Source organism: Gadus chalcogrammus, chromosome 4, assembly GCF_026213295.1.
Source record: "Gadus chalcogrammus isolate NIFS_2021 chromosome 4, NIFS_Gcha_1.0, whole genome shotgun sequence".
Taxonomy (NCBI): Eukaryota; Metazoa; Chordata; class Actinopteri; order Gadiformes; family Gadidae; genus Gadus; species Gadus chalcogrammus.
In genome coordinates this window covers 21,435,731-21,507,819 of record NC_079415.1, presented here as the reverse complement: position 1 = coordinate 21,507,819, position 72,089 = coordinate 21,435,731, and the positions used below count along the sequence as shown (strand labels likewise).

At 45.6% G+C, this 72,089-nt stretch overlaps 3 protein-coding genes across 3 annotated transcripts in view; 2 read left to right on the top strand and 1 right to left on the bottom strand.

Moving 5' to 3' along the window:
• Positions 1-10,780, top strand: part of LOC130381494 (L-threonine 3-dehydrogenase, mitochondrial-like) — a 16,146-nt gene extending 5,366 nt beyond the window's left edge. Inside the window, exons 4-9 of the mRNA XM_056589132.1 lie at positions 1-17; positions 322-453; positions 6,081-6,253; positions 7,266-7,356; positions 8,571-8,663; positions 9,100-10,780. The exon at positions 1-17 is cut by the window's left edge and continues 54 nt beyond it. Of these exons, the coding sequence (XP_056445107.1) occupies positions 1-17; positions 322-453; positions 6,081-6,253; positions 7,266-7,356; positions 8,571-8,663; positions 9,100-9,359 (766 nt within the window). The 3' untranslated portion in view covers positions 9,360-10,780. The remainder of the gene's footprint in view (positions 18-321; positions 454-6,080; positions 6,254-7,265; positions 7,357-8,570; positions 8,664-9,099) is intronic.
• Positions 10,781-13,633: 2,853 nt separating this feature from the next.
• c4h8orf74 (chromosome 4 C8orf74 homolog) lies at positions 13,634-18,728 on the bottom strand. The gene is made up of 5 exons (XM_056589354.1): positions 18,356-18,728; positions 17,481-17,679; positions 16,414-16,637; positions 14,328-14,468; positions 13,634-14,108 (listed from the first exon to the last, which is right to left on the bottom strand). The coding sequence occupies exons 1-5, from the start codon at positions 18,404-18,406 to the stop codon at positions 13,905-13,907; spliced, it is 819 nt and encodes a 272-aa protein (XP_056445329.1). The 5' UTR covers positions 18,407-18,728; the 3' UTR covers positions 13,634-13,904.
• Positions 18,729-29,956: 11,228 nt separating this feature from the next.
• Positions 29,957-56,196, top strand: rp1l1a (rp1 like 1a). The gene is made up of 12 exons (XM_056588360.1): positions 29,957-30,400; positions 30,503-30,565; positions 38,995-39,150; positions 42,255-42,638; positions 42,844-43,108; positions 44,107-45,585; positions 46,102-46,769; positions 47,517-49,010; positions 49,240-50,184; positions 54,443-54,883; positions 55,271-55,588; positions 55,729-56,196. The coding sequence occupies exons 1-12, from the start codon at positions 29,957-29,959 to the stop codon at positions 56,194-56,196; spliced, it is 7,125 nt and encodes a 2,374-aa protein (XP_056444335.1).
• Positions 56,197-72,089: the final 15,893 nt, after the last annotated feature.

Genomic DNA, 72,089 nt, shown 5'->3' with positions numbered 1-72,089 from the left:
CAATGTGTATCACAGTGGTGAGTAAAACAATTTGACCCGGTTCGGTTAAATCAGAAGACTACTAGCCAGCAAGTGCAGGTTCCATTCCCTTAATGGATCAATACTCAACAGTTTGATGCATTAAGGGAATGGAAGAAGTATACGTGCTAGCAAAGCCACGTGCTAGCGAAGCCACGTGCTAGCGAAGCCACGTGCTATCGAAGCAATGTGCTAGCGAAGCAACGTGCTAGTGAAAAAAAGTGCTAGTGAAGCAAGGTGCTAGCACAGCAACGTGCTAGGTGTTAGTGGCCATGGTTCCCATAGGTCCGTTCATCTACTCAGACGTCCTGGACCATAAGAACCTGCGTGAGATTGTCGTGAACAACAACGTCAGCTGGCTGGTGCACTACTCCGCTGTCCTGTCGGCTGTGGGGGAGAGCAACGTCACACTGGCCCGGGACGTCAATATCACTGGTTTGTTCACACATTTACCTATATTACATATCCATAACACACACACATCATAACAAAAACACACACTCAACAAACATACACAATTAACAAAACACAGAAAAACTCACACACACTTAATAATGTGTATTTCTCATACTCCTTTTGCAATCTTCTTTTTTTATGTCCCTGTTAGTTTCGAGTAATGTACCTGTTGACATGTACAAGTATATGCCCTCCATTGTCACAATCTGTTGCATCTAATTTGTTGTACATAATATGCTGTATGCAGTGTTGTGTGTACAGCGGCAGCCAATAGGATGTCCCTGATTTGACATGTGACCTAGAAGAGGTCAAGTGAGAGCGCTTTTCAATAAACGACGGTTAGTTCCAGTCAAACAGCACTGATGCCCCACTGTGTGTTTTTTCCACATTTATTATGTTCGGCCTAGCACTGGGTATGCACGCCAGGATCGTTGAGCAAACCATCTCTGTTAACAGGTTATGGGCCCAGAGTTACCCAGAGAGTTTCCAACGAGTTATTCACCGAGAGAAAAGTCGCGACGTACCGCGTGTCCGGTGAGTTAACATACTAAGCTAGCGCCATGAGTAGAAGAGCCTACGAGTCAAGTGGCCGATGGTCACGGCTGGTTTTTGACGGAGATGAAAAGAACTACGAACTGTGGGAGACGAAATTTTTGGGCCATCTCCGGCTACAAGGTCTAAAGGATACTATTCTTTACGTGCCAGACGATGGAGATGATGAAGAGAAAGATAGAAATGCAGAGGCATACGCAGAGCTGATTCAGTTTCTCGATGATAAAAGTTTGTCGCTTGTAATGAGAGATGCAGCGGACAATGGCCGAGAAGCACTGAAGATTTTGAGAGACTATTATGCTGGAAAAGGAAAACCCAGGGTAATAAGCCTGTATACCGAACTGACTTCACTTCAAAAGTTAAGTACCGAAAGTGTGACTGAATATGTTATACGTGCAGAGACCACCATCACAGCATTGAGGAACGCCAGTGAAACATTGAGCGACGGACTGTTAGTGGCAATGATTTTGAAGGGCCTGCCAGAGTCTTATGGACCGTTCGCTGTTCATGTTACACAGAGTGATGTGAATACGTCTTTTGCGGAGTTTAAAACGAAACTACGGAGCTACGAGGCTACTGAGAAAATGCGCACCACAGCGTCGGACGACAACGCGATGAAGGCGTGAATGCAACCTGCGTCAGCCAGTACAAGTGACCGTGGAGCCGAGAGTGCGGACATTGTATGTTACAGATGTGGCCTGAAAGGACACAAAGCTGGATCTTGTCAACGCAAGCAGTGGTGTAGTTACTGTAAAAGCGCCACACACCGGGATGCAACCTGCAGTCGGAGATACCAGCAGGACGACGCACACAAAGTGTTCGAGGAGGGGAGCGACAACGAGTATGTTTTCCAGGCGAGCGACACGGATGCAGTGAAGCAGATAGCCCACAGTGCTAATAAGAAAGGACTAATGGTGGACACAGGCGCAACCTCACATATCATCAATGATATATCAAAGTTCAGGAGTTTCGACAACACGTTCCAACCACTAAAACATTGTGTGGAGTTAGCCAACGGTGAAAAGACCAACGGAGTTGCGGAGCGCAGAGGAGATGCAGAGGTCTGCTTGATCGACAGCAGAGGGCAACATCACAACGCGACGCTGAAAAGGGCGTTGTACATCCCCTCTTACCCGCAGGACATCTTTTCTGTTAAAGCAGCGACTGCCAGTGGAGCGACTGTAGTCTTCAAGCAAGGAAAAGATGCCCTAATATGTAGAGACGGTGCAAGATTCAACATCCATGAGTGCAACAGACTGTACTACTTACATACAGTAAATGGTGAGTGTGAAGACCAATGTAATGGAGTCTATGATTTGCAGGCATGGCACGAAATCTTAGGGCACTGTAATTATGATGATGTTCAGAAACTACAAAATGTTGTTGATGGTATGACAATCAAGGGTAAAACAAACATGTCAGCCCTACATTGTGAAGTCTGCACTCAGGGAAAGTTTCCCCAAACTAGAAACAGGGAGGCTGATGTAAGGGCAAAAGCACCCTTAGAGCTGGTGCACACAGATGTAGCAGGACCTATTGACCCAGAGTCCAGAGACGGGTATAGGTATGCATTATCATTTACTGATGATTTTTCCAGTGCAGTATTTGTGTACTTTCTGAAAAATAAGAGTGACACAGTGCAGGCAACAGAAAAGTTTCTGGCTGACACAGCACCATATGGCAAGATAAAGTGTATCAGGTCTGACAATGGTACTGAGTTTACGGGTAAACATTACCAAGCGCTACTCAGCAAAAATGGCATTAGGCATGAGACTTCAGCCCCATACTCGCCACATCAAAATGGCACTGCTAAGCGAAACTGGCGCACACTATTTGACATGGCCAGGTGTTTGCTATTGGACAGTAAGCTACCTAAAGAGCTGTGGACGTACGCAGTCCAGACAGCTGCTGTAGTGAGGAACAGATGTTTTAACAACCGCACAAAGCAGACGCCTTACTCACTGCTGAAAGGGAAACAACCTAACTTGTCCAGGATGCAAAAGTTTGGTTCAGAGTGTTATGCTTACAAACAGGACAAGAAAAAATTAGACTCAAGGTGTGACAAGGGAATTTTTGTCGGAAATGACAAGAACAGTCCAGCCTATATGGTTTATTTTCCTGACAGTGGAAAAGTGCAGAAACATAGACTGGTGAGGTTTGTCAACAAAACAAACACAGAGAGGCAGACACAGACTGACATGACACCTGTCAATGATGATTTTGAGCTGCAGAATAGAGTTTACAATACCAGTAAAAATACTGATGTAAGTCCAGCACATACACAGGACCAGGTGCCAGTTACTATGTCTGAAGTACACAGCCACACACAGACACTTGAGCAAAAGCGATCCCCATCAAGAGAGAGGAAGAAACCAGATTACATGAGTGAATATGTGTCAGGCGACGAAGAAAGTGATGATCAAGTACTCACTAACATAGATTATTGTTACAGAGTAGCTTCTAACATACCCTTAACATTCAGATAAGCTGTAACCTCACCCCACTCTAAAGAATGGGTTAATGCGATGGATGAGGAGTTACAATCATTAAGAGAAAATTACACATTTACCCTTACAAACTTACCAGAGGACAAGAAAGCAGTGGGGGGTAGATGGGTGTATGCTATTAAAAACAATGCAGATGGATCAGAAAAGTACAAGGCACGCTATGTTGCCAAAGGATACAGTCAGAGGGAGGGTGTGGATTATGAGGAGACTTTTTCCCCTACTGCTAACCTGACTAGTATCAGAGTCTTGATGCAAAAAGCGGTGCAAGACAACTTGATCTTACATCAGATGGATGTCAAAACAGCTTACCTACATGCACCAATAGATTTTGATATTTATATGGAACAGCCAGAAGGTTATGAGGTAAAATCTAGCACAGATAAAAAGTTGGTATGCAAGCTGAAGAGGTCGCTGTATGGACTTAAACAATCAGGCAGGAATTGGAACAAGTTACTGCACGAGTATTTGAGTGAAAACAATTATGTGCAAAATCCTGCTGATCATTGTGTTTACACAAAGGAGACAGAAAAAGAAAAAGTGATCATCTTAATATGGGTAGATGACATAATCATTGGTGCCAGTGATGAAAACGCACTGAAGATGGTGAAGGAGATGCTCTCAGCACGATTCAAAATGAAAGACTTGGGAAAACTAAGACATTTTCTGGGTATCGTTTTTGACCAAAGTGAGGGATGTGTTAAGATGTCACAAAAGAGATATGTGGAGAACATACTAGAAAGGTTTAACATGCAAGACTGTAAACCTAGGGTGACACCTTGTGAACAAAAGTTAAACTACACTAATGATGCTCAAGTGATGAGCGATGTCAAAAAATACAGAGAGGCTGTTGGAAGCCTGATTTATTTGACTACATGCACAAGACCCGATCTGAGTTTTGTTGTGAGTAAACTGTCACAGTACTTTACTGAGCCGACAGAAGAGCAGTGGACTACTGTTAAACATGTAATGAGATATCTGAAAGGCACAAGTGAAAAAGAAATGTGCTTCACAAAAAGTCCCAATGAAAAACTGCAGCTACACGCCTACAGTGATGCAGATTGGGCAGCTGACACAACTGACAGGCGTAGTACCACAGGGTATTGTGTAAGCCTAAATGAAAATGGACCTTTGATCTCATCGAAAACCAAAAAGCAGCCCACTGTTGCATTGTCGACTTGTGAGGCAGAGTGTATGGCGTTAGCGTCTACTACACAAGAGGTATTGTACCTAGCTCAGCTGCTAGACGGCATTGACAGACATCAATACCCAGCTCCTAAGGTGTATGAGGATAACCAAGGTGCAATAGCGCTAGCAAAAAATCCTGTGAACAGACAGAGATGTAAGCATGTTGACATAAAATATCATTTTGTGAGGTCAACTTTGGCTGATGGGAAGATAAGTTTGAACTTTTGCCCCACAGAAGAGATGGTAGCAGATGTGATGACAAAACCTGCAACACAGTTTAAGTTGATTAAGTTGACAAAGTTCATGTTTGGAAACTAACCATGTATGTGAAGTAATGTGCTTGATGAAGGCAGAAAACCTTAATGTTTTGTTTTGTTATTAAAGTATGTACCAATGTGAGAGCAAGTGGGGGTGTTGACATGTACAAGTATATGCCCTCCATTGTCACAATCTGTTGCATCTAATCTGTTGTACATAATATGCTGTATGCAGTGTTGTGTGTACATCGGCAGCCAATAGGATGTCCCTGATTAGACATGTGACCTAGGAGAGGTCAAGTGAGCGCGCTTTTCAATAAACAACGGTTAGTTCCAGTCAAACAGCACTGATGCCCCACTGTGTGTTTTTTCCACATTTATTATGTTCGGCCTAGCACTGGGTATGCACGCCAGGATCGTTGAGCAAACCATCTCTGTTAACAGTACCCATATGGAAAATTAATCTTTATTTGAAACAGTCCATGTGCGTTCCACCCACACCACCGCTGCCCTGTCCCACTGTTTTAGACCTGCTCTTTACTGCTGTAGAGCCGACGGAATACACTTCTAAACAGAAATTTTGAATGATATATCTATTGGGGAGGTTTAGAAATATAATTTTTCCAGTGGAAGTGTGTCCTGAGTTATTGTTAGGGCGGTGTACTTTGTAATTCGATGAATGGAGAGCTGCTGCTTGTCCGTCTCCTTCCTGTCGTCAGTTCCCCGCATCATACACCAACATGGTAGTTTATCACCTGATCTGCCCTCAGGTGTTTATCATATTCAACATGGTAGTTTATCACATGACCCGCCCTCGGGTGTCTATCATAATCAACATGGTAGTTTTAACACCTTATCCGCCCTCAGGTGTCTATCATAACCAGCATGGTAGTTTTTCACCTGATCTGCCCTCAGGTGTCTATCATATTAACATGGAAGTTTAACACCTTATCCGCCCTCAGGTGTCTATCATATTCAACATGGTAGTTTTACACCTGATCTGCCCTCAGGTGTCTATCATATTCCATATGGTAGTTTATCACCTGATCCGCCCTCAGGTGTCTATCATATTATCATGGTTGGTTAACCCATGATCCTCCCCCAGGGTTCCACAACGTCCTGGACATGGCCCTGGAGCACGACCTGCGTGTGTTTGTCCCCAGCACCATCAGGGCCTTCGGGCCCTCCTCCCCCCGGGACCCCGCTCCTGAACTCTGCGTGCAGAGACCCCGCACCATTTATGGTGTGGCCAAGGTGCACGCAGAGCTCATGGGGGAGGTGAGACGCACACACACGTGCACGCACATTCACACACACACATTTGCACACACAGGCTCTGTTAACACAAGAAATATCTATCTAGATCCGGACACACACATAGACTTCACAAACCTGTGTACATATACATGCACACACATATGTGTGTGCATGGGGGCTGGGGGCATCCGTGGCATACTGGTGAAGGAGTTGGACTGGTAACCGGAAGGTGGCCAGTTCGAATCCCGAACCTTCACGGATGAGGTGCCCTTGAGCAAGGCACCTGAAACCCCCACCTGCTCCCCGGGCGCTGCACCGCGGCAGCCCACTGCTCCGGTAGTGCCGGTGTGCCCCCATGTGTGTAACTGCATGTGTGTACCTGTGTGTGCACCTGTATTTGTGTACCCCACGTGTGTGGACCTCTGTGTGTGCCCCCATGTGTGTAACTGCATGTGTGTACCTGTGTGTGCACCTGTATTTGTGTACCCCACGTGTGTGGACCTCTGTGTGTGTATGTGTTCACCGGCTACCCTGATGGGTCAAATGCAGAGAAAGAATTTCCCCCTAAAAAGGGATGAATAAAGGACTTATCTTATTTTATCTTATGTGCACACACAAACACATACACTCAACAAAGGCCCTTGCTTACACAAGATCAATTTAATTTAAATCTATCTAGGATTGCTCACACACAAAGACACTCACACACATTAACTACAGTCTACAACTGCTTTTCTATCTAGATTCAAAAACATACCTGTTTACGCCAAGGTTGAGATTGCATTTGGAGCTTATGAAAAAATAGGATTAGTGTTCTTGTCGGTTTACGTCAAAGGAAACAGCGTTCATCTTTGCATCTGAATGTTTCCTGAATGTACCTTTACTCGTAGAGGTGTGTGTATAAATATTTATTGACACTTGTACACATATTGTGTAGCATAGGAAAGATGTTTGGACCATGTTACCTCTCCCTCTCTCTCCCCCATCTCTGTCTTATCCCCCCTGTCATTCCCTCTCCCCTCCCCACCTCTAGTATTATCATCACCAGTACGGACTGGACTTCCGCTGTCTCCGGTACCCGGGTATCATCTCTGCTGACTCCCAGCCCGGGGGCGGCACCACTGGTAAAGCACCACTGGTAAAGCACCCTGGTCGGTGCACAACGGCTCACTAAAGACCCACCAAACCACACAAAAACCCAGACGAAAGTAATAGACAACATCACTAGTGATGAACAGGAGACTTATAGGGGTGATATTAGGCCACCGGGTGTGAGTGAGATTAGCCATTACAAGCCATTTCCAAATCAAAGCAAGCAACATTTGCTATAGTCCACTAGGTGGACACTGCCACTTGTGATGTCACTAAGACATAGGAAAAAGGCAGAAAACGGCTTGTAATGGCTTATCACACATGGTGGAACAATATCACCCCTTTAAGTAATCATGAAAAACCCTTAACGATTAACAAATGACGAGACGAAAGTTCTGAAGAAACATAGTTTCTGAACATGACCATGAACATGTGAAAATAAGAAATACAGCAACTTTTTGGGCGGGGCTTGCAGCGCTGAATATCTGGTTGATCGAGTACTCAAAGCATTTAGTTTTATCCATTTCAGCATCTGCAGCCACAAATCGTTTTTTATTCACATCAACATAAGTAGATCACATACAGTACTCTTATTGCATCCATTCGGTCAACTACATTCATTGACCTTTAATTATCCCGATTGTTGTTTTGATCATTCATATCGATAGCAGTTGGCACTACAAGCCAATGTGTCCTTGCACTGTTGTACGTAGTTATAGGTTGCTTTGGGTAACATGACGTGTGCAGTTGCATGGCAACAGTTGAGTTTTGGATACCAACTGACCAACTTTTAGTTATTGAACAGGGAAAAACCCTCAAAAACAAACATGTCCAAAACATGGATATATTAAACAATGCACACCCACTTATCATAATTTCCCTCATCCCAAAAGACTATTAAACTACCATTTTTTTCTCTCAATATTTCTCACTTTTTCATGGCCTTTATTCGTTATGTGTGTGAAGTAAAAGGACCTTGATTTGCCTAACCTTCACGGGTCTTTAGACCACTGTGGAAACGCAGGGGCTGAAGGAAGCTTTGAGTCCCTTGAAATGTAGCTCCTGGGACTAAAAGTCTTTTTGGTGGAAACACGGCTCATTACAGAGAAATACGAAATTATAATATGAGCCTTTCTAGAAAAGCGTACACACAATATTGTCCGCAAAGAGTAACCAGCCATGTTGGTTTGACCTAATTATGACAAGTCACAGCTTTTTCTTTTTTCCTTTTTTATTTTTTTTTCAGATTACGCCGTCCAGATTTTCCACTCCGCCGTCAAGAGTGGCCATTTTGAGTGCAACCTGCGCAGCGACACGCGGCTGTCCATGATGTATATAGGTATGGGACCTTCTCACCCGTTTATTTTCTGGATATGTTATTTGCTGTTATTTTGTCATTAAGAAGACACTCTTATCCTAACAGACTTCCAGGGATTTCAGAAACCTCTTTAAGGAGCAGTTGGGGGTTTGGTGCCTCCAGAGAGGCTGCAGATAGAACCTCCGGCTGGGAGTCCAACACTAGCTCCTCATTTATTTGCTAGAAATGTTTGTTAATTCGTCTCATGCGTCTTACCCCCCACCACCCTACCCTCCACCTCCTTCCCATCTCCATCCCGCTCCCCTCCACCTTCTCCCTTTTAACTCCACCTTTCCCTCCACCTCCAACCTCTTCCTCACTCCCTCCACTACCACCACCACCATCTACGTCCCACCTCCTCCCCTTCCCTCCACCCTTCTTCTTCATCCCCTCCGACCCTCTGTCCGACCCTCCCCAGACGACTGTCTGAGGGCCACGCTGCAGGTCCTGGAGGCCCCGGCCAGCTCGCTGCCCACCCGCACCTACAACATCAACGCCCTGAGCTTCACCCCCAGAGACCTCACCCAGGAGATTCGCAAGGTGCTGCCTGACCTGAGGGTCTCCTACAGGGTGGACCCCCTCCGACAGGCCATCGTGAGACCCAATAGACCCCTAGACCAGGCATGGCGCCAGGATTCCAGTAGTGGATTGGCCAGACCAATTGTGGGTGGTTCTTAAGTCAAAAACGTTATCAAATCCTTGTTTAACCTAATACAAATGACTGACTAATATACTGTCATATTATCTGTGCATTATAGCTTGATGCTCTTTAAATATTTTGTTGCATTGTAAAAAGTTTCAGTGCATAAGACGGACCTATCCGCGATCGCTCCTTAGGCCTTTTTACACTGCCAAGCCGGTTCGGTCGCGGCTTGGAACGAACAAATGTTCCTCTGCGTCTTTCTCGTAGATCGCACCATCCTTCAACGTCATTGTTAAATGTGACTGCATCACCTTCTCTCCCATGATGGTCAGCAGCTCGCGGATTTCACCTTCTCTCCAGTTAAAACTGCTCATGTTGATATCGCTGCGTTATTGTCTCTAGAGACAACGCAGCGATACCCAAGCCCCCGCAACCCCTCTTGTACCCCTCTCCATTAAGCACCATACCTGGCTGTGCTTTACTACACTCTATAGATTCAAGGCCTGTAGACTGTAAAAGTGGTCAGGAATCTAATATTTCCCACAAGGTTTAGTAAGGCTCGTATCACATGAGGCCGACTATTTCAGAATTCTGTTTAATTGTTTTAAGTTTTCAACAATATTTCGATATCATTAGCAACAGACTGAGCTTGGCTTATTACACAAAGAAGATGCATTCAATTGTAGCCTAGGCTACTACGAGATACTAACTAATACTATAGCCTACCGCGATTTCACGGTCGTCCACAAAGATAACAGCCCTTTAACGCAAATCTGATCAAGTATCAATATCAACAAAGATTGCTGCATTGCAAAGATAAAGCATTTCACAATATATATATTTTTTTTCAAGAAAAGTTTTGGGTGGGCCTGTTAAACAGTGGATGGTCCTAGGTCCGTCAGGCCCACCCATAACGCTGTGCCTGCCCTAGACTGTCCTCAAGACTGGGGTTGAGTCTGTATTGGGCTGTAGGGGGATGGATGGATGATTGCTGAGTGGATGGATGGAAGGTTTAGAGGACGATTTAGTTGATATGTATGTTGATGAGTGGAATGGATGGTAATTGATTGTATCGGAAGATGATGGATGGATGATGAGTAGATGGATGGATGATGGATGGATGGATGGAGAAGGATAGCTAGGTGATTGAATGTATATTGGATGCGTGGATAGATGGATGGAGTAGGGAGGGGGGGTAAATAAAATGTTATTTTTTCAATTCATCAATATCCTTTTTCTATAATGCAAGTCATTTGATATGTCTATTAAATTTCATTGAATAGATTAAAATGAAATTTAATTTAATAGATTTCAGATCCCTGATAAGTCCAAACTGACTCTTTATGATATCCTTCGTCCGTTAGCCGAGAGCTGGCCAATGGCGTTGGAGGACAGCACGGAAAGGCGGGACTGGGGCTGGAAGCATGACTACGGCTTGCTTGAGTTGGTACAGGCCATGCTGACTCATATCACCCCTGGCAACCTGCTGGCACAGGCAAACTGAGCCCCGTGGGAGGGGAATCTAAAGTCTCATCACACACACACACACACACACACACACACACACACACACACACACACACACACACACACACACACACACACACACACACACACACACACACACAAACAAGCACACATGCGCTCACACAGAGACACACAAACATGCTTACACGCACACACATACACAAACAAGCTCAACCACAAACACGCACACACGCACTTCACACTCTGGGAATTCCTCTAGAATATGTATATATTTGTTTTGCGATGCCATCAGGGACTATTTTCTGTGTTTCTTATGGTACGATGATTTCTTATTTTCAGACAATACAACCTATGTTGCTTTGCAATAGCTTTTTGGACTATACTCTTGTTTGTAATGTCACCAAGCAACGAGTATGGTTCCATTCTCTCGCTGCAGAACAGAGGGAACAGAAGAACTGTTAGTGAGCATCCAACCGTTGCTCAACTTTGCTGTGTATATTTATTTATTCTATTTATTTATTTGCGAGGCACCCTCATGATATCCCTCCACTCCTTTGTGCCCTTGGCTAGATAGGATAGTTGGGGTCTACCCTTCCAAGACAAACAAAGTCTCAAGTTAAAACCAAACTTCTCACTGCATGTGGCACAAAGAAAGTTGCTTAATACTGCCTTGTTGTTACTAAAGTGAGGTATGACTCTGGGAATTCCAGTTCCTTTTGCTTAAGACAATGTAGGCCGACGCAAGGCGGCTCTGCTTGGGCCGGTGTGAATGTTAGGCTTTTGAAACAGCTAGCTGCTCAGCCTCTTAAAGAAATAAATGTACTGTAACGTTCGATACCTGAGCCTTTACTGATGTTACTATTTCCGTAGAGACGTGTAGACTCGTTCTAGTTAGCTTAGCTGTAGATGTACGGTACAGATGCTGTATATATTTGAAAATGCTTGATTGGTGGGTTGGTGATTTTAAATTATTCTTCTTACCGGGGAAAGTCGGTAGGGTGGTTGATTTTTTTATTTATTTTTACTTTGCTCTAGTCTTTGAATTAGTATGTTTTATCTTTGGATAGGAAGTTCTGTGTAGGTTTTTGTTGGTTATTATTTAGCATCCTTTTCTGATGACGTGAATGCCAAAGGTATTACAATGAGATGCCCAGCAGGGCTGCGTAGCATTCACATTGGGGCTGGACTAGTTTTACTTTATTCACTTTAGTCACCACTAAATAACCGGTAGAATAACAGAAGAAGACATCCTGAGGGAAAAACTTGTTCTTGCAGATTTTGTGTTGCCTTTCCACCAGCAATTTGAACAACCAATAAATACATTTACTTGAAAAAAAACTAAAACCTGTTCATTTGCATTTGTACGAGAATCGTGTTATGTCGACAAAAGGGATTATTCAATTGAAACCAAGATTTCCTGTTTTGTGAGACACACAAGTGGAGACCCAGCTGCGAGCCACACCTCTCTCTCTCGTCTCCCTCGCCCCCCTGCTGAGTGTGTTCACCATAAAGTCTTGTTTCTGCCACTTTCACACAGAGAGCTCTGTGCGCCGTAGCGAGACAGCAAACTCTGTTGGGGCTGAAATTTAACACTGTTAATCTGAGAGGAAAACCTGTTAGTCTGAGAAAAAAAATATTTTGCTATCTGAGAAGAGATTTAAAAGGTGCTATGCATGATAATCATAAATCCCTTCTCATTACTGGCCTCTTAGGCCAGTTTGTGTACGGCAGCATACTCAAATCATGCATGCATAGCACATAGAGTGGGTGAGTAATAATCATAAAAACGGAAGAACAAGCTTTTGGCCATTATCTGAGTTTATATGTCACTTTGTTTCAATGTAATATCAGTCTGCTTACTGGCTGTTTTACTCCACTGAGAGAGAGAGGATAAAGGTCTAATTTCCGAAAGGATTTGGCTGTTTGCTAAGACACCAGGATAACTGTTATTGTATACTTCAAGATGTAAACCAGCCATGATGTTTCTGTTCAACTCGCCTCCTCTCTACTCTGAATTGGGGAGGTTGGTGAGCCGTTCCTTCCATACATCCATACAGTCCCTATGGTGTTGAGCAGCTGGCACAGCTGGATCTGGGTTTGGCCCGCAGAAGTAGGCGCATACAAACTGCCCTGGCAAGCTTGTTTTCTCCAATAGTGCCCACAAAACAAACAACTCAACAGGTTGGATGGTGTGCTTACGCTATGCCACTGCGCATGCTCAGCAATTTACAATTTCCCCCCCAAAAGATCAGCAATTCCCTAATTTGGCATTGTCTGATGGTTTAATGAAAGAGGAGCGTTCGGTGGACCTGTTCCAATCAGACAGAATATACTGAGGATGGACGCAACAGAAATGGATTCCCTGGGACTGTCAAATATAAATTTGTGACATCCCTCTCAATAAAACTGAGTCCCTCTGCACTCAGTATTCAGCACACAGTGCAAAACGCAGCCACTGTCTTCATTCAGAATTCTAACTGCGCTTCTCAGTTTGAGGAGTGCACTTGTGAGGAGACACAGAATATTAATTTGTGGATTTGTCAGGGCAGTTCGTATGCACTTACTTGTGCTGTTAAAACCCAGATCCAGCTGTGGGAGCTGATCAAGTGGGGATTGTCATGGATGTCAATGGCTCGCTGTGAGAGGAGGTGAGTTAAACCCAAATCATGGCATTAATAACAAACTGCTCATATATTTGTTGACATTAAAGGCATCTCTCCAATGTATGCATTCTACATTATGTTGATGATTCTGTGTGAGGAAAGTTTTTTTTTAATATATATACACATATTTGTATATATAAACACATATGTATACTAAACATATGCATGCATATATATTTGAACATTAATGCATGTTTAAAATAAATATGTGAGGCAACTTATGAGGGCTTTCAACAAACGGAATTCTTGGAAAATTAAAGATGCATGCCATAGATATAACAAAAACGATAGTCCTCTCCTGTTAGGAATCTTGGACAGTATTTACAAGTAGGCCTGGTTGTTTTATGTAGACCTAGGGTTAGGGTTAACCCTAGCTCAAACATACCATAAGCTCATAAGATTCCTGTGTGCTCCATACAGCTCCATGCATCACTTCCTCCTCCCCTTCCTGACCTGAGCTGGTCGTGTAGGCTTGGCGATGGCCTGGGGAGTCAGAGCTGGGCTGCTGCTCCCCCTAGTGGACAAGACTGTGCTCTGCAGTTTGAGCTCCAGGAGTTTTGCGACCAGAGTGGCTTCTTGACGCAGGCTGGTGGCTACCTGCTCCGCCATAGAACGGACCAACTCCTGTACACCCTGTAGTAGGGGGAAATATAGGTGTATGTCTGGTTATCGGGTTGGTTCGCCGATCGCCCCATATTAGATAAACGGTTGGGATTGGCCTTCCCCCTGGAGGGGGGCCAGACTTCTATGCAAGAGCAAATGAAACATGGTACATGTATATGATCTAGAGTAACGTCTGATCAGCCTTCTGCTAATCTGCATATAAATGTTGTGCTTTGTCTCTCTGCTGACCTCGGCGTCCGTGTTGACCTCCGTCCTCCTGCTGACCCTTGGGGCCGTGCGTAGAGCCTGGAGTTGGTGCTCAGTGCACCCCAGGGCGGCGGTGAGCTCTGCCTGTCGTCTCTGGAGTTCCACCTCCTCCAGGGTCAGGCCCTACAGGTCATAGAGAGGCCCCAGCAGACACTATGGATCAACTTAAATTTTCATTTTTCTAATGAACATAATAACCCTTGAAATTATAGGGGTAGCTAAGTGGGGTTGCGTACCTACAGAACAGTGCATTCGGGGAAACTGATATACGAACAGACAGATTTGTAATATCTACTACTAACTGATGACCCAATGTGCATTTAAACACTGGGACATTGATGTAACGGGCAGCTGTCCACGGGTAAAACAATGTGTGACTTAGGGCGCACTCACACTAGAAAAAACATGACGGCAAGCGGTTCACGTAGGTGCGATAGTGAAGTTGAGTTTTTGATTAAAAATAAATCCCACGTTTGTTCACTGGAAAAGGCGGGTCTAGACATCTTTAGAATACTTTGCACACAAACAATTTTTTTATGAATGAAGACACCTGCAGGCAAGAATAAGTCCATGTCTAAATGTAGGCTACAAACGCGATTAACTATTTACAAGTGCAAAAACGCCAACATATTCTTTAGTTTGCTGACCACTTTTTTATCCAGACAAAAAACTAGTAAGGACATTTCCTCTGCTTCTCTCTCGTAGATCGCACCATCTTTCAACTTTGTTGTTTAAAACGACTGCATCACCTTCTCTCACATGATCAGGAGCTCGCGGTTAACTTCAGTTAGAAGTTAACCGCTCATGATCGCTGCGTTGTCTCTGTGGAGACAGTGCAGCAACACCACTACCCAAGCCCCGCGGAGCCGTCGCATTTACGACAGAATTAAACCCAATAAACCACCAATATGTGCAGGGTTCGGGAGGGTAAATTGGGGTTCTAGCTCAAGCAGGCAATTTACTTCGGGGAGTGTAAACGAGCGGGCCGTGCCGCGAAAAAGGCATGCATAAAACGGCATTTGGCATTGTAAAAACGCTCTGTGAGAGAGGGCTGTATCTGAGTAGAACGGCTCCAAATAAGCAACAAAGTCAGGAAAGTGTCAACCCTGTTCTCTGTGTTGTTCTACTAAGCAGTGGACGCTTGGTGGTCACGTATTACGACGTGATGATGTATGTAAAAGAGGCAACCGTACTCATGGTGTGTTGCTGAATCCTCGAACGCCAGACTTCCGAGTAGAAAGTCGAAGATCTCCCAGCTTTCTTAAGGCTTTTTTTATTTTTTTGGTATTTGGACCATGTAGGTCATTTAAATGTCGATTTTAAATGCTCTTACACACTTGATCACATTGCTACTTTATTCCGGTCATCAATTTATACATTGCATGTTCTTGCTGTGCGTGCCATACAATGTAAATTTGTGTCGTTCGTTTTCGGGCTGGTTTGCTAAAGAGGCTAATGTAGCTAACAATAAACAACGACTAGCCAATTTCATGACACAATCACAAAGACGAACAGGAACGCTATGAATGCTCCGAGACCGGAAGTGACGCCAAACGTGCTACTCGGAATGTTGGCGTCCGAGGATTCAGGAAGACACCATCAGACCCAGTTGAGATTGCCTGGTGTGAGCACAGGCTATCGCACAGCAGGGGGGGGGGGGGGGGGGGGGGGGTCAATCGCAATGCTTGAGCAAGGTACAGTTGTGAAATGGACTTTGGCACGGTACAGATGGCCCCCCCGCTTTAACGACGGCTTATGAGTCACCTCAGCGAGTTGTTGACACGATAGGCTCTGATGAGGAACTCTGCGGGGTGCCTCAGGATTTGTGTTCACGCAAGACCAGAAAAACCTATTATTAGGACCACCCACCCAGGAGACATATGTAGGCTGATTTGTAGCCATCCCAACGACTGAGCTATATCCATTAGTTTGATTAAATGTACTTCACTCTGAACCACCTGGCGGCCATATATGGGTAATTGGGCAGGGAAACCAACTAGATAGATTGGAAACCATGGGTAAAATCTTTGAGGAAGGGGCGCCCCTGGTGGGCTGTATGGGTAGTTACCTGGGTGAGAGGCAGTGGCCTTGGGGGCACCTGCACCTCTAAATGAGCCCGCTCGGTAGAAACGTTGGTGGCATGGTCCACTACTGCTGCGAGTAGCCGGTGGCTCCCAACGCAGGCGTCGGTGAGGTACCAGCTCAGCTGACTCCCATGGAGCAGTGATAGGTTGGGCAGCCGTTGGGTTTGAGCCTCATCCAGAAGGGCCAGTAGCGCAGGAATGTCCAAACCTTGGGTGCAGATGAAGACGGTACAGGTTGAGAGTATTACTCTCAAAAAAAAATAAAGAAAGTAAAATCCTAAATAAATGTAAAATGACCGATGTATCCTAGGCTAATCATAACATACATGAGAAACACGGCAACAGTTTCAAACACAACAATGTTCTAACTTATAATCTAAATTTCTCAATTAATTACTATTCAAAAAAACATCGCTATTGTTAACATTCCCAGGCTTCTTTACTTCCGAAATGGAGGCAATGCGATCTGACGTCACGATGTACAAGCCACGCCCACAGTTCCACATCAAATAAAAAACACGAATATGAAGAAGCAACTGTTGTATATATTATATTATACAACGGGGGGGCCTAAAACCAGCGATCTGATTGGTTCCTAACTGTTGTATAATGAGCGTATACATAACTGCTATGACGCCCAATCATTTTGTGAAAGTATCACTCCGCGCCTTGAAGTGGAAACCGTTACAACCGTTCTCTCGGAGGGACGCTAAAGTGTGTTGCATAGCGACCGTCATGCATTTTGAAGGCAGCCAGGAGGGACTCATTTTTTGTATTCTTTAATAAAACGGCTACTTTGAATTTCTTGGTTTCTTTTTAAATGTAGTGTGTCTATGACTTTCGTTTTGCCATAATAGTAACCGTTGTATAAAAGCAATAAATCACTTCAGTCAGTGGTATGTGCTCATTATACCACTGTTAAGGGGCGTTGTCCGGCCCCGACGCGCAGCGGAGGGCCGGCGACCCCCTTGAGCACATACCACAGCCTGTCGTGATCTATTGCTTAAATATATCTACATATTATATATACAATAAAGATTTTTCCTCTAACCATTGAGTCGCGGAAATACGTCTTTAGCCATCGTCGCTGCTCGGATCACGTCCCTCCACGGGAAGCCCCGAGTTACCGTGAACAGCGCCATGTCGAACACGAAGTGCTGGTGGAACTGTCGCAGTACGGAGGGCCACCGCTTGTCACCGAACTCGGGCCACGTGAAGTGACCCGCGAGCCGCGGCACAGCCTCGCACCTCTGACGAAGAGCAAAACAGATGGTTAAAGATCCCATACACAGTATATTTTTTTGGGTTAATAATTGCATTTGGGTTTACTACTAGAATAGGGTTAAAAAATACCCCTTATTATCATCACACTGTTAATTTCTTAGAAAAAAGCAGTCTGTTTTGTATCATGTCGCTTTAAGGCCCCCCTCCCGAGTTGGCCAGTCTGCTGTGATTGGTCAGCACGCCAACTCTGTTGTGATTGGTCAAATGCTTTGCCCCCCCCCCCCCCCCGAAGTTATGGTGTGATCCAGATGCCTTGGACACCAGCCTTCCGAGTTGCACGGAACGTGACGTTATTTCCGGTCTCGGAGCACTTATAGCGTTCCCTTTAATCTTTGTGATTGTGTTATGTGAAATGCCGCAAGAAAGCTGGGAGATTTCCCCACCTGCAACTCGGAAGGCTGGTGTCCGAGGCATCTGGATCATACCATAAAGCAAAGGAAAAAATCGAAATGCATGATATCACCCTTTTAATCTTTTTAAACTGACGGGTCAACTTGACACAAGGGGAGAAGTTGACGCTACTGCTTCGGTTTGTTGTGTTTTATTTGATCACTTGTCAGGTTATTTTTCTTTTGAGGAACAAAAATGTGTTATATTCCTTTGTGAATCAAAGTCAGCGATGATGGAACTCATTGGGCCTACCTGAAGTTTTGATATCTTCTTCATTTCGGTCTCGGTCAAGGTTGCCATCATCCCCTGAGTTTAGTGCGCGGTTTTGAACAGTGTTCAGTTGCCATGGGAAATGGACTCACAAGCGCGTCGGGTTGGTGACGTCAGCGCGTCGGGTTGATGACGTCAGCGCGTCGGTTGAGGCAGGTAGTGGGATGAGAGGATGATGGAATTCACGGCGTCATGCTGCTATTTACTTATTTATTTCTTCACTTTTATTTAGTATTTATTATCAGGCAGTTGAAAATGTGACAATGTCTGTCCTAATTAAGAACATCTTTGATAGGCTAATAGGCTATACACTTCTTATTCCGTGGAGTTTTGCGAGGTTGCTTCCCATAATGACTCGAAATAAATATAACTAATAATTAAATATACCTAATAAGTAGGTAGGCTCAGCGTTAAGTATCGCAGGTGATCTCAGTCTACTACAACATCTCTGCCCAACCGAACAGCCTTCTAACATCACATGCTGGAGTTTATAACCTGATGAGCTATATCGGTTCAACAATAGCCCACGACCATCCTACAGTCCAACGTGTAGACTACATGTTTGATATCGGCACTAGGCTAATGACGAGACACACAGGGCTTAGGTTATATAAACCTCTTAATCCCAGTCCTACTGGTCATATCCTCTCATCCGCGCGCTCCTCCGGCGGTCATAGTTGATCGTAGACGCGTGTACGCGCTGTTCATATTAGCCTAACAATGTCTACAGTTGTCTCGGATCACAGGTAGCCTACTTTGGATCTAGTTTTGGATGCACATTGTTCATTGCATGATCGGTCAGTTTGATTTGACTTTATTTTAGAGGGATGCGTTCATGCAGGTAAAATTGCATTTATTACATCACAGTTGTTGTTGTTGCTTGCATTTAACAATCAGCCTGCAGTTGGCGTTTAATGTGGTCCATATTATACAAGGCACGTTAACCAGCTCTGTTTGCGCTTGGCATAAGCCGGTAGAAGTGCTGTGTGTATTAATATTTTGCTCGCATCTTCAAAATCTGGTTTGTGTGTCTGTGTGCGTGCGTGTGTGCGCGTGCTCTAGTGTTTGTGCGCGTGTGTTTGTGTGTACGTACCCGCGTGTGCGTGCGTGCGTGTGTGTGTGTGTGGAATGTTGGAATGTTGTGTCGACCAATCCACACGAACACACTTCTAATCATCTTTCAAACATATAATTGAATAATTAAACATGATCAAAATCCATTATCTCAATGAAGCCTGAACGGTGACCTTAGGCCTCCGATGTGCTTGTTCATGACAATATAACATAGGTTATAATAAAGTAGTTCCAATAACCTAATAACTTTTTTGCCAATTATGTAATAACTTATTACGTTATTTGCTGGTTATTACGTTATTGGCCTTATCTTAAAAAAATCCTTGTAATAACTGGGCCAATAATGTAATAACTGAGGTACCTATCACTTTATTTCATTTTTCAATTTCTGGAGAGAAACTGTCAAGACTTATCCTAAATATTGCATCTTGCAACACATGCCCCAAAGTACAGAATGACTTTAGACCTATTGCCCTGACATCTCTTGTCATGAAAACCTTTGAAAAATTAGTAAGAAATGACATTTTAAAGAAGACTCAGTCGGATATTGACCAATTCCAGTTTGCCTATAGACCACACAGAGGTGTTGAGGATGCCATAGTCACTATGACAAACATGATTTTTAAACATTTGGAAGGTAGGGGAACACATGCTCAGCTTTTATTTGTAGATTTCTCCTCTGCTTTTAACACAATTCAACCCCAAATTTTAACAGAAAGACTATGAGAGCAATTTGATTTGAGCAAAAATATTGTGGGCTGGGTTTTAGATTTTTTAACTAATAGGACACAAAGAGTGCGAGTCAATAGAGTATTGACTGACCTGATCTGTTGCTCCACTGGCTCCCCTCAGGGCTGTGTTCTGTCCCCTCTTCTGTTCATGCTTTACACCAACATGTGTCGCAGCAGCAGGGAGGACAGATTCATTCTAAAGTATGCTGATGATTCTGTCATTGTCAGCCTGCTACAAGGTAATGAGACAGGCCATGGACCAGTTATCCAGGATTTTGTAGATTGGTGTGAGCAGTCCTTCCTACAGATGAACGTTTCCAAAACAAAAAATATGTATGCAGACTTTAGGAAACTCTCCAGGGCTAAGGAACCAACCAGTATAAATGGTCAGATAGTGGAGTGTGTAGACAACTACAAATACCTTGGGACCGTCATTGACAGCAAGCTAAGTTTTGAGGCAAACTGTGAGACTGTGTATAAAAAGGCGAACCAGCGCCTACATTGTCTAAGGAAATTGTCCTCCTTCCATATAGACAAAATGATGCTCACTATGTTTTACAGATGCTTCATTGAATCTAAAACTCACTGAATCAGATTGTTAGGTGGGCCAGTAGCTTAATTGGAGAGCCACAGCTGAACCTAGAAACCCTTTACACTAGGCAGCTACAGAGGCTAGTTGGGTCCATCCTAGAAGATGGATCCCACCCACTCCATGGTGAATTCCAGCTCCTCCCATCAGGCCGTAGGTTTAAAATGCCTGCAGGTAAAACCAAAAGGTATAGAGGTAGTTTTGTTCCCTCAGCTATTAAGACTCTGAACAATACTTAGGCTAGTTGTAGACTTCCTAATTTATTTAATTATTTATTGACCCAGCTTTTTTGTATTGATATGGTGGTTTTCACTCTGTTCATCAACAGGTTTTTTTGATAGTACTATTGTGTACTTTTTATCAATATCTCTACGCCTGGAGCACTTGTTGTCACTGTTATGTCATTGTCATCTGTCAATGTTGTCAATGTTGTTGTGCTATGTCATTGTCTCCTGTCAATGCTGTCAATGTTGTCAATGCTGTCTGTGTGTAATGTGTGTATGCAGCCCACTCTTTCTACCTGCAATCAAATCTACCCTTGGGTGCAAATAAAGTTACCTTACCTTACCTTATGCTTAAATATCTGACCTTACAGATACCCCTTCCTCATCATGCCCCCCTCCACAGGATGCCTTAATGGTCCCATGAAATGACACCAGGTGTGAGTGTGATTAGCCGTTACAAGCCTTTTCCAAAATCTGGCTCTTATGAACTCACAAGTGGACGTGTCCACCTAGATGTGTGCTGGTTAGATCTGTCTACCAGCCTGCAGTGGACTATAGCAAACGTTGCTCCTCTATCCGTCACGCATCTAGGTGGACACGCCCAATTCTGATGTCATAAGAGCCAGATTTTAAAAGCGGCTTATCACACTCACACCTGGTGGCATGTCATGGGACCTCTTAAGGAGCAAAGAGTGAATATGGGATCACATGTAACTCTTAGGGTTCCTTTATAGTATTCCTTGTATCCAACTCCGTGACCATGTAGACGCGTTGCCCCGCGGTCACCATCGTTCTGAGTTGCTGCTGCCGTGTTCTTTTGGAAAAAGGTAGCCGAGTAAGGGTCGCTTTTTACACATTTTATTTGGTAAATGTTCGGTATGGTATCTATTGCCGCTTTTCCACTGCATGGTACCAGCTCGACTCGACTCGACTCGACTCGACTCAGCTCGCATTTTTTGCGTTTCCACCGCGAAAACATAGTATCTGGTACCTGAAGTGGCTGCTTTTTTTAGTACCGCCTCGCTCTAGGTTCCAAGCGAGCTGAGCCGATGCTAAAAGGTGACGTCGGCAGACGGCCGGCCACTGATTGGCCAGAGAGTGTGACAAAGTCACGAGAGCGACATGGCAACCATTCTGGTAACAGCCATAGCAGCGCCGCAGCCAACATATTCCACTTCTTCAACTTCTTCAACATGCCAGCTAATAATAGTAATGTTTTCGATGTCCTCCATTGTTGTTATGTGGGTTCTGTCCATGTGTGGGTTGCGTAGGTGTTGTTTGCGTCGCGTACAAAAATACGTCACGGCCCTTTCGCGCAGCCGACCCCGCCCACGTCCAGGAGGTACTATTTGCTGTGGAAAACGACCCGTGCTGCTACCGTGTCGAGTCGTGTCGAGTCGAGTCGAGTCGAGTCGAGTCGAGTCGAGCTACATGTGCGGTGGAAAAGCGGCATATGAAGCAAAAGGAGAGGAATTGTATAAGCACACGTGGAGATACGCTTAGTAGGACATCTGATGAATGCGCTACCTAGTGCGTTCTGGTCCCTAGGGGCTATGTGTTGTGACTTTAAAGGGGTAGTTCGGAATTTTGGACATAGGGCCTGATTCCGAAGTGAGCATTGGTATTCTATGTCACTGGAGACAGTTTTCAACACATTTCATTCAGTCCTTCTAGTTGCAGAGTTCGCTCGTGCTAGGCTAGCGCACGTCAACGGGCAATGCTAGCCTGCTATTAAAAACAGTCTTACCCACTCCACAGTACACCCGAGGTAAATCAATTATAACGCCAGACTATAGATTGAAATGTCTGTGTTGATAGAATAATGTTAGAAATAAAACTAACCTTGCATCGCATGAATCATCGAGGGACTACTTTCTCAGCAGAAGCGGAATTCTACTATGCGCTGGTTAGGTTTGTAACCGAATCACGACAGAAGAACGTAAACAGAGAAGCGTGGGACAGAAGCGCAATTGAACGACTAGGCAACATGATGGTTCAGTGTGCTTTTAGAAATTGTAGAAATAAACGGTACAGATGGGCACCACAAAGTTTCCACCAATTTCCAGTGCGAGATCCAGAAAGGACTCAACTGTGGCTTGTTGCTGCTGGCTTTGACATCAAAACACCGGCTCGTACATGTACGGTTCGTTGGATACAACAAATTCCTCATAATCGTCTTCAAAAGCAGATGCATCGCTAACTCCTCCAAACGTGGCCATATCTTGTTAATTTAATACGCTTGTAGAATTCCTTCGTTCACTGTACTCTGCGTTTGTAGCAATGACAGCGGCAGGTAACCTAGATATCAGTCCGCCGCTGCCGTAGCCTACGTACAGGAATATAAACACTGCTGCTGAGACCCCGCAATTCCCTCAAAATGCAATGCAATGCAAGGTTGGTTTTATTTCTAACATTATTCTATAAACAGACATTTAGATTTATAGTCTGTCTTTATAATTGATTTACCTCGGGTGTACTGTGGAGTGGGTAAGACTGTTTTTAATAGCAGGCTAGCATTGCCCGTTGACGTGCGCTAGCCTAGCACGAGCGAACTCTGCAACTAGAAGGACTGAATGAAATGTGTTGAAAACTGTCTCCAGTGACATAGAATACCAATGCTCACTTCGGAATCAGGCCCTATGTCCAAAATTCCGAACTACCCCTTTAATAATGGGCAGGCGTGGCCTCTGTAATGTGCTCTGATTGGCTAAGCATGGTGCTGAGCTCCCGCCTCCTGGATACCCGCATGCGTACTCGGTGCAGGTCCCTTGTGGCTATGTGTGGGCATTACAACTTGGTTTGTGGCTTGGCGCTGACCTCTTGTGGCCATGTGCGGGCATTACAGGCATTTTTGTGGCCTTGAGTGTTCGGGTTTCTCAGATACCTAGCCTTCTGGTATCTCCAGAATTGATAGGTAAATGAATGGCTCCTCACATGAGCCGGAAGCCTCCTTAGTCGTCAAGGAGACATGTTGCCTGTAAGCAGGGTGCGAACTACAGGGGGGCCAGGGGGGTCTCATCCCCCCTTAATGAGACATGAGACCCCTGAAAACATGATTTTTAAAATTTTGGGGGGGGTCTCTAAAATATTGGCAAAAATGCTGTTTTTTCCCATGCATTTCCTTTTTGTTTTTGTATTGCATAATCATGGATCACGTGTAAAATTTGGCTATTTTTAATGTATGATTTGCGGATGAGGGTGATTCATCATCTTCATAAAGATACCGGCCTGCATGCAATTATTGTCCTCACCATTAAAGCCTGGGAGCGCTAAGTCTTAAACGTCACTTAAAATCAGACATCGGAGAGCCGCTGGACCCGCACAATTTCGTATTAGATGTTTTGCAGTCATGTCTAAAAGAAAACAGGGAAACCCAAATTTCGGATTTACAAATACATTATGTGCAGAATGACTCTGAGGAGCAGCAAGAGGCGAGTTCTTCGGCAGATGCTGGCTTGGGGACAACCGACACCACCACCGCTGCACTTGCGGGGACTGCTGCCGCCTGCCGGTGAAAGCCCGCCAACAGCCGACAGCTCAGAGGCCGCTGATGACGGTAACTCCACCTGCCTCTCTCTCCCAGCTAACTGGACCAGCCAGCAGTGGAGAGAATGGAAGTCCCGCAACACCTGGCTGTTTGTTAGGGTTGGAATCTTGGGATGCACGAACTTTTAATATAAAGAACATTTCTTTATTCATTCATCGTATGGAGAGAGGTCAGTGAACGAAAGCTACAGATATAATAATTTTCCTCCTTAAAAGGTGATCTAACATTATCAGGCCCTGAACAGGCACCTGCCGCACCTCCACCTCATCTGATCTCTGATATGAATAGGGTAGGGTGACCAGATCACAATTCACCAGATGTGGGACAAATCTGGTTGATTCAGTAGCACATAACAGCCTGCAAATAAAAAGTTCTCTCACGTGAGAAAACATAGTAGGCATGGAGCTTTCATGCTATTTCACAGTGCCGCAAGTTAACACACCTGACTGTATACAATCAAACAGAACCGACAGTCAAGGCTACAATTGTTATTTCAAGTATTGTACTTTAATGTGCATTTTCTCAAACAACAGAGAGCATTAACCTAACGACAGCACAATTCAAAACACCACATTCAAGTGTTTGCTCTAGTCGAACAATACTGAACCACATATTCAAAAAGAACATGCACTGGATTAGGCTACATGGAGCACATAGGCTGATTATCCGAACAAAACAAAACTCACTCAGCTCAGAATCATAGATTAAAAGAAATGCATTTGATGCATTTTTGTGACAACCGCATTGTCTGTGTCGTTTCACGTCGTATTCACCTCTGTGTGAAATGGAAAAATGACAATGCAAACTTCACACAAAACTTTACCAGACTCGTTCCTCGCTGGTTTCACCCATATAGTTTTCCATTCTTTATTGCAGCTGCATTTCCTCTTTTTAGCCGTACAAGTCGTGCTTTCCTCCGTCTCGGGCTGTATGCAGTTCTGACCTGATTTGCAATGTTCTATGTCGTATAGGCTTCGCCTTTTAAGGCAATCGCTATTGGGTTATCCCTAGGCGTGAGCCGTAGCACTGAAAAATTTGTAATCCCCGCCCACCAACAGCGTGGGCCTCAATTACGTCCGCGTGCGGCGTGCCTCAACGACGTCCACATTTCGCAGATATAGTCGGGCGCCGGCGGACGTTCTGCTCCCATTTTCTTCAGGACAATCCTGTAGCATACTGAAGTAAATAAATAGATAATAAATATTATGGACTCAACGGCGAACGACATCTGCAAGACATGTAACGGGGGTTACATCTTGCCATATGGCGGCCATGAGGTGTGCGAGGGCTGCCTTGGGCATGAACATGCCGTCTTGGCGCTCTCGCAGCCCTGCCTGTGTCGGCATTATGCTGCACTGGCCAGACAGCGCGGAACCGACACTGGCGCCGCCATTGCTGAATGGGCCGACGACTTTACTGTCCCGCTCGACGATGCCCTCTCTCTCCTTGTGAGCTCGGAGTCAGACGACTCCGACCGCGACAAGAGGGGGCGTCTCCCCCGGCTTCCCCTCTCCGAACGGAGAGGCCCGGGGCAGCAGCATTGCCCGTCTCTGCCGCCACCTCACTTCCAGTGGTTGGAGCTTTGGTGGCAGAGCTACTGGGCATTATCGCCAGGGCAGCCGCAAACCTTGGCCTTGCGGTGCCCATGCCTCAGGGCCCCCAACGCCCGGACCAGCTCCGTGGCATCTGGGGGCTCGAGGCCGCGACACGCCCTGCCCGTCTCGACCCGATCTGGCCGATGTCTCCCGCCATCAGCCCGTACTTCAGTGGGGCTGCGGCGGAGCCCGGGAGGCTCGTTGCCCAGGTTAAAACATTTATCCAGGTCACGAAGACGGAGGGTCTGACAGACCGGGGTTACAGGGCGGTACCGCCGCTGGATCCCGCTCTGTGTGCTGTCTTTGGAGTGAAGCCGGGGCTCAGCGACCGCTGCCCCACTCCCATGCACGGCGGCAGGATTTTTTCTCTCCCGGTGCTAAGGGGGGGCTTGACCGATACGTGGGGTAGCTAAGAAAATAATTGATTTTCATGACGTCACTTAATTTATAAAGAGGTTCTTGGTTTTTTTCTTCAATAAAAGAAGCTATGATACACAGCACGAGAATGTAATACAAGGGGCAATGGCGGAAATGTTTCACGTGCGTGCAAAGGTGACATTCAGCTCCGGACAGCGACCATGCGCCTGCCCATAACCAGACAATACATCCAAAATGCAACAAGTATTTATTTCATATGCATAATAAATTAAAACAAACAACTATGCATTGACAATATTGTCTCGGATCACAACATAATAACTTAGGCTACATTACATTAATAGTAAAACTCATAACTACAAAGTGCAGCCGCAACGAGAAGGTGACATTCAGATCCGGACAGCGACCATGCGCCTGCCCATAACCAGACAAAACATCCAATTGCAACAAGTATTAAATGAAAACAAACAACTATGCATTGACAACATCATAACTTACATTATATTAAAAGTAAAACTCATAACATAGGCTACAAAATGCAGCCGCAACGAGAAGTGCGAACAGCTTGTTTGAATGATAAAAAAAAAAAAAAAACTCACAGAAGGACGATGCGTCTATTGCTGTGGTTGAGTGCAAATGAGTCTATAATTTTCTGGACATCCAGGGCCTTGGTTCTTTCTGCGTGTATGGACAGGCAGGCAAGGTTGCTGAGTCGAGGGTTTGCCATTCTGTTCCTCAAGTAGGTTTTTACGCGCCGCATGCACGAAAAACTGCGCTCACATGAAGCGGAGGTTACAGGCAGTGTAACAGCAATGCGCAAAAGTTTATAGATGTCCTCAAAGGAGTCTTTGTAAGTCTTTGTAAGCATGGACAGAAATTCCAGTGTGCTGCTGAGTGTTTCACCTTGTTCTTTTTTTCTTTCCAAGAGCCGGCGCATCTGGTGCACCTCGGCCAGCAGGTCATCCTTTTTGATCCCATACAACTGCGCCATGGGCTCAAGGCTCTCCTTTTCAAGGAATGTGGCATTTTCGGGGTTGAGGGCTGACGTGCCCATGAGAACGGCACCTGCTTCTGTTGAAAACCGTCGTGTCATTTCATTCACTAGTCGGTCAATGACAGGGTAGAATGAGGATGTTCGGAGTTTATCCAGAGAGGACATGCATGGATGCTCTGTTTGAACTGGAGCTTCAACTACATAGTCCTGCAGATGGTGAGGTTGTTGAGATTGCCTCTTCTGTTGTGGGAGCTGCGGTGGTTTTGCGACACCGACTTTGGTGCAGAGCGCCTCTGCCTTGCTCCATATGGCTCTCCAAGAGTCCTCTGTGCGCTTTTTTTTTAGGCCCGTGATGACTGAGTGCGCGAGGTCGGTGGCAGTCTCCAGCAAAAGTTCGAGGGACTGTTGAGTGTCAGACATGAACTTTGCTGTACGAAAAAGATCCTCAAACAGAACAAGGTGGAGGATGAATTCAGCATCAATGAGTGCGAGTAATGACCGAGCATCAGTGGATCTGCGTGGATTTGGTTGCGCCTTAATGTCATTTAACGATGCAATGATGGCGGGTAGGGTTTTTTGCACTGCCCATAGCGAGTGATACTGGCAGGACCAGCGCGTATCGGACAGTTTCTTGAGTTCAATGGGCTGCTGAAAGGGCTCAAGTTCCCGTTGCTTCTTAACGAAATGGACATGGACAAATGAGCCTGAGAAAAACTTGTACATGTCTTGCACAATAACAAAAAAATCCCCCGCTGGCTTCACGTTTCTCACACAGTCCACCAAAACTAGATTGAGGCGGTGTGCATGGCAATGGATGTAGATTGCCTGAGGGACCTCTTCTCGGAATTTCTCTTGGACCCGGTTGTGAACACCGGACATCACTGCAGCGCCGTCATAACACTGAGCAATACAGGCAGTGTGATCAATGTTACATTTGCTTAGAGTGTCTTTGATTGTAGCGAAAAGTGACTCTGCATCCAAACCGTCAGCTGGCGTGAAATGGAGAAATTCTTCCACAGCTTTATCATTTTTCACGTAGCGCAACACAACAGACACTTGTTCCGTTTTACTCAGGTCCTTACTCTCATCTACCATCAAAGCAAACATTTCAGCATCTTGTACTTCACTACTTATCTGATCCCTTATCATATTTGCCATAATGTCCAGTATTTCGTTCTGTATGTCATGATGTGTGTACTTAGCATTTCTTGGATTGTCAGATATTTTCTGTGCAACTGTTTTGTCAAATTTGCCTATCATCTGTAAAAGTTCAAGAAAGTTGCCCTGGTTGACAGCCGTGTCATTCTCTGTGTCTCCTCTCTGTGAAAGTCCCTGGTATGCGGTGAAACGCAATGACTCCACAACTGCTCTCACATACTCTCTGTTCTCGTTTACTATTTTTTGCATGTCCATCACTCAGAGCATCGCAAATTGTTGAGCCAGACTCTTTCGAAATAGTCCACTCATTCCACACTGCCATAGCATATTTATGCTCCACACTAACATTGTGTGTCTTGAAGGAACTTGTCGCCTTCTTCCAGTTCTGGTAGCCGTTGTGGGTAAATGCTGCCTTCTCGCCATGATTTCCTGGACGTTGAAAGTGGCGGCATGCAAAGCAGAAAACACGGTCCTTTGAAATGGAATATTCAAGCCATTTGTAATCCTCATACCATCTACGATTAAAATAGCGATCCTGCTGTCCAACTTTGGTGGCCGGATAACGCAGAAGAAGGGGCCGTCTCGGTTCATTAGCAGGTGTCTGGCTTAAATCAGAGGGGATGGTGTCTGTGTCAGCAGTGCAGCTAACAGGGGATGTAGAGCTGATAGCAGCGATGGACTGCCCTGGTGCTCCTTCTGGTCCTGGCTCAGGAGTTCCTCTCTCAGATTCATTTTTCGAATCTCCCTCTTCTTCGTTGGCCGTCTGGGAGACTTCATTCATTGGTTCTTCATTTTCTACCTGCACTCTTTTCTTGATCGACCAACGATTCATTTTCAGCTAGCCTTATTTAAACATCCATTTGCAGCTAACCTTATTACCCTTTTTTTAACGCGCGAGTATATATAAACAAATAGGTGATATAAACAAAAGACTCCCCCCGCCCTCCCCCCTCTTGTCCCCTCTCTCTCTCACACACACACACACATGCAGCATAGGGTAAACGGGGTACGGGCGCAGTACAAACACGCAAGCGTGGATTTGGAACAGAATGCATACATATGAACCTTTACAGTTTTTCTCAGTCGCTTTGGTACATTTCTCAAATCATCCTCGACATTTGCAAAACAGTGCTAAAATGCTAGAGGGGCTTAACTGGGGCTACACATTTTTTTGCCGGGGCTATAGCACCCCTTAGCCCCGGTGTAGCGCCGTCGCTGCCCACTCCCAAAGACCAGCTGACGGCCAAGCTTACAGACAGAGCGCATCGGTGTATGATGCAGCAAGAGGCTGTTATGATTAACATCGCCCTGCTGGCGCATAACATCTCCGCCATTGCGGTTGACCCTCATCGTCTGGCCGAACAGGCAGTCGACGTGGTGAAAACCGCCGGTGTCATCCTCTGCCTCTGCTCCACCGGCGCGGTGGCAGCAATCCGGATGGCGGCATGGCAGCACCTCATACAGAGGAAACTGTGGCTGCAGCAGACCCCGGGCATCCCTGAGCCGATGAGGCGGCAGTTACTGGAGTGCCCATCAGCCCGGACGTGCTGTTCGGGCCCCGTCTGTCATCTATGGTGGATGACATGCAGGCCGCTTCCGAGGAGGCAGAGAAATTCCGGAGATACGTCTCCCGCTCTCCGCCTCCACCCGGGCGGCAGCGCTCCGCTCCAAGCCCCCGTCGCCGCGATAGGCCCCCGGCAGTCACTGTCGCGGCTAATGAAGCGCTTCCTAAAAGGTGTGAGGAGAGAGAGACCCGTGACGTGCTCTCTCACTCCACAATGGGATTTAACACTGGTGCTGCGCACACTGGATAAAGCCCCATTTGAGCCTCTTGACCAGGTGCCCCTCAAGTTTGTGTCAGCCAAGACAGCTTTGCTGCTGGCCCTGACGTCAGCTAAGAGAGTGAGCGACCTGTCTGCACTCTCTGTAGCCCCTTCTTGTCTTAGAATACAAGGGGACGGCAGTTCGGCCATATTACGCCCAAACCCGGCTTTTACACCTAAGAGTATTACTAGCTCGTTCAGATCGAGAGTAATAACACTCAATGGTTTCTCTTTTCCTCCTCATCAATCTAAGGAGGATCTCTTGTGCCCCGTACGCGCGCTTGCCTGTTATGTGAAGCGCACGGAGGCTCTGCGTAAATCTCAACAGTTATTTGTACATTACAGAGAACATTCCCAGGGACTCCCCCTGACGAAACAACGGCTGTCGCATTGGCTGTGTGATGCTATCACACAGGCTTATGTGTCAGCGGGGGCAGAGCCGCCTGAGACTATCAGAGCTCACTCGACCAGGGGAATATCGTCCTCTGTTGCTCTGCAAAGAGGGATGCCTATGGAGGATATCTGCACAGAAGCCTCCTGGGCTTCCCCATGCTCTTTTATTAGGTTTTACCTAAGAGACATGTCGCGCCTCTCTATGACGCACTCAGTTCTAGGTGCTTTGTCAGAGTGAGTGTGATTGTGTGACCATTCCCCTCGCATATTAGACAATGTGAGGAGGAGTCAAATATTCATACTGAGAGCACTTGTGTCTTATCAGACACATTGGAGCTGCTCGTTGATGACGTGCCGTTAGACGCATGACGTATGTTATGCTACGTCTGACGCATGATACTAGCGCGTATGTAGCTGTGTTTCTGGTACTGATCGGGACCAATGAGGCATAGACTATATCGTGCTTCGCCCTTAACCCAATAGCGATAGCCTTAAAAGGCGAAGCCTATACGACATAGAACGATAGTTACGTATTGTAACTCTAGATTCTATGAGTATAGGCGCAGCCTTTTAAGGCTATCGCTATTGGGTTATCCCTAGGCGTGAGCCGTAGCACTGAAGAATTTGTAATCCCCGCCCACCAACAGCGTGGGCCTCAATTACGTCCGCGTGCGGCGTGCCTCAACGACGTCCGCATTTCGCAGATATAGTCGGGCGCCAGCGGACGTTCTGCTCCCAATAAACAGCTTTTCTTCAGCTATTTAAAGGACAATGAGGCCGACACTTAAAAGGCTGCGCCTATACTCATAGAATCTAGAGTTACAATACGTAACTATCGTTTCTTGCGGGCGTGCCCTTAAAGGGGTAGTTCGGAATTTTGAACATAGGGCCTGATTCCCAAGTTAGCCTTGGTGTTCTTTATCATTGGAGACAGTTTTTAACACATTTCATTTAGTCCTTCTAGTTGCAGAGTTCACTCGTGCTAGGCTAGCACACGGCAACGGGCAATACTAGCCTGCTATTAAAACAAGTCTTATCCAATAAACAGTACACCCAAGGTAAACCCATATAGATGTAAATGTCTGTGTTGATAGAATAATGTTAGAAAGAAAACTAACCTTGCATCGCAGGAATCATCGCATTTTGAGGGACTACTTTCTCAGCAGCAGCGGAATATAACCTAGGTATCAGTCCGCCGCTGCCGTAGCCTACTACCAGGAATATAACACTGCTGCTGAGACACAGCAAGTCCCTCAAAATGCAATGCAATGCAAGGTTGGTTATATTTCTAACACAGACATTTACATCGACCGTCTGGCGTTATAGTTGATTTGCCTCGGGTGTACTGTGGAGTGGGTAAGACTGTTTTTTTAGCAGGCTAGCATTGCCCGTTGCCGTGTGCTAGCCTAGCGCAAGCAAACTCTGCAACTAGAAGGACTGAATGAAATGTGTTGAAAACTGTCTCCAATGATAAAGAACACCAAGGGTAATTTGGGAATCCGGCTCTATGTCCAAAATTCCGAACTACCCCTTTAACCTGCGTCCGCGTCCCAGTTTGATTGACGTGATAAAACAGCCCGCCCCGCCCCCTGATGAAAGCCTTTACTGCTGTCTCCGCACACATTTATTTAATAAATGCCAGATTATAAAACACGCATTTAAAAAAAATTAAAAATTGAGTCTGTCAATAACAATGCGGGACAATGTCTCAATTTGCGGGACGTGTAAAAAGTAATGGAAATGTGTGACTGTCCCGCACAAAGCGGGACATCTGGTCACCCCCATCCTATTGAGCCCGTGGTGTGTGATTCTAACAACAATTCCTGTGAGACCAGGTTGGATTCTAACCGGTTTAAGGTGGACTCATTTTCAAGTTACGGTTAGTAGAAAACTCATGCTGTTTTGCAACCCCTAATCAACCAACTCACATGTCCTTTCTTTCTTTTCATCCCCTCTCCAAAGAAATACATTAAATTGAACTGCTGTTGGCGTTTCATTTTTATGAAAAACCCCGCGAAGCCTTTTCATTCAGTGAGCAATTTTGTTCAAGTGCGCATGCGCGGTGGAACACGTCCGAGACTCCGAGTCCACCGCCAAAATGCACTGTAGAACCGCGTAGTCAGGCTGTCCGTGTCCTCTACTCTTCCTTGGCAATTTTTTATATATTTTTTTTAGTGCTGTCAAGCGATTCAAATATTTAATCGCGATTAATCGCATGAATGTCATAGTTAACTCACGGCAATTTTTTTTCTATGCTAATTATCCCTTGATTTCTTTGTCCCATTCATTTTTCTCATTTTAATGCTCTTATCAACATGGAGAAGTGCATCGGCTTGCCTTGTGCAAATGTTTTTTTATTGATAACAACATTGGCATATGCTGATCAAAAACAGGACGATACAAAAAAAAGCCTATAGTGCAATTAAACGATGAATATACAAACATACTGCATTGAACATAGCAGTCAGGCTACTGCTTCTTTGTTTTGAGCCAAAGAAAAGAAAAAGAAAAGTTTTTTTACGCGATTAATTTGCGTTAATCGCGCGATAAAAAAATTAACGCCGTTAAAATTGGTTTGCGTTAACGCCGTTAATAACGAGTTTAACTGACAGCACAATTTTTTTTTTATGTATCAGGGCCTTACAATCAGCAGCTCAATTCACATTCTCAGCCCGAATCTGATAGCTAGCCAAAAAGTAAATAAGCAAGATTTTTGCGGTTAGTAAAGTGGGGGGGACACAAACAGGATTTTGAAAAGAGGACGGGGACAAGTCCCCCCCGTCCCCAGTGGAAATTACGCCCATGCCTACATGACAAAAGTGGAGGAAAACTTTGAGACCCCTTATAGGTGTAGTAGAGGTATTTGGGTATGGGGCAGGCACTCGGGTCCCTTCATGGGAAGGGACTTTGGGGTTTGTACTGTTTGCAGCAGGTCTAAACCATAGGTCCATGGTCTCAATGAGTCACATTTTTAATCCATCACTGAGACAGAACGTGGACAGTTAAGATGTCAATGGGTGGATTATTTTCAACACAAACAGCTTGTATAGACAAACAAGAGTCGTGCAGACAGTAACGTGTATTTGTGAAAGGCATGCTTTATTAAGTTTTTATTAAGTTTGTTTGCATTCTATACAAAGTGAATGGAGCGCTGTTTAAAGACAGTAACCGTGTGTTCACACCAAACCCGACGGGGCGACAAGATCCAATACAAAGTGAAGTAGAGACGCGTATCGAGCAAATTATTTGCGAGAGAAAACCGGCGACAAGTTTTGATTTGTCACGCCACGCGTTCGCCCTGCACAGGCGAGCGCGTTCACAAGGATTTGTGGCGCGACAAATTCGCTCGAGTTGAAATATTTCAACTTTGACGCGAAATTTGCGTGACGACAGCCAATCAGCGTTCAACCGTCAAACTCAGTGCAGTGCAGTCCGGGGTGAACTGCAGCATGGGGGAGAAAGTGATTGTTGCCATTTGCGACTCCCGGAGCTCTATATATAATAGTATACAATATAATATAATTGTATATATCATATCACGCCCAAAAGCTCTGTGCGCCTCCGGATGGCCGTAGCAGGGAGCTCTCATAGGGATTGGGCTTCTCTGGGTTTGTTTACCGGCGTTGCTATGGTTTCCGGTCTTGTGTTTTCTAAAACACAGATGTCTCCGATAACTCTAATTATGGGTATGTCACCAGGGTAGGCCCCCTAGTGAACAGATTGACTCTAAACCCAGGGTATACACGGTGAAGCCCCCAGCATAACCATTGGTCGGCAGGTGATTTGTTTATGTCTGTGAGCAATGTAACAGCAAGTAGCAGCAATGGTGAATGTGGATCATCTTCAATAGATGAGTCGTCTACCCTGCCTTGGTAAAAAAAAGGACACTCATAATTGTAATCAAAATAACCCAGGGGGAATGTAGGACCCCTGTGTTGGTCCTACATAATGCCTCTGTGAACAGGGGCTATTGAGTAACCTAGGAGTTTATACGTACTGTATTGAAAATATGTACTTTATCGATCCCAGACAAAAAAGGTTTCATAACAAAAGTTGAGTAAAAACTGAAAAAATAATGCAACTAGAATGAGTATAGAGATGTCCAGAAAATATTTACACAATACGTTTAGTAGAAGAAATGTACATTTGAAAATGAACAACGAAATGAGGAAGACCATAGTGATTCTGATTCAAAGATAAACAGGGTTTCTGGTTCTTCAGTCTGATTGGCCCCGTGATTATCTGTGCTTCCTTGCACAGTTATTGCATTGTCCTAACACATGACCCTTTCCTCACCCCACCACACACACTCAACTACAAGTTAGACATTCTTGTTTTTAATTTGAGTTTGAACGAGCAGAGTGCCATGTCACACACACGCGCGCGCACACACACACACACACACACACACACACACACACACACACACACACACACACACACACACACACACACACACACACACACACACTACACAACCCCTCCCCATCCCCTCTCCCTCCAGCGCCACCCTAGCAGTACGCCCTCCCAAGTTGCCTAAGCAGGCTTAGCTCTCCAGTTCTATCCTTAGTCACTAACTCCTCACCCTCCTCCCCACGCTTCTCCTCATTCTTATCTTCTTAACCAGCCCCCTTTCCCTCCTCCGCCACAGTACACAGCGGGAACCTGGGGCCACCATTTTGTCTGGAGTTTGGTTGGGAGGTGTTGAACAGATTGATGCGAAGGATGCGGTGACAGATAGAGAATAAATACATCCAGTTGAAATAAGAGGAACACAGTTGTCTTACTAAGACGCAATTGAAAGAGGGGTTTCCCACTTTTTTTCCCGAGCCGTTTGGACCATGTTTCCCTCCAATGTGAGTACCTGTCCAACGGAAAACAATTAGTCTTTCATTAACTGAAGCGTCAAGCTTGTTTGGTTGCTGGATTTTACGTTGTTGTTTTAGTGGTCAAATAAGGTGGTTGCACTGTTAATGGACTTCCTTATGTTTAGGATTCTTTCTGAAGTAATACACAAAGATATTTTGAGAGTAGTAACATCAGTAACTCAAATTGAATTGCCATTAATTCAATAAATGACCACAATTCTGGGACACACATTGTGCGTAAGTAAAACATACAGCTATGTGTTTTCAATAAATTAAATGTTGACCCAAGTCACTTCCAAAATAGTGCAGTGGTTATAGACATACTGCCTTGACCCTATACTGCCTAAAATACCCAAGCTATCATTTTGATTTTTTGTTGATGCAAGCTTACATGCTCCGATAGTCTGGCCTGGTTCTTAGCCGGTGAAGTTCTGATCCACAGGTTAAAAACAATATTAATCCTAAACCATTGAGACCTTCTTGCTAAGTAGGATTTACCTACTGTACAACAACTTAGTAGGCCTATGATTAATGATCTGCTATTCCTTCTTTTAGTTATTTTAATTTGAAAAAGAGTCATGGATATTGTCTTCCTGTTGCGATGTCTTCTACTTTTACCAAAACATTACTGGCAGGCTCAACCACCTTGTCTTAAATGGTGGTTTGAAAATTTTCTTCACATTTTATTTCATATCAGTTAGAAGTGTGTGTTTTTATTAGGGATGCACCGAATATTCGGCCACCCAAAATGTTCGGCCGAAAATGGCCCAAAACATAATTTTAGGAGTAAAAAGGCTGAATAAAATGCACCGAACATTTTTATTTTTGATTAAAATAAAAGCAACCAGTGTGTAATGAGCCGGGTGCGCTTCTAAAAAAAGAGGGATTAAAAAAGAGCCGCAGGTAAGTTTGTTAACAACTAACTGACAATAAAGGGAGATGAAAAAAGGTCTGCATGCACTTGTAAACAACTAAATGACAATAAACGGAGATGAAAAAAGAGCCGAGCGCACCTGTTAAAAACAAAACATGGGAGAGCCGGGTCGATTGAAACACTTTTCAGTTAAACGACTTTTTCAAAGATGGCGTTACGTATACAAATAATTTCAACATGTGATCCACAACTCACATGTGTGTTATCTTAGTTACAAGTGTAATTTAACACATATGTTGGATGATCAAGCTGTTTTTTAACTTTGAACGTAAGTTGACATTTGTTTCAAACGCCCCGCCTAGTCGGGACGTTTGAAACAGACTTGCGGGACGAATGAAACAGCATATTTTAAAAATAAACTATTGACCTTACTCTTGTTTTTATGCAACATACCGGACAACATACTAGTGTACGCGTCAAAAAGTTTATAAAGGACATTTAATTGTTTGATTTATGCAATTGTGAAAAATTAAAGCAAAATGAATGAAAAACAGCAAAAGCCAAATTTGGTATTCGGTTTCGGCTTTCGGCCAACTGTTTCAGTATATTCGATTTCGGCCAAGAATTGTCATTTCGGTGCATCCCTAGTTTTTATGGGTTTGTGTGTGTGTGTGTTTGTCCCTGTGTGTGTGTGTGTGTGTGTGTGTGTGTGTGTGTGTGTGTGTGTGTGTGTGTGTGTGTGTGTGTGTGTGTGTGTGTGTGTGTTTGTGTGTGTCAATCAAGTCATAAAGTCAAAATGTTTTAATAACATAACTGTTGCCAAAGGCATCATTTCACATGTAAGTCACATCGGAAAAATTGGAGGCTAAATAACTTAAGGTAAATGTTTACTTTGAACATCAAAATCCTTTGAACGGGTCTTTAGTAATCAGCTGGCATAGGGTAAACCGTGGCCTTTTTTAAATCTAACCAACATGGAGAGAGCTTGTTACATCAGATGTGAGATGAGGATTACGAGAAGCGGTGAGGTAGCAACAAGTATTTGCATGCAGTGCTTTGCCATGCATTGACTGACTTGTCCCACGGTCTAGCCTTGGGGGAATTAAGGTCTTCTAAGCTGGTTGCTAACGCCATTCCTCTCGTTGGGCTCTTTCTCAGATAATCTGGTTCCCTGGGTGCCCTTAATCTATCTCTGTGGAGCTGAACATCTGTCTTTTTGTTCAGCAAATGGCTACCATTTTCCAGGTTTAAATATGTAGGAGTTGCTTATTTCCCTGCAGTGTTCATATTTGAGTTAAAGTTGGAGGGGTATTCATTTGTTTGTGTATGGTCAGTAAAAAACTTAGTGGATCAACGACTTTCTTTTCGTTGTACATTTTGGTGAACATTCTACTATTGGTTAAACAAGTAACAAATAACAGGTATATAAGACTATCGCAAACCATTAAAACAGCAGTGAAAATGTCAACATATCAAAAGTCAAATTTCAACACGTCGCTTATTTTCCAAACATGACATTTATTGGTTGTGAAAACAATGTTAAAGGTGTATTATGCAACCTGGTGTTTTTCAGACCTCAGAATCAGGGCGGAACTGTTAACGTCCAAATCCAAATTGGATTTGTTAAGATGTGCTAGCTAGCACTTCTAAATATACCATAGAGGAGAAAGAGCAGTCTCTCAACCCACGCCCTTTGTTGAAATGCTTTTTAATCACCTTTTACCTCATTCTAAGCAGGTGGGAACGGTTGTTTGAGAAATGTAGACACACGTTGTCAAAACCACCTCAGGAGGTGGTGTATGATTAAGATTTGCACATTAGTTGTTGTGAACGCTCTGCTGCCCTCTTGTGGAATCAACACGCTGATGTGAAGTATGAATGCAGGATCTCTGCAGATCCAAGTAATGCTTCTGACTCTGAGGCCCGACGTAGATCTTCGCGAGATACAATCGAAATTAAAAAGAATCAAAATATCTATTTTGTGTACAGGCCAGTAAATATGTTCAATAAGCTGTTGTTCCGCTATCTAAAATAGGAACTTCTTATGAAAATACTACTTTAGTGATTTTTTTGTAGTGTACTCACACACACCGGTGTTTGCGTATGTGTGTGTGTGTGTCCATTGAGGTATTTTAATGAACATCTTTACCATTAAATGTTTATTTGTGTGTGTGTGTGTGTGTGTGTGTGTGTGTGTGTGTGTGTGTGTGTGTGTGTGTGTGTGTGTGTGTGTGTGTGTTTCTCAGGTACACCTGCAGCATGCAGCATTCTGCCCCCACAGAGATGTGGGACCTCCAACACCACCACCCCAATCCCCCCATCTCCACTAAACGACATGACGCCTCATCAACCCTAACTTCTCCTCTACCCCAGCCCCACCAACCTCGCTCGCATGTGACCTCAGCTCCGTCAACGAAGAGGATCACCTTCTACAAGAGTGGCGACAGCCAATTCGGCGGGGTCAAGATGGCCGTCCACCGGCGCAGCTTCAAGTGCTTTGAAGCACTGTTGGACGACCTTTCGCAAAAGGTGAGGAGAGAGAGAGAGAGAGAGAGAGAGAGAGAGAGAGAGAGAGAGAGAGAGAGAGAGAGAGAGAGAGAGAGAGAGAAACAGAGCCGGAGTAAGAGAGAGAGAGAGAGAGAGAGAGAGCGAGAGGGGGGGGGGGGGGGGGGTGGGGGAGAGAAACAAATGAGAGAAAGAGAGAGGTGGGGGGGAGAGAAAGAAATGAGAGAAATAGAAATTAAGGAAGAATAAAAAGAGGGATCCAGACAGGAAGTCAGGGAGGAATACAGAGAGTGAGTGAGTGAGTGGGAGAGAGAGAGAGAGAGAGAGAGAGAGAGAGAGAGAGAGAGAGAGAGAGAGAGAGAGAGAGAGAGAGAGAGCAGTGTTTCCCGCAGCATTTTTTTCAGCAGCGGTGGTGTGGTCCCCGAACCCTCTAGGGGGGTCCGGGGGCATGCCCCCCCCTGCCGAATTTTTTTTGTACCCTTTACATTGGAATGCATGAATCTGGTGCACTTTGAGAGGAGAATATGCACTTAAATCCTATTCAAACAGTCCTGTGTATTACTGTAGATGGGATTATTGGTGTTGTAACTTTCCCTTTTGTGGCTTCATTTACAGATTTTTATATTTTTGTATAGTAATATTTAAACAAAAAATGCCACAACGCAAATATAATTTGCACAATTTATTAACAGATTTTTGCCTAATGCTTAAACACTAAACATGGTTGCTATGCCCAAAGCATAACTGTTTTTTTACATAAGACACTTTGTTCAAAAATGAAATCTCCTGCAACAATGGGCAAAACACATCTTTTTAAATTATAAACCTAACAAAAATTTGAAAAGAACACAGACTCACTTTATTGATATGACACAAAAAAGACAAATTGATTAAGCTTGTTATTGCTTAAAACACTTCTTCTTAGTCTTGGGAGTCAAAAAGTGATGAGAAAATTATAAAATAAATATAAGTTATACATAATAGAAACTATTCATGATCTTTTAAGAAGTCCTTCGGTTTTTTCCCTGCATTTATGCTAATGACCACATTCCTGACTGGATATAAGCTCCTGTAAAGGCTATGAGTGATCCCAAAAAAGAGCGACAACACGCACACACACACACATAGGCCTACACACACACACACAATACTAGAGGAAAAACGGCACGGAGGTTGCGGTTTATAGATACAATAAAATGATTGGGCTCAGAGGGTTTTTAACACTGGTGGTCATGTAGCGACACATTTTAGCAACTTACTTTCTCTCTCTCTCTCTCTCTGTCTGTCTCTCTCTCTCTCTGTCTGTCTCTCTCTTTCCTTCTTTCTTCGATCTTCCGCTTCACTCGCTACTGCTAGAATCAATGTAACTTTGCAACCGTGTAGGGTAGCCTACTGCCAACAACTGCCACACTCGCTGTGTATTTTTCTTCTTTGATGTTGGTTACGTGATGATGTGCCGCGTGCTGCGCAATTGACGTTACGCGCTGTACATTTTCTAAAAGGAGCTACGTAAAAAAAAAAAAATAATTAGGAGAAGGATTTTTATTGCAGCGGCGGAGAAAATTCAGGAGCGGCGACGCGCCGCTGCTGTGTGAACGTGGGGGAAACACTGGAGAGAGAGAGAGAGAGAGAGAGAGAGAGAGAGAGATGGTTGGTAGTCTGTGGATGCAGGTGCTTGTGCTTCCTGTTCTGCCGTTGTTCTGATGGCTTGCTAGATGTCGTTGTGGTAAATCTGGTATAGTCAGGGTTTATAGGTCTCTGACTAACCTAAAAATTAGATTCAAAAAATAAAATCAATGGCGCTGGATGATACTTTGTTAATAGATTGTTCTTTTGGAACATTTCGGAAATGTAAAATATGATTGAAAGCTTGTTCATTGGTAACCAGGCTACAACCTAGTGAAGTGTGAAATACAAAGATTGAGTGGTGATATACTTCCTCGTCAGGACCTCACTATATGATCTAGGGGTGTGACGATACACTCAGCTCACGAGACGAGACGAGACATGATATTGGGTTCACGAGAACGAGACGAGACGAGATTTTAAGAAAACTACAATGAAAAATTTTATGACTGGACCAGACTTTTATTGAACCAAGTCGCGCATGCATTTTGAAATGTTTTATTATAACTCTTTACATGCAAGAAATTGAAACTAAAACTAAAATTTATAAAAGTTAAATTAAATTAAATAATTCTCTTTTTTTCAATTGCAAACAATATTATGTGCAAAACCAAATCAAAGTACCCAAAATGTACTTTGATTAAATGTATTCGTTTTCGCGGTTATTCAGCCTCTTCTTCTCCTCCGGAAAAACACGGCCGCATTGCATTGTGGTATACGGGAGTAACATATAGGCTACATCGTATGTACACTCAAATTTTGGGTATTTTAAGTGCACTACATAGTGCATGAAATTAACCACTGAGAATTCGAACACCACTACAAAATGGCGAGCACCCTATATAGTACACTATATCCGTGATAGGGAACGATTTCGAACACAGCTTATGGCTGCTTTCGATGCTTCCCCTGCTTCCCCTCCTACTCCTCCTCTTCTTTTCCTTCTCCTTCTTTAGGTTCTGGCAGCATAGATGTAGCAAAGGCGCATTACTGCCCCCACAGGCGACAAATAGAAGTTTGGATAAATCACAAATCTCGTGAGACCGATTTTTAACGCAACGGGTAATATCGTCAAGTTTAATCTCGCGAGATCTCATGGCACGAGATCTCGTCGAACCCCTATGATCTATATATTTCTATGTCCATAGGATATTTATTGCGGTTCTTTAAAGGGGACATATTATACCAGCAGGTGTGAATATGATTAGCCATTGCACACACCTGGTGGTATAATATGTCCCCTTTAAATATGGCTATTCTGCAATTACAATATGTATTTTAGGATGTGGTTTTATCTTTTTTTTCTGTGGTTCAGCCAATAGGTGTGGCTGATGCATATTGAGTAGGCAAACACACATATAGCATGATCAGACAACTTTGAAGTTTCCGGCTTAAAAAACGTTTTATCCTCAACCTGAGGATACAACTGTTGCAGAGGCAAATAATCGCCAAACTCCTGTATATCGATTCCCTCATTTCTTCCCCATCTCCCTCCCGGCCAGGTCCCACTCCCGTTCGGTGTCCGCACGGTGACCACGCCGCGGGGCACGCACGGCATCCACTGCCTGGACCAACTGCAGGACGGCGCCTGTTACCTCTGCTCCGATCACCGCCGCGCCAAACCCGTGGACATGGGGCTGGCGGGCCGACGCCCGGCGGTCTGGCACCCCCACCACCACCACCGCCACACCCCCCAGGCCCAAAGACCCGACGGCGCCCCCTCCCGGCAGAGGCGGGTGCTGCTGGTGAAGAACAGCGAGCCGGGGCGGAGGCGCAGCGTGGTGCTGGGCCGCCGCTCGGCCCGCAGCCTCCGGGCCTTCCTGGAGGAGGCGTCGGACACCCTGCAGTTCCACGTGCGCCGGCTGTACACGGCCGAGGGCCGCAAGGTGAGGCCTGCATCACATTAACTGTGACTGAATCAATCCACGGTCCACTACCTGAAATAACAGTGCATTACACTACATCTGACTGAATGATGATTCCTTGACGTGACATAACAGTGCATTACATTGCATTCTGAATGAATGACTCTACGTTCCTCGACGTGACATAACAGTGTAATATGTAACGTGTATGTACATGTATCTCCAGATCGACAGTGTACAGAGCCTTATGACGTGCCCTGGCATCCTGGTGTGTGTGGGCCGGGAGCCCTTCAGCCCGCTGCTGGTGGACTTCCTCAGGAAGAGCTCTGAGGAAAGACTACCAGGCCTGGGCTTGAGGTCCCCCGCCCTGGGCCCCAGGACCCCAGGGAACGGGGCCCGATCCCCGGCCACGCAGGGAGTCCGCTCGCCTCTCCATGGAGCTCGCTCTAGAGGCAGCGAGTACAGTGAGGGCCGGGACAGCAGGAAGAACGGTGGGTGGAGAGAAACTGAGGAGGGCATCTCACTCACTGGTAGCAGATGAATTACACTCAAATTAAATGTCTTCAGTCTGACTGACAGCAACTTCAACAGTATGGAAAAAGGAGCGTTTCCAGGGTATTAACTAACATCTTTAATTCCAGGTGTTCTATATTTAAAAAATTAAGTAAGCCATTCTGAACTATGACGGAGTATTAGGGCCACACGTGAAGAAAAAAAAGTATTTTTCGACATGTCGACTTTAAAGTCAACATGTCGACATTAAACTCGAAATGTCGAGAATAAAGTTGAAATGTCATGTCGACTTTAATCCCGACGTGTCGACTTTACACTCGAAATGTCGAGAATAAAGTTGAAACATCATATTGACTTTAATCTCGACGTGTCCATTTTCCGTTCCTCTGCCAGCATGCAGACGCTCCGGGCATCCTCCCCCAACAATGACCCCCAATATGTAAGGCAAAAATATATTTTTTCTTCACGTGTGGCCCTAATACTCCGTCGTACCACAGGGCCTGCACTGAATCCAATGGCTTGTGTAGATAATTTGGTAAAATTATATTTCAGAATCGGGTTTAACAATAAAGAGATCCTCGCTGTTTTAGCGCAGAACCACATTGTGGTGATTAGTGTAAGGACGCTGAAAAGGTTGTGCAGAAAAATTTGTCTGTTCAGGAGGAAGACCTGAACAGACGTGTTACTAGTCGACGTGTGAACTTTAATCTTGTCACAGCAAAAACAGTACTTAACAGTGTTAGAAATTGCGAAAGTTCTAAAAACTACACATATTTCATAGTGAGTGGATTATCATAATACAAAATTAAACCCTGAAAACAAATCCATCAATTGATCCACACAATGCATCGAATCCTAACAGCTGGGAAAATCCTTCAAATCAATAAACATCAAAACCGTAAACATCAAAACTTCATGGCTCTAACCTCGTAACGGACAGTAGATTCACTGCCTCTGCCTGTCCGCTTGTTTTCAGTCAACTTTGGCCTGGAGACTAAGAAGAGCATCATCCACCCCCGGTCGGACTCCTCCACCCGCTCCACACGCTTCTCCCTGTCCTCGGAGAAGTCCTACACCAACGGACTCACTTCCTGTCCCCACTCCCACCCCCGGCCGGCCATCATGAACGACGACATCGAGAAGCGCGTCATGGTCAACAAGGACGGCAGCCTATCGGTGGAGATGAAAGTGCGCTTCCGCCTCCATACCGAGGACACCCTGCAGTGGTCGACGCAGATTAAGAAGTCTCCCTCCCTGACCAACGACTGCTGTGCGTCCAGGGAGGGTCCTCCCTGCTTCCTGCAGCAGGGCCTCTCCGAGACCTGCTCAAACCCTGACTCCGGCTCATGTGATCCAGAGGCCACCAATATGTACGCCAACGCTTCCCTCGAGCACCCCCTTGAAGCGAACTGCCCATGCTGCCACCAGACACGAGAGCAGCTGTACGACCTGTGGGAGAATCCTGCGCACAGCAACAAGCATGCTCCCAAACCGCCTATCGACGGCTCCAGGCCCACCCACGCCAGGGTGCGACAAATCCACTCATCAAGCTCCTCCTCCTCCTGTCACTCTCGCCGGGTGGTTTGCCAGCGATCGAGGCTCTCCAGCTCCCACGGGGGCTCAGGTCTGGAGCAGGCTCGGGTGGAGGTCCAGGAGGAGCTGTGCGTGATGGAGGAGGTGTGCACCGTCAGTCGCTGCTGCAGCAGCTCCGGGGCGGCCAGAGGCGATGCCGGTAGCTCCCAGCCCCACAGCAGCCAGTCCACCAAGGATGACTGGTGCGACCGAGACGATTTGGAGCTGACACTGTCGGATGGTGATGATGATCGTCCACCGTCCTTGGTCAGCAACTCCTCCCACGTTCTGCAGGTGCTGCAGGAGAACCAGGATGAGGAGGATGAGGAACTACCACCCAGTGTTTCCCAGTGCTGCCAATGTGAGCGGTCGCCAACCCCGGCTCCCCTCATGCTGCAGAAAGGGGAAGACGGCGGCAGCAGAGCCTCGTCCTGTCACTGTGGAGGGATAACCCCACACTCCTTGGCCCAGGAGGGGGGGAATGACCGAGCTGTCAGTTCCATGTCCAAAACAAGCAAGCTGTCTTGCAGGTCCAGCAAGTCCAAGACCCCATGTCAAAATTATACTAATGATCGACAGGAAGATGTGCAGGATAGCGTTATGAGAAGCCTGTCCAGCAACAACGGGCTCCCAGGTTACGATGTCCGATCCAACCAATCCAGTGCATGTTCTCACTGCGGAGGCTCCAAGGGTACAACAACCACACCCGACCCACGTCACCCAGACCAAGGTGAAAATCATGGGGGCAGCGGAGATGAGCGGGCTCCCAGCCAGATGTCGGAGAGCTCTAGGGAAGGTTCTGGGGAATCTCTCCACTCCAACAAGTCCAACCTCACCCACCACGACTGCACCTCAGTGATGTCCAATATTCCAGAGGAGCGAGGTGAGGGTGCTATTTCCAAAGCAGCAGACAGTCAAGAGAGGGCGGTGAGTGTTGAGTCCAGCAAATCTCACAAGTCAGACGTGGAGGACAGAAGATGTCCTAGTGCCAGGTCTGCCAAGTCAAACATGTGCAGCCGCTCCTGCAGTTCCCATAACTCCATGAAGAAGGCAGACGAAAGCGTTGACAGTGCGTCATCTGGTCAGTTGCCAACATCGCATCATAATGGGACAGCAGAAGGAGAGTATGAGGGCGTTTCAGAAAGAGCAGCGAGTCCCCTATCTGCTAAATCTGAATACTCTGCTAAGTCCAGAATATCGCATGGCTCTCTGACCTCTACAGGTTTTCCTCAGCAGATTGATAGCACCCCTGATGATGGGGGAAATGAAGAGGCAGAGGAAGAGGAAATGGAAACAGTAAGACCCATCAGCGCCTTGTCTGTCGTGTCGGGCAAATCAGGTGTTTCGGCAAAGTCTACCAAATCTCAGTGTAGTCACTGTTCAAAAGTGGCGACTCCAGATCCAGAAGAGGCTGAAGATGCAGAAGAGCAGGCGAATAGAGAGGAGAACGGTGAGCGAGCAGTTAGTGCCCTGTCAACAAGATCCCATCTATCAGTCAAATCAAGTAAATCCATTATCAGAAGCTCAACCAGAGCTTCTGATAGGTCACCTTCCCCCAAACCCGTAGATGTGGAAAATGAATCTGAGAGAGCGAGCAGTGCTGTGTCTATCAAATCTGTGAAATCCTTTGCCTCTGTCTCTAAGAAGCCTGCAAAATCATGCAAGCCTCACAGTAACAACTGTTCAAGGACTCATACTCCCTGCTCACAGGTAGAAGTTAAAGCAGAAGGAATGGAAGACGGGGCAGCGGAGGAGAAGGGTGCAAGGTCAGAAAGTGTAATGTCCTCTAAATCTGAAAAATCTGCAAAATCAGCCCAATCATCTCAGTTGGAAAGGTCAATTTGTGCGCAGGCACAAATTGACGAGGTAGGGGCAGCCGTAACAGACAACTCTAACAGAGCTGCACACAGAGCAGCTAGTGCCATGTCTGTTAAATCGGCGACTTCCATTCGATCCAGCAATTTGCTGAAATCTAACTCTGACGGTGATACAGACGCAGCCATCAAAACAGAATTAGAAACCGAAGCATGCGATGAGGCCGAGGCAGAAGAAGGCAATGATGAGAGGGTTGGCAGTGCGTTGTCTGTTAGATCAGCCTGTTCTAGCAGGTGTCACAAATCGATTTGCGTGATCCATCTAACAGCAGAATCTCCAGCAGGGGTCACAACTGACAATGTGGCAGACAGGAGCCCTAGTGCTGCGTCAGTGACCAGCGGCAAGTCTAACAAATCACACGAGTCAAGTTCCAGAATTGTTTTAAAAGCAGCTGTCTTCGCTGATATTTTTACCAACAGAGTTGAGAACCCAAATGAAAAATGGTTGGAGGATGAGGACAAACAGCCAGCAGAAAATGGTCTGATGCCAGTTGGAGACGATGAGATGGCGGGCAAGGCAATGTCTGCTGTCAGTAGATTTTCAGAACGGTCAGGCAGGTCAAAATGTTTAACGTCGAAATGTAGAAAGTGTGCAAAGGCAATAACGACCTGTAATAAAACACCAGATATTGTCAATGTGAACGAAGAAAGTAACAATCGATCGGCAAGTGCAATTTCGGCCACAAAAGAGTCCCTTTGCAATGCGGCTGCTGACCTTCCAAGTATTGCAGTGGCAGATGATCAGGAAGACCAGATTGAACAGCGTCCTGCCAGTACTAAATCATCTAAAACTGGATCCACAGTCATGGCCAATCATGTCGCCAATTGCGGCGAAGGGAGATCAAACGGCGTCCTTTCTGGGCTCACTAAATCTGCCAGAAGCCCATCACCCTTCACGACACCCACCCCCCGATCCCCCACCATGTCTGTCCAATCCAAGGCCTCTACACAGTCAAGGTGTCACTGCGGCGCTGCTTCCAGAACCCAGAAAAGAGAGGAAGAAAATAACAGAGTAGAGGGTGGGGAGGAAGGTGAAACAACGGAGGACAAGGAACCCTCAGAGCAGGCGCCCAGCGTTCACTCAACAAACTCCAAAAGACAAAGGATCAATTCAGGGGACACTGAGGAACTCCTGAGTCGAGATTCATTTGGGTCTGTCTCTCTGGTGTTACCAGAAGAGGAACAGGGAGACTCAGACGGTGGGGAGTCCCACATCTCCTCCCACACAAATCCAGCCAACGCCACTAATGCTGAAAGAATGGATGAGTCTGCAGTGAAACACACAGTGGATTTGGAGGACATGGCAAACCCTCTGCCCCCCATTCAAAGTCAACCAGACATAACGATTGACACACCTGGACAGAGCGTACACAGTGAGAAGGATGAAGAGCCAGCAACAGACATGTCCCCCACTGCTCATTCGTCCAGGAGCAATCTTTCTGTGAAAGGCTCTAAACCGAAGGAGTCAGAAAGAGTGAAGACACATCACCTTGAGCCCTCTGTCAAACGCTCTACATCTGCAATGTCAGCAGCAAGCGGTAACGCTCGGAGCAAAACCCCCTCCCGAGCGAACGAGGCACACAGTATGGATGACAACAAGCCTTGTGTGATATCCAGGACTCCTAGCCGTCTCAGAACGAACTCGGCAGCATCTACTTGCTCCAACGCAAAAGCAAAAGCCACAACCGCAAAATCCAACCTAAGCTCTTCTACTCCGAGGCAAAAAGGAAGCAAAACATCTGATGTCTGCAGCGTGAAATCAACGAGCAGCGCAAGGTCGAAGGAGGGGTCCTTCCAGCCGACGGCGCAGATGATGAAATCCGACGACGACGCCCTCTGTCGCTCCTCGTCTGCCGCCGACCTGCTCAGAGAGGCCTTAGCATCCGCTAGGCTAGTCAGCCGGCAGTCGAGAGGAAGTGACAAAAGCAGGAGCACTAAGCCCGGATGCCAAATAAACAGGATGCAGGAGGAGGAGGAGGAGGGAGGAGAGCTGACCCCCGCCTTGCTTCCCAACGCCTCCCCCAACGAGGTGGTCAGCGACTGGCTCCGGAGCATCCCGACCGACGGCTGCCTGTCTGTGTACAGGGAGGAGATGGGCGACGGGGGAGGAGAGGAGGAGGAGGAAGAAAATTCCACTCAAGAAAAAGAAAGTCCTGAAGATCAGAAGGTCAATGAGGTTGCAGAGACCCCAGAAAAAGGGGTTGAAGTAGAGGAGGAAGAGGATGAGAAAATGCAAGGGGATGAGGAAGCAGAGCAAGACAAAGAAGAAGTGTCTGACTCAGGACTGACCCACGCTGTGGATGAGGTCACATCCTCCGATCACAAGGCTATGTTCCAACACAGCGTCTCGATGTCCAGGAACTGTAACTCCTCCGTTGCGGTGATGAAGGTGCTGCTAAGCCCCAGCCTAGGAAGATCTAACAGCCTACCGGAGGTACGTCAGGGAGCCCATTTGATATATAACATCAATGTGAGAACCATTCCTTAGCTGAGAAAGTAGAACACATAGTACCTTCATAAACAAACCCACATTTCAAATATACATTAAATATACAGTTCAAATTGCTGTTGTCATGATATCAATTGGTTCATGAATTGAATGAATTGTGATTGTTTAGTCTGTGCAGGGCCCTCTCTTCACATTTTCTCTCTCCACACCCCAGGTATCTCCGGTGTACGGCCGCAAGCTGAGCACCTCGGCCAAGGGTCTGCTGGACTGCTTGGCCCAGCTGCAGCTGATCCAGCCCCTGGTACCCGACCCGGCCTGCGAGGTGCACAAGGACCACCGGGAGCGCTACAACGAAGTCATGAGCATCCTCCAGTCCCTGTGGCTCACCGAGCCCAGGGACCTGCCAAAGGACCAGATCACCCCTTCGCGGTCCTCCTCCGGCGTAGAGGTGGGGAGCGGCTCGGGGGAATCGGGCAAGGACAACAATGTCGGAGGAAGAGGAGCTGAAGGTCTGGCGAAGGATGCAGCGGAATCTGTGCTCGGGGAAGAGGAGGCTGATGCAGGGGAAGGAGAACATGATGCAGAGGGCGAAGGGACCGTTGGGACCCCAACGCCCCGGGAAACATCCCCGAGACCCGAAGCGGAGGCTGCCGAGAGCCCCTCGTCCAGCAGGGACGATGGGCCCGAGGACGCCGCCACTGACCCCACGCCCCCCTCCTCATCGGACAAGTCCAGCTCGGCGGTGGGCGGCTCCAAGTCCCCGACGGACAACGAGCATGAGACAGCGGCTGAGAGCTCCGGATCGGGCACACAGCGCACGGCGCCGCCCCCGGTGCTTGCTGAACGCGCCACGGCCGCGGACCCGGACCCCACCTGGGCGCTGCACCTGCTCCGGAAGCTGGAGAAGCAGTTCATGAGCCACTACATGGCGGCCATGGTGGAGTTCAAGGCGCGCTGGGACCTGGAGGACAACGTGCTGCTGGACACCATGATCGCAGAGCTCCGCGACGAGGTGGGCCGGCGCATCCAGAGCAGCGTGGGCCGCGAGCTGAAGAAGATCCAGGGCCGGGCCGGGCGGGGCGGGCGGACCCCCAGGCCCCCGGTAGGGACCCTCTCCCGAGAGTCCACAATGACGGAGAGGAGGAGGCAGATGTTGAAGGTGATAGGACATACGCACTCCAACAGAAGCAGAAGTTACGTTATTCAATAGCCTAATAATAATAATGGTCCAGATGGCCGTCAAGATGGCCAATTAAAATTCTAGACGGCCAATGGTTGGTAAACGCTCCAAAAAAAAGTAATCAGATTACTGATTAGTAATTACTCCTGTGGCAACCCCGATCGTCGGCGGCTGGGATTTTCAAAGGAGACACTCCAAACAGGGTTGCGGGTCAACGGTTTTATTTCGTTCACCTCACGTGTAAAAAGGTAAAACTAAAGACAACATATGCTCTTCCACTTATGGGGTAAAAAATGGCCGTCTCCGGGTCTGGTCCGGCTGCGAGGACGGCGTCTCTATCGCTCCCGTCGTCTCCCACTCAGTCCTGGGGGAAAGCGTATCTCGATCTCGAGCGATCTCCCCCTACCGCGTCTCTCCAACTCGGCTGTCCTCCCGGCACGAGCCCCATGGCTGAGAGAGCCCAGAATGAGTGGAGAAGCAGGCTATTTAAGCTGCTTCTCCACCTCAGGTGCTCTTCATCTTCTTAATTGGCAACGGCCGGGTTGCCACACTCCTTAAAATAGTAACTTAGTTACTTTAGTGATTACTTGATTTTAAAAGTAACTAAGTTAGATTACAAGTTACTTTATTAGTTACATTTAGCTGCGACAACACCCCCTGCCGCCTCAAAATACAAAGTTACAACCGGTTTTGCCCCCCGGTCAACAACTGGTCTTCCATCCCCCATCAACAATTCTGCGCAGGGGGCTTGTAGGGGGAATTTCATCCAAACTGACGCCCATTACCATGAGCGTCAGTTTGGTTTGAAATGTGCTGGGGACAGAGACGCATTCGGAAGTGCATTTTCAGAAGTGCTGGGTACAATGAGGATCTTTTTCTCTCTCTTTAGTGCCGGTATTGAAAGGATCTGAAAGATGGCATACCCATGTAGCTATAATTACTAATTACTATAATTACTAATTACTAAAATAAAATGTTTACAAAATCTGTCTGGCACGTTTTATGAAGAAAACGTTTCCAAAAAGCATCGGACATATGACCCACTATGTTCTGCTCCACGTATCCAATGTTGACAACGTGACATAACATGGCTAAGCTAACAACATAAACAAGAGGTGCTAGGATAGGAAATTAACTGCGTGAAGTTCAGAAGGGCTAAACGTGTGGCTACACACAGCACTAAAAAAGTCGTCAAGATTGAAAAAGAAAAATATATTTGTTGCACAGCAGAAGGATGTAGCCTATCACATCATAAGCTGGCTGTTCTCAATTCACAGCACGCATTCCATCCAATCTAGCCTACATCAGGTATTCTGACCAAAAGTCATGCACTCCCCCCCACAATTATTCCAGAATTCAATCAAATCAAGAATGACCAAAAGTCACTTTGTGTCAACAAGAGACTGACTCCACCTACTATCCATTGCAACTTAAAACAGCCGACCACTTCAGAGCAAAAAAAACAAAAAACCTCACCACAGCACCAGCAAATCTTAAGCAATAAATAACGCGTCTTACCTTTATTTATGCGGCAATGGTCTGCAGATGCATCCCGTGGTGTAGCCTAACACATCCATTTAGTTGAACAGGTTATCGTTCTGATCAGTGGTGTAGTGGTCCCTGGAGAAGTGGGTATACTCTAAATGTTTGCCTTTTTTTAACGCAGCCCAGAAAAACGCCCTGTTTTAGAAACAGTGACATGTGAGACTACTCTATTAGTTTACCAAAAATTATATTAGTATTCGCTCATTGCCACATAATTTCTGCTGCTTGATCTCAGGGAGGAAGGATTATGAAATTACTAAACCAATACTGGCCCACAGACTAGTGAGAGACAACTATGTACTTTGAGTGAACTATTCCTTATTCCTGGAAACACGCCTATTCTCTCACTTGGCAAGTCAGTAATTTATTTTGTAAACTGTGTCTTTGAACAGCTGATTTGCAACACATAGCTTGGGCCAGAGTGTGCTACTATTATAAAATGAACATGACTTGATCAGGAGCAGTTTGTAGGTATTACTGGTCACACAGGCAGCCTGCATGAATGTAAAATATAAATGAGGCAAACATGGTGTTTCAGCAATTCTTTGAAAATGTATTTAAATAAAATACTTCAGATCTGAATTTGACATTGCATCCTTGTTCATATTTCACCTTAGATTAAAAAAACGCACATCATTCTCTTCCACATCAATCATCTCGTTAGATATAGATAATATATATATATAAATATCAATTGATGATTGAACATGATCATTCAAATTATTCAACGATCTAATCAGTAACGGCAGCGAGTATTAGCCAATAAAAGGCAGAGTAGCGTTGGTCATGGCTTCACCATCCTGCGTTCACACCAAACGCGACATTTGTCGCCCGTTCGCATTGTCGCCAAAGTTTTGTCGGGCCACAAATCATAATCTGTCGCTGTGCAAGTTTTGTCGAATTTGTCGCGCCACAACAAGATAACCACCATTGCATGTCTTTACCTTTTGTGGAAGAGGGAGAGACGTCGGAGGACCCGACGCAGTCTATTCATAATATTGTAATGACCACGGAAGAGGCAGTGAATGAAGTATTGATTAGACAGAGATTTATTAGATTGGCCTACCTAATAAACGGTTGGAACACGCAAGACCGGAAACCATAGCAACGCCGGTAAACAAACCCAGAGAAGTCCAATCGCTATAAGAGCTCCCCACGCTACGGCCATCCAGAGGCGCACAGAGCTTTTGGCCCTGATATTATCTATACAATTATATTATATATACTATTATAGAGCTCCGGGAGCCGCAAACGGCAACAATAACTTTCTCCTCCATGCTGCAGTTCACCCCGGACTGCACTGCAATGAGTTTGACGGTTGGATGCTGATTGGCTGTTACGTTACACCTGTCACTCAGTGGCCACGCTGTTGAACGCTGATTGGCTGTCATCACGCGAAATTTCTGTCAAAGTTGAGATATTTCAACTCGAATTAATTTGTCTCGCCACAAATCCTCTCGAACGCACTCGACTGTGCACGGCGAAAGTGTGGCGCGACAAATCAAAACTTCTTGTCGCCCCGTCGCGTTTGGTGTGAACGCACAGGGCAATTTGGTTTGCAGATACTACTGAATGGTGCGCATCTGGGGGGATTTAGAAGTGGGTGTACGCATTGCTGACTGAAAAATAAGTGGGCTACACCAGTGGTTCTGATACTGTCCATGGTACTAGCAACCTGGTGCTTTTTACCTATGTATTCAGGCTAGAATGACTTGATTGTCTGATGCCTCATCATCCCAGCCAAAGAGTATTGGTATTATTAGTAAAGGCTACTTGCCAAATAGAAAAAATACATTTTCCAATGTATTTGCTATCATTCGTAGCGTTGATCAGCAGAGAAATAGTCACCCGTTGGGAAGGGCCATGCAAGTGAATGGGGCCGTCTACAGCATTGAGAAGAGCCGTGTAATAAGTAAGGGATAATGCATAGAACGCCGGCCATTATCGGGAAAATAAGCCCAGACAGGGTGAACAGCACATCGACGCGCAGCGAAGGTGTCTTGCTTCGCCCTGAAGGGGCTTATTTTCGATAGGCCTAATGACCGGCGACGTTCTATACATTATCCCGCTTATTAGACGGCTACTTGCCAAAAAAATAACTTCACATGGTGTGTCTGTTTACAATTTATTTGTTGCCAGCATTCGTAGTGTTGATCAACAGAGAAATAGTCAGCCAAAGACGTTGATGTCGCTTAGCAACCGAACACGCTGGGGTTGATAAGTTACCGGACTACTTGAGGAGTGATACCTAAGACGTCATTAGAGGCAAAAAGTCCTTTGTTTTCCTTGACAGCAGTCAAGCGCCGGAGTAGAAGCGCCGTGTAATAATCCATAATAATTCAACTCGATTATTATTTATTTTTTTATAAGTGGTGGGTACAAATGAATCCTGACGAAATCTGATGGGGACGCGTCCCCGGCGTAATCGACGCCTATGCTCGTTACTGAAAAAAGTGGTCCAGGGCTAGTAATCTAAGTAACACGTTACTGGCATAACTGACCGTGACAGACACAAGCACATATCCACACACACACACACACGCACACGCACACACACGTATTGACCTGCTAAGCTTTTGGGGGTTAGTGTTCTTCTCTTCTGCCCATAGACATACCTAAATAAAAATAATATGCATGAATAAAACCAGACCAACTGATTTACTAAGAGCTTCCTTTCTCCTTCTCCTTCCAGGTCATGAAGAACCAGCCGAAGACGGCCGACTCCCTCAGCGACGGTGAGAAGTTCAGTGACGAGCGCAGTGACGACGAGTACTGCCCGTGCGACGCATGCGTGCGCAAGAAGCTGGCCGCACGGCCGGCCAGGACCCCGCCCACGCCAGCCACGCCCGCGCCACTCAGGATGGACTTTGACCTCCGCAAGATCCTCCAGCTGAGGAGGGACCCAGAAACCGATGCCCTGGCCCCCAGGGCCACACCCTCACCCTTGCAGGGGCACCCTTCAGTGGGCGACAGCGACGGTGCCGGGGCACTGGAGCTGGAGGGGGAGGACAACAACCTGGAGGTTGTCCAGGAGGAGGAGGAGGAGAAAGAGGAGGAGCTGAAGATGGAGATGGCGACGGAGTTGGTAGAGACGATTCCTGAGGAAGAGGAAGAGGAGGAGTTGGAGGCAGAGGAGGAGGAAACAGGAAAAGGAGAGGGAGAGAATGAAATAGGGGCTGTCGACGATGAAGGTGATGGGGCTTGGGAAGGAAACGCTGTACAGGGGACAGGAAGTACAGGAGGAGGGGAAGTTGAGGAGGATGAACAGCAGGCGGGCGAGTGTGGCGGCCAGTGCCAGGGGGACGTAGAGGAGGAGAAGGAAGAGGGAGAGGAGGAGATGGTAGAAGCAGAGGAGGAGAAGGTAGAGCAGGAGGAGAGCGAAGAGGCAGAGAAGGTGGAGGAGGAGAGGGTCGAGGCGGAGGAGGTAGAGGAGGTAAGAGATGGGGAGGAGGGGGAGGAAGGAGGCGAGGTAACGACACCTGATGAAGCCGATGAGAGTGGAAAAACATCAGAGCAACAGGAAGGAGACGATGAAGAAGAAAATGAAGAGGAGGAGGAGGAAGAAATCTGCCAAGAGTGCATGGTCTCCGACTCCAAGCCCGAGGAGGAAGCAGAGACGACAGAGAAGAAGGAGAGCAGGGAGGGAGAGGAAGAGGAGGAGGCATCAGAGGAAGTGACGTCAGATGAAGTGGTGGCGAGTGGCGAGGAGCCCACCACCGTGGAGGAGGAGCAGCAGCTCATTGGAGTAGCCCAGGAGGAAGGTGACGATGAGGGCAGAGAAGATTCCCCTGTTGAGGTCAACACGGAAGAGGAGAAGGAAGGAGGAGAGGAGGAAGAGGTACTGTGTTGATACCGATACTTTTTAAAAAATGCCAAAAATGCCTCAATGAGCATTTTCTACTAGCATAGCTCTAGACTGCCTAGTGGACCACTGTCAATGGGAGGTTAAAGCGTTAACTTTTATTTTGAAACTTCTCTCCCAAGTCGGCGCGAGCAGTGACTCCGACGGTGTGCGTGACGATGGGAGAGGAGGCGGATGGCGAGGACTTGGGCGGTGAGACGAAGCAGCCAGAGAGCAACGATGCGTCGGAAGCGGGCGGAGCAAACGACATTAGTGATGCAGAGAAGGAGGAGGAGAAGGAGGCGGGGGCGATCCAGCGCCTCCCACAGCAAGTCACCCGCAGCTCGGTGGAGTCCCAGCCGGGCTCCATGGAGGACCTGGTCTCCCCTCCTCCCGCCTCCTCCACCCACACCGGCCCCAAGCCGGTCGCAGCCCCAAAGCCGATTGTGGCCCCCAAGCCGGTCGTGGCCCCCAAGCCACGGCCCCCCGACGGAGTGTCCGGGGGTGTGGGGGTCAGCGGCCGCGGCCAAAGGAGAAGCCGCTCCCCGGCACGGGTCAAGCGACGCAAGCAGAGGGAGGGCGACGTGGAGCTGGACGACCTCTAGACCCGGACCCCCTCAAATCCCCTCAGATCCCCAGCCCCACCACCGCCCCCTCCCAGAACTGCCCCCCCTCCCCTGCCGAGGAAACTGTTGGTTGAATTCTGACTTGTAGGAGATGTTTAGGGCCAACAAACTGATCAGCCCTGACTCCCCCGAACCCCTCTCCTGAAGAAATACTTCAACAAACACTGAAAGCACTTAATCCCCGCAGAAGGAGCCCGTCCAGAGACTGGGTGTGGGCTCTCACAGATGATACACTCTTGAGACGTTGGCTCAGTGATTCTTGGGGATTACTGCAGCGACCACGGTTGTTCAGAAGGGTGAAGCTGAAACACTTGAAATCCTAATTTATTCACACAATAGATTCATTGTCATATTCATATACCAAATGGCACAGGCCTACTATACTTTTATTTGTATATTTTAGGAGAAAATCGTATTCTTACACCAATATTTTCAAGATGTGAGTCTACTTCTTACAGCCTACTGGTGCTTTGGACAATGACAGAAGAAAAGATTGGGTGTTTATTATTAAATATGTACATTACTCGGTCTACCTTGTGCGTCAAACTGTTGAACAGAAACGTGTTTTTTGTTTGTTCTGGCCAGTCCGTCTACAGGGTGTGAATGTATCACTTTGCCATAAACAGACTTTCCTCAAGGGAACCAAAGGTGCTATCATTTACCGCTGAGGAAAAGTTGGAGGAAAGTCTTTGTAACTGAGCATCACTTGGGTATTTGCTGTATTTTGTGTGCAGTTTGTCCTGATAACGTTAATAACACTCTTGGAACTGAAACATACTTTGAAACCAGATCATTACAACTGCCACAAACTTTGCACATTCCCCAGAGAAACAAATTCCCTTAATGTGCTCTATTACAGATTTCTATAGCCTACAGATAACGATTCAATGAGTTGTACTTTGGCAAACACAGTTACTTAAAATAGCGCCGTCTTCACATAGTTGCCCAAATTAGTTTGCGTGTGTGACTGGACTGTTTATCCTGTGTGCAGCGCGGGTGGGAACCGTTTTCTGTGAGGGCAAGAGCCTCGACGTCTCCGGGGTTAGGAGAGCGTGTGAAAGAAAGTGAGACCATTCTTTCCAACATATATGATCAAATCAGTCCCTTGCCAACACTTTGGGCATCTGTGTCATTATCTTTCCTGATCAAGAACTATTTTAGTCCAAATACTTTAAAGGAAAATGGTGAGACGCAGTAAGGATTAAGGTATCTGAAGGAGGAAGGATTAACCGTGCATCCATCACCTCAATGAACTCCCTCTTACCCAACTAATCTGTTGGGACACACGCACGCACGCACACACACACAGACACACGCACACACACACACAAACACACACACACACACACACACACACACACACACACACACACACACACACACACACACACACACACACACACACACACATATATATATATATATGTATGTAGATACACTCACTTACACAGTGGTCGTTGACATTTAGACAATGTGTGTCATGCTAAATATATTCCCAGCTTTCAACATCTGGGAGTGTGGTGGAGGAGGGGGGGGGGGGGTGTGCCTATGCCTACGCTGCTATTGGTCCAGTTGGCTTTCAATCAATTACTTTAATTTATCTATGATTATTAATCACTTATTATTCTTGTAAACTCAGAGAGGATTATAAATAATTTCTACTGATATTGAGTGTAATCGGATATTAATACAAATAAAATATTTTAAAGTTAGAAGGTGTTGTTTGGGTGAATGTTGTTTTGATAAAAAAATACTTCTGGAGGCATCTTTTGAATACGACGCCCACTTGACAGGATAGAAAATCGTTCTATCTCAATATTCTCAAATTGGAACATGGTAGATCTTTTGGATTATTAAAGCTGGACTCCACCCATCGTGCTGTACTGATGGAGTCTTCGGCTCTCAGCTTTAGCTGTGAATCCTCCTTTCCCCACAGTTGGATTTATCCATACTGAAATATAAATCTTTAAACATTACAAATTCTGTAAACATTCAATGAAATCCAGGGTTCTTGGTGGTTGGCTCACCATCTTTATTGCTCTCTGAATACTTCAAGGTCCTTTCCTATATTGTCTGACTCTCAGGCAAGTCCAGACATTGTTGTGGTTTTACAGCCTCGAGCAGTGCTGGGCTGTGAGAGAGAGAGAGAGAGAGAGAGAGAGAGAGAGAGAGAGAGAGAGAGAGAGAGAGAGAGAGAGAGAGAGAGAGAGAGAGAGAGAGGTCTAAGCAGCTCAGTTGCTCTTAAAATACACCCATACACGTCACTGTAATACAGCACCTGGCTGTTTATTGTGTGTGTGTGTGTGTGGGGGGGGGGGAGTGATTGTGCTCTTCTGTCTAACATCACACTGAAATCTGTCTCTAAGCCGGTTATCTTTGAACTGCTCTATCTTTGAACTACTCAATTGTATAAATACACATAATGGCCCTCATTTATCAAACAAACGTAGAAATGAGTGCAAATCTGAACGCATGATTCATCTTACGATAGGACCCACGTGAGATTCACGAAACTTTCGTATCACACCAATCCCAGCGTACGAAGGATCTTGGTGTTGATAAATACGGCGGCTGAGATCGATCGTAATTAACGTAACACGCCCATATAAAAGCACGTCTTCAGAAGTCTCGCCCCTAACTTTTACGACATGGAGAAACGTCCTACGTCAAAAAAAAAGAGGAATTTTTCCGAGACCGAAATGGAGACGCTCGTGTCTTTGGTGGATGCGAACCGTCTGGTTTTGTTTGGTAGCCTAAAAGCTGGCATTAAAGGCAAGCAAAATAATGCCATATGGAAGGAAATAATTGTTGCAGTGAATAGTGTTTCCAATGTTCATCGGGCTACGGAAGAGGTTTGTTAATTAATTTAATTAAATAATAAATTAAATGTAAAATTTCTGTTATCTAGCTTAAAACATTTCACATATATGCTATTGTTTGCATTGCGTTAAAGTTATTTTTTTCCGAATAAGGTGAAGAAAGAATGGTCCGACATGAAGCTCAGCACCAAAAAACGTGTTGCGACTGTGAAGCGGACCAAGCAAGAAAGGGGAGGAGCCAGGGTGGACCCTAGCCTTGAACTGACGGCATTTGAGGAGCCAGTGGCTGGTCTCATCGAGTCTCCCTCCATTTCGGGCATAAGTGGCGGAGGAGACACCGATGCACTCCAGACCAGTCATGGAGGTAAAAAGGCCTTTGCAATTATTTAAAAAATATATATCTACAGCTTCCGTGTTACAAAGTAATGGCACAAATAATCTCATGATTGCTTTTTATTTTTAAAGATGAAATGCAAGCAGATTCATCCAAAATGGGAAAAGAGCCAAGCCCAGTTGAAGGAGCCGGAACGCGTGTCTGGCCGAATTGCTGGTTTGCACTCATCGGTCTTGACTGCAGAGGTCCTGGACAAACAAACAGAGATATGCAGGTCAATGGTGGACATCAATAACTCTCTGTTAGCGATTAATGAAACATTGAAACTAATCAATGAGAACTTGAAGAATAAATACATTTGTTTGCTGTACTTTGATCTCCGTCTTGTTTTTAACCAAAAGATAAACTTATTGCTTACCCTTTAAATATTAGAAGAGCCGAATTAAATCCTCCCTTCGTCGTAGAGCTCGAGCATGTGGCGCCTGTGGCCAGGGATCTCTGGGCATCGGGTCATCTGGCTGCAGGTCGGCAAATGGCACCCCATTTGCCAGCGCAATATTATGCAGAACCCCACATGCTAAAATAATATTGCAGGTATTTTCTGGGCTGTAGAGCAACGTTCCCCCCGCTGACCCGATGGACATCCACCTGCCCTTGAGTAGGCCTTATACATCGCTCCACTGTTGCCCTTGTGCGCGTGTGAGCGCTGTTGAAGTTGCGCTCCTGATCCGTGTTCGGATGAGCCAGAGGAGTTATCAGGTACTCGTTCAGGGCATAGCCTTTGTCACCTAGATGAATCACATCAAACTTTTAGTGCGATGTCTTAAAAGGAAAAAAAAGTGTGACTGCAGCGTAACTCTCCGAGGAGATGCTCTGACCATGTAGTGTGCCCTGATGTAGACGATGCCCAACGTTGCTATTTTGGAAAATAAAAGAATCGTGCGTTCCCCCAGGCCATCGGGCTACCATGTTCAGGATTGACATTCTGGCATCGCAAATAATCTGAACATTAACTGAATGGTAGCTTTTGCGGTTGATGTACGCGTAATCATTAATAGAGGGTGGCTTCATATGCACATGGGTACAATCAACCGCACCAATCACATTTGGAAACCTAGCAATAGCATAAAAATCCCGTTTGATTCCAGTTTGCTGATCGTTATTATATGGGAATTTAATATAACGTTCGGAGAGGGACATTATAGCTGCCAAAACTGCTGGAATGGTTCGGCTAATACTTGGCTGGCAGTGGCGGCTCGCCTATAGAGGGCGCTGGGGCGCCGCCCTCCCGCCGACCGGCAATCTTTTTTTTTTTAAATATATATATATATAATATATATATATTTTAATAATCTTTCTAATTTTGAGAATCAATCTTATTTTAATTGCATTTGAATAATGAATTTACTTTAGAATATCTTTAGATATTATACCCCATAATTAAATCTTCATTCACTTACATGTTCAACGTTCATTTTGGTGAAGCAGATTACTTCCGTGGGGCGCCTTTCGCTCAGCCCCACAAGCCTGAATGATTAGCCAATGGTTCTCCCGTTGCTAGGCAGAAAAGTACATAATTCCGCCAATCAGCGTCGTCGAATTTTGTGGCTTTGGGGCGCTGAAGATTCAGCCCCAAGCGCAGTGCACCGTCCACTGCGCGTAACCGCGCATTTGCAAGTACCGCAGAGATGAGCAACATGGCGACTTCGAGTGCTGCTATCACTGTTTCCATGGGAGTTCAGCTACGCCCTAATTCAGTTAAATCTTTACTTTTGAATCCCTTTGAAAGAAGAACATTCGCAGAAAAACTGCATGTAAAAGAACTCGGACCAGACAAGCCAGAAGTTAACATTAACCAAGAAACAAGAGAAAAGGATAAAGCCTCCTACAAGAGAAGTTTTTCCCGAGGTTGGTTCGATCGAAAGGCTTGGTTAACTAGCTGTGGGGATGCCAATGCAATTTTTTGTTTTCCTTGCATACTTGCATCAAAACTGGTGCGTGTGATAATTCATGGACACAGACAGGGGTGACAGATCTGAAACATCTGTCAGAACGGATCAAGAAACACGAGCGAGCAAGAGTTCATATGAACAACTGTGTGAAGCTAGCCATGCTCGGGCAAATTAGCATAGCTGCACAGCTAGATGAGGGACACCGCATTGCTGTAAGAAGGCACAATGAGGAGGTGGACAGGAATCGTCATATTTTGTCAAAGATCATCGATGCTGTGAAATTTTGTGGTGCCTTTGAACTTGCTCTGCGTGGTCATGATGAGAGTGACAAATCAGAAAATCCAGGCATTTTCCGAGGTCTAATTGATCTCATGGCCTCCATTGACCATGAGTTGGAGGTGCACCTGGAAAACGCCACCGTTTTTAAAGGCACTTCGAAGACCGTGCAAAATGAACTGTTGGACTGCATGTTGTCAGTTCTCAGAGACTGCATTTTGGAAGAGGTGAAACAAGCAGACTACAAGTTGGAGGTGCGTTTTCCAGGTGCACCTCCAACTCACCCTGCTGCATGATGAGTTGAACCTCATCATGCAGCAGGCAACATCCAATATTTCCAAGATCGGCCAGTTTTTTTCAGATATTGGGGGTTTTTCTTCTTTTTTCCACAAGTCGTTCAAACGAAAACGGCAGTGCTGGATGAAGTGGTGGGTCGTCGACTCCCGGGTGCTTCAACAACGCGATGGAACTTCCACAGACGTGCTGTTAACACAGTTTACGAGCACAAAGATGAACTGGTTAAGTGCTTCCAAATCATTCGAGACAGAGGAGACTTTGATGCCATGTCGAAGAGAGAGGCTGGGGGTTTATTGAGAATGTTGGAAGACGAGGCTTTCTGTTTTTTCTTGGCATTATTTCACAAGATCATGCCACATGTAGACATGCTCTTTAACCAGCTGCAGAAGAGGAACATAGACTCTGTCTTCATCGCAGGGATCACCCAAAAGTTCACTCAAAGCATACAGGCCATCAGGTAAGCTATGATTTTACATATTTGCTTAAAACATGCTTACATGTAGCCTTCAGTAAAAACATGAATCCACATGGCTGAGCACAATATAATCTCTCATAAATATCACAATTTCACCATGTTGGACTAGTGAATTTATATGTGATGAATCTAGATGACATTGACTAGGTCCAACACAACAACAGCACATACTTTAATACAGTTCTGGATTTATTTGATCAGCAATTTGGTTTCTAGTGAGTAGTTTCTTAGAGTAATTTCAGGATGGACAGTGACTTGTGAAAATTGTTTTGGACCAGGGACACTGTTCCTTCTCTTGTTGAGGATGAGGACTATAGGGGACCTGTACAGGGACCACCCGCGAAGAAACGGAGGGCAATGGAGGAAGAAACCCAACAGCATCTGGCAATAGCGGTAATCCACTTCTTTTTCTGTATTCCACTAGCCTATATGTATATTGTTTGCACATTTTTGTATTCAGAGTTGTCATTATTAGACATACTATGTTTACTGTATATCTACTGGAGTATGCAGACAGTCATTTTTTTCTCCACATTTATGTTTTTTAATTATTACTGTTAGCTTTACTTGCTAAAAAAATAACTGGTAGGAATATGCTGATTTTATTGTATTGTTGAACTGGAACATGTTTTCTGTGGTTATTATTTCATAGGTCTGTGACACCATTATGAGCCATGCCAAGGAGAGGTTTTCTTTCACCAAGCATCTCATCAGTGCTACTCTGTTGCAAGGTGACTTGTTCCCACAACACAGCAGAAAGTTCCCAGATGCAGCGCTGGAAACCACGGTGGATGCCTATCCCATGTTGGACAAAGGCAGGCTTAAAACAGAACTGTCCCTGATCTACGACCATGAGGACTTCAAGGGCTGCAGTGGAGCACTGGCTCTATTTCAGGTTCTAATGGGAAATAACCTGCAAGACGCATTCAGCGAAACTGTAAGTCTTCTCAAGATCCTCATCACCACACAAATGTCAACAGCAGAATCGGAGAGATGCTTCTCCACCTTAAAGAGGATAAAGACTTTCCTTAGGAACACTATGGCACAAGATCACCTCAATGCTCTGGCTATGCTCTCTATAGAGAAAAAACTCACAAGGGACATTCCAGATTTCAACAAAAGAGTAATTGAGAAATTTGCCAGTCAGAAAGACAGACGAGCAAAGTTCCTTTACAAGTAAGAGTTTTCCAAGAGCTCTCTTACTAGTCTCTCTCACCCCCCCCCCTCCTTCCCGTGAGGTGGACACTGGTTACAGACCCTCACAACCCCCCCACCCCCTCCTTCCCGTGAGGTGGGCACTGGTTACAGACCCTCACAACCCCCCCACCCCCTCCTTCCCGTGAGGTGGACACTGGTTACAGACCCTCACAACCCCCCCACCCCCTCCTTCCCGTGAGGTGGACACTGGTTACAGACCCTCACAACCCCCCCACCCGCTCCTTCCCGTGAGGTGGACACTGGTTACAGACCCTCACAACCCCCCCACCCCCTCCTTCCCGTGAGGTGGACACTGGTTACAGACCCTCGCAACCCCCCCACCCCCTCCTTCCCGTGAGGTGGACACTGGTTACAGACCCTCACAACCTCCCCCCCACCCTTTTAAGTGTACATACTGTATATAGTCCTCTGCAAACCTATTGTGGCATCATGCCTTCAGTGTGCATATTGTATTTAGTCTCCTCTGCAAACCTATTGTGGCATCATGCCTTCAGTGTGCATATTGTATATAGTCCTCTGCAAACCTATTGTGGCATCATGCCTTCAGTGTGCATATTGTATATAGTCCTCTGCAAACCTATTGTGGCATCATGCCTTCAGTGTGCATATTGTATATAGTCCTCTGCAAACCTAATGTGGCAACATGCCTTCAGTGTGCATATTGTATATAGTTCTCTGCAAACCTATTGTGGCATCATGCCTTCAGTGTGCATATTGTATACAGTCCTCTGCAAACCTATTGTGGCATCATGCCTTCAGTGTGCATATTGTATACAGTCCTCTGCAAACCTATTGTGGCATCATGCCTTCAGTGTGCATGCATATTGTATACAGTCCTCTGCAAACCTATTGTGCCAGCATGCCTCCAGTGTGCATATTGTATACAGTCCTCTGCAAACCTATTGTGCCATCATGCCTTCAGTGTGCATATTGTATACAGTCCTCTGCAAACCTATTGTGGCATCATGCGTTCAGTGTGCATATTGTATATAGTCCTCTGCAAACCTATGGTGGCATCATGCCTTAAGTGTGTCTTGAATCACCACACACAAGTGTGTGGAATTCATATTTCATTGTATTGGTTTAAATGCATACTAAGTTACCAACACAATGGCTTGGCCGTAACACACACACACACACACACACACACCCCCACACACACACACACACACACACACACACACACACACACACACACACACACACACACACACACACACACACACACACACAGGGAGAATGTTACCGTATGTCTAATTCAGTTTTTGTATTTGCACTCTTAATGTTGCTGAATTCTACAAGGCAAATATATTAACTTAAAACTTAATTCCCTGGCCCAATTCGTCTTTGTAAGTAAATGTTCTATTTTGCCTTTATTCTTTTGTCAGAATGCACCACAATGCTTCGTTTGTTTGTGAAAATCACAAAAAAATCTTCTGGGGGAGGATGCCCCCAGACCCCCCTACAGGGGTTTGGAATGCAAACGTTCAGCCCCCCCTCAAATAAATTCCACCAGCCGCCACTGTTGGCTGGGAAATACCAGACCTGTCCCCGATCTCCCGTTGAAAGGTCCCGGTGGCCAAAAACCCCAAGGTAGAGCACACCTTTCCTGGTTTTGTAGGCAGAGTCACAGAATCCAAGATGGCAGCATGTTAGGTTGTATGTGAGTTGTGAGTTTGTCTCTCTGTCTGTGTTCATTTTTTGCGCTATTTTGTTTCTGCTACTCATTGAGCACACTGGATTTAAGGATATTATCATTCAACATATGAAATGAATGCGGACTACCTGGACTCTGAAGGGCTAGAACAAAGGCAGCAGTAGCAGCCTTGCTAATTCCCAAGGCCTCAGCAGCAGCAGCAGTAGCAGCCTAGCTAACACCTCAAGGCCCCAGCAGCAGTAGCAGCCTTGCTAACACCTCAAGGCCCCAGCAGCAGCAGCAGTAGCAGCCTTGCTAACACCTCAAGGCCCCAGCAGCAGCAGCCTTGCTAACATCTCAAGGCCCCAGCAACAGAAGCCTTGCTAACATCTCAAGGCCCCAGCAGCAGCAGCCCTGCTAACATCTCAAGGCCCCAGCAGCAGCAGCTAGCATAGTAAACTCAGTAATTTAAAGACAATGGCATTTTTCTTAATTTTAGTATGTTTGTTGACATTTTGGGACCTGACTCCAAGGAATTGCCCCTTGGTGTGTACCACTAGCTATGTGTCGAGCATGCAATACACTAACTATAGTGGCACTGATGCTAATGTTGCCGGGCATTTTCAGCAACCACAGTCTAATTTGTTTTGGGCCTCAAACCTGTGGTCGGATCCACCTAGGGACTTACCTAAACTTCTACGTTTTTTTACTTTATATAATCTTACTCTTTCCCTTAAGGAAAGGCATTGCCTGGCTTTAACACATGAAAAAACTGCTTCAAAATGTAATGTGAGACGAGGAGTGATGATTGCGCTACTCTTACTTCTGTCTGGAGATGTGCAATCAAACCCTGGTCCTGAATTGCAATGTATCCAGACTCCCGCTGATTTAAATGTAATGTCTGGTCTCAAATGTATTCATCTTAATGTGCGCAGCTTAGTACCAAAGATGGACATGGTCAGATTTGGGTTAAATCAACAGCTGCAGACATTGTGGTCATCTCAGAAACTTGGCTGACAAAATCTATTACAAATGAAGACATTAGCATACTCGGATACAATGTTTATCGTAGTGATAGGCCCAAGTAAGGCGGTGGTGTAGCCATTTTCGTTAAATCAAGATTTGATGCTTCAATTGTTCTGTCTGAGTCTATCTCTAAGCAATTTGAATTTTTGGCATTGAAGGTGGAAATAGCAAAGTCCCTCTCTATGACTGTTGTCGGGTGCTATAGGCCTCCATCTGCCACAAAGGAGGCATTATCGTCATTGCAGCATCTTTTGTCCAAATTAAATTATAATGAGCTTTTAATGGCTGGAGATCTGAATTGGGATTGGCTAAATGCAGTTTCGGATGAATTTAAATCTTTCTGTGACTCTATTAATCTTATCCAGCTCGTCAACCTACCTACAAGGCCAAATCTTAAAAATTCTGAAAAGTCCACTTTGATTGATCTAATTCTCACAAATGTTCCTCATAAATTCTTATCCTTGGGAGTTTTCTGCAATGATTTGAGTGATCATTGTGTTGTTGCTACTTGCAGGGACACAAAACTCCCCAAACGTAAACCACGCATTATTTTCAAGAGGAATTTAAAAATATTTAATGAACAGGCTTTTCATCATGATTTGTCTTTGGTAAATCGGGGACAGATAGGTATTTTGCCGGACTTGGAGTTAGCTTGGACATTCTTTAAGGAACACTTTGTGAAAATTGTAAATAAACATGCCCCCATCGGGAAATTCAGGGTTAAGGGTCGAGATAATCCCTGGTTTTCCCCAGAGTTGTCAGATACCATCCATCGACGTAATGTGGCATGGGCCAAAGCCAGAAAAAGTGACTTGGCCTCTGACTGGTCTATTTTCAGGCAACTAAGGAACAAATGCACTACTCTTATTAAAAAGGCTAAATCTGAATATTATTTATATGTCACAACTGAGAACCTTAATAATCCACAGAAATTTTGGAAAGTAATTAAATCTATATCTGTAAGTAAAAGTCCTCCGGATCTTCTTTGGGAGCTGCCCCTGTGACTCCCTGCACAGAAGCTCCAAGGTTTTCAGGAGAACCCTTTAATTTCTTACCTTTTACTGTGCAGCAAGTGCATCAAGCCCTCAAAACGTTGGATAGCAGAAAATCCCCTGGACCTGATGCAATAGAGCCCTACTTTTTAAAAATAGCAGCTGATTTTGTAGCACAGCCTCTTACAATCCTTTTTAATCTCTCAATTGAAAACAAAGAAATTCCATCTGTTTGGAAGTCAGCTTTTGTTACCTCCTTATTAAAAGGAGGTGATCCAGCAGCTTTAACCAACCACCGGCCAATATCAAATCTGTGTGCCTTGTCAAAAATTCTTGAATCTCTTGTGTGTGATCAGTTAAAAGAGTTTCAGGGCAGTGCATTTAGGAGTCGGATGGCCGTGGGGAAGAAGCTGTGCGAATGTCTAGTTTTTAGAGTCTTTAGTGACCGCAACCTCCTGCCTGAAGGGAGCGGAGCGAAGAGACCGTGGCCTGGGTGTGCTGGGTCCGCCATTATCTTCCTGGCCTTCCCCAGAGCCCTGCTGTTAAACAGGGCCCCAAGGGGGGGCAAGGGGCATCCACCCACCCTTTCCGCCGAGCGTATCACCCGCTGCAGCTTGGCCTTGAATCTACAAAAGTGATCAATGATATATAAGTTGCTCTTGATAAGAAGCAGCACTGTGCTTCACTTTTTATTGATTGTTCAAAGGCTTTTGACACTGTGGACCATGCTGTTTTAACGCATAGGCTTTTTTGCTTGGGTTTGTCAAATCATGTAGTTTCCTGGTTCACAGATTATTTGAGTGACAGGACTCAATGTATTAAATATGATGGTCTGTGTTCTGAATTTGTGAGTGTCCACAAGGGCGTGCCACAGGGTTCAATATTAGGACCCCTCTAGTTCATTATGTACATTAATGATTTGGGAAAAAACGTGTCAGATGCTAACATGCATTTTTATGCAGATGACACAATTATTTACTGTTTTGGATCAACTCCTGCTAGAGCAGTTGAATCTCTGCAGAAAGCTTTTGATGTAGTCCAGCATACACTCCTGCAACTAAAATTAGTCCTCAACACTGAAAAAACTAAACAAATGTTGTTTTCAAACTCAAACGGTGCGGCCACACCAAACGCGTTACTCGCGTTGGATAACGCGAGTAACGCGCCTAACCTGACGCTTGATCATTGTGTGGTGGTTCAACGCTTCCAACGCGCCAACGCAGCTAGATGAGTCCATGTCCATGCAAGTGAACGGAGCGTTCCCTCTTCGTCATAACTATCAAACCAAACATCCTTCACATTCACCGAGCGAACATTCTGAAAGTAAAATGCACATTTCTCGCTAAAAATGTTTCCATAAACGCATTTAATAGCGTAACTATGTTCCTATTTCCACCCAGAATAAAGAAAGATGTCGGTCGTATGCTTCTGTCCAAGCTCACTACTCTCTGCCAGTGACGTCGGGTCAAGCTCCACGCTGATTGGCTATCGCGGCTGAGCGCCACGCGTTGGAGCGTTGAAAGTTCACATTTCTGAACTCCGGGCGTTGGTGCGTTGGGCGCGTTACTGCGTTTACGTGCGTAATTACGTGCGTCTGACGCGCCGAACGCCCCTAACGCGACGCTTCAACGCATGTAACGCGTCTACGCGCCTATACCAATGGTTCCCTATGCGAAAATGCAGAGTTTGGACGCCCCTAACGCGAGTAACGCGGTTGGTGTGGCCGTACCGTAAGAAAATACCTCAAACTGTCCCCACAGTGTCCACTCTTGAGGGAAATGTCATAGAGGTGGTTCATATCTATAAATATCTTGGTGTCTTGATTGATGATTCCCTTTCCTTCAAACCCCACATTGACAATCTTGTGAAGAAATTGAAACTTAAATTGGGCTTCTTCTTCAGGCACAATTTTTTTTTCTCTTTTGAGGTGAAAAAGCGGCTTGTCACTGCAACATTTTTATCCAGTTTAGATTATGGAGATTTGATTTATATGAATGCCTCATCTAAATGTCTATGTAAGATTGATGCTGTTTACCATGCTTCTCTGAGGTTTATTACTAACTGTAGAGCCCTGACCCATCACTGTGTATTGTATTCTCGAGTGGGTTGGCCCTCTTTGTCCACCAGGAGGCTGGGACATTGGTGCACTTTTATTTATAAGGCCATGCTTGGGCTTCTGCCATCATATATTTGTAATTTAATCACACAGAAAAGTGTTGCTTCTTACAGTCTGCATTCAAACAATCAGATGCTTCTGTCAGTTCCATTTGCCCGCACTGAATTAGGAAAAAGGGCATTCGTCCATTCTGCTCCCACCACATGGAACTGGCTGCAAAAAGATTTTAAATTAACCGAAATGATTTATTTGAATGCTTTTAAATCTAAGATGAGAGCATTTCAGACCACTTCTTTTACTTGTAGATGTTTTTTATGAATTTTAATTTACTTGTAACTGTTTTTTATCATTTTAATTTCTGTCTATATGTTGTGAGTGTATTATTGTGAGTGTATATATGTTATTTGTTGCTGCCTCTTGGCCAGGACTCCCTCGAAAAAGAGGTTTTTAATCTCAATGGGACTTTCCTGGTTAAATAAAGGTTGTGGGGGGACGTGCGACGTCTGGCCTGCAGGGGGAGTATGGGCAGGTTGGGAGAGCACCGGATTGGCTGGGGGGATTGGCAGTGGCGAATTTAGCCCTTTGGGGGCTCCAGGCGAACAGTCATTTGGGGGCCCCTGCATCTACCGGTCTAATGTACCTTATATCGCATAATGAGATACTCCATACAAGGGATGAACACAAGTCACTATCCTTCTTTTATGCAAATGTTAATTATTTATTTGCAAATTGAGAATAACATGCAAAACGAAAGATTAGTTACATTACACTGACTGTTAACCTTATTACATCATTTACCTGAGGGTTTCCAGTAGGTCACAGCAGGGGGTTGGACAGGGCATTGGGGTCTATTTTTTGTCATCTGCAAAAGTAAAATAGCATACAAAACAATCAGATAAATTATGGGGACACATATTACACTGACTGTTAACCTAAGATGTCATCATTTACCACTTCAGTCTCACCGTTTATTTTCTTCTCCTGTCTCTGAGCTTGTTTGTTCTCCTCTCTCTCTCTGTGTTTGTCCTCATCTGTGAGCTTTTCTTTCTCCTCTCTCTCTCTGTGTGTTTGTCCTCACCTGTGAGCTTTTCTTTCTCCTCTCTCTCTCTCTGTGTGTTTGTCCTCATCTGTGAACTTTTCTTTCTCCTCTCTCTCTCTCTGTGTGTTTGTCCTCATCTGTGAGCTTTTCTTTCTCCTCTGTCTCTGTGTGTTTGTCTTCATCTGTGAGCATTTCTTTCTCCTCTCTCTCTGTGTGTTTGTCCTCATCTGTGAGCTTTTCTTTCTCCTCTCTCTCTGTGTGTTTGTCTTCATCTGTGAGCATTTCTTTCTCCTCTCTCTCTGTGTGTTTGTCCTCATCTGTGAGCTTTTCTTTCTCCTCTCTCTCTGTGTGTTTGTCTTCATCTGTGAGCATTTCTTTCTCCTCTCTCTCTGTGTGTTTGTCCTCATCTGTAAGTCCATCTTTCTCTTGTCTCTTCATTTGTGAGTCTTTCTCTTCTCTCTCTCTGTGTGTTTGTCATTTCTCAGTCTTTCTCCTCTCTGTGCGTTTGTCATATCTGAGCTTTTCCCTCTCTCTCTCTCTCTCTCTCTCTCTCTCTCTCTCTCTCTCTCTCACTCTCACTCTCACTCTCACTCTCACTCTCTCTCACTCTCTCTCTCAAAACTTGACTTTGCAAGCCTTGGCATCAGCAAATCTTGCTATGACATCTTTCATGTCTAATGATTTCCTAATTTCCTGCTCAATCGAAAGAACAGCCAGGGAAGACAGCCTTTCCTGTGTCATGGTGGTTCGCAAGTATGTTTTTATGAGTTTTAGTTTAGAAAAGCTTCTCTCACCTGAAGCTACAGTAACTGGGAGAGTAAGAAGGAGCCTGAGTGCAATACTTAAATTTGGATACAGGTCAACTATGTCCTCCTTATAGATGTGATTAAGCATCTCTGATGGTGTTGAGATGTCTGTGGGGAAGGACTGAACTGCCCCTTCTACCTCCAGCCTCAAGTCCTGAGCTTCAACATCTTCTGTGGCCTGCTCCAATTTGTGGCAGCAATCCCCTAGCCTTCCTGCCTCCTTGGTGATTGTCATCAGGTCCTTCGAGTACAGAAATCCATAAAGCTGGAAAAATTTTTCCATATGGGAAAACCTTTCTTTGACAGTGACCAGGGCTGTATCGACAAGAGGAAGAAAAACTTCTCGTTTAAAGATCTCTTCTGCTGTACCCTGTGTTTCCTCTCTTCCTTCGTATTCAAACTGTATTTTTGTTCTTCTCTTTCGAACCACTGGCCAGCTCATTTCTACCTCAATCTCCTCTGCAATTTCCCTGGCATCAGTTTTAACTGAGTTGAATCCTGCTTCTCTGAATTCCTGTAGGAAGCCTGTAACTGCTGTGATTTCTCTTCTGAGTGTAGCAACTGACACTGTGGGGCTCTGCAGAAGCTTGCTTGCTTTGTTGATCTGGTACAAAACATTATACCATACAATGGTGCTTACCAGAAAAGGCCATGTCTGCATCTCCTTGTAGATCCCTCTAGCTGACGAGACAACTTCTGCATCCCTCTTTTCCTTGGCATGGTCCTCTAGCACAGTCAACGCCTTTAGGATGTCAGGCAACTGATAGCGAACAGCTTTGACAGCTTCAATTCGACATTCCCATCTCGTTGTAGACAGTGCCTTTATGGTGAAGGTCTTCACATGGTCCTTGAGGATGGTCCAGCGGTGTACTGAGGAGCTGAAGAG

Coding starts and splice junctions, on each gene's coding strand:
- c4h8orf74 (XM_056589354.1), bottom strand. CDS start 18,406: ATGATGGCAACCTTGACCGAGACCGAAATGAAGAAGATATCAAAACTT. Junction 17,680..18,355: donor AGAAGATATCAAAACTTCAG/GTAGGCCCAATG, acceptor GCTCTTCGTCAG/AGGTGCGAGGCTGTGCCGCG. Junction 14,109..14,327: donor AGGTCAACACGGACGCCGAG/GTCAGCAGAGAG, acceptor CCCCTACTACAG/GGTGTACAGGAGTTGGTCCG.
- rp1l1a (XM_056588360.1), top strand. CDS start 29,957: ATGATTAACATCGCCCTGCTGGCGCATAACATCTCCGCCATTGCGGTT. Junction 45,586..46,101: donor CAATATTCCAGAGGAGCGAG/GTGAGGGTGCTA, acceptor TGGCGACTCCAG/ATCCAGAAGAGGCTGAAGAT. Junction 49,011..49,239: donor GATCTAACAGCCTACCGGAG/GTACGTCAGGGA, acceptor TCCACACCCCAG/GTATCTCCGGTGTACGGCCG.